Genomic DNA, 72,089 nt, shown 5'->3' with positions numbered 1-72,089 from the left:
AACATGAGAATAATGAGTATTGATCCCATTTTGATAATTAATATTCTTTTATAAGCTAAATATCTTGTACGGTTTATCTAGATGATAGTAGTATCATTTATATGTTTTTTTTCCTTTTACATTTATGTCTGATAGCTTTAAATGTTATAGCACTCAGGAATTTGGGTAGACTTTAAGATAATATGATCATGTTACATAGGTCCTTATCATCACAAAGGCGATGAAGGCGATAGCCCAAGCCCATTCTTAGGGGACTTGCACAGTTCTTTAAGGAGACAAGCTATGTCTCAGCAAATAGTCATACCCTTTAGGGAGACAAGCTATGTCTCGGCAGAAAATCATACTCTTTAAGAGACAGGCTTTGTCTCATTAGTGAGTCACACGTAGGAGGCTTGCTTATCCTCATCATTAGAAACTCCCTTCTTAGTTGAAGACCATCTTGGTTTATTAGTAGCCTATTCCCTTTTTATCATTGCAAGGGTAATGATAAGGTTACTTGGAGCCCACCTCGGCGTTTAGGAGTCTTACCCAGTCTCACTAGCACCTTTCTTTATCTCCTCTTCTTTTAGGAGACTAGCCTAGTCTCATTAGCACTCCCCTCTTAGGGTTGTGCACTAGGAGTCCGTCTTTTCGTATATGAGTCTGTCCTTAGTTAGAGAGTCAGTCTTATCATCATAGGGGTTAGGATTCTTTCCATCCTCTCATCAAGTCATGTGGTTATTATCCACTCCTGCAAGGTATAGGATGCTGTCCAACCCTTGCCGAGATGTGATTCCATCCAGCCCTCCCCGCAAAGCATAGGATGCTGTCCAACCTTTGCGGGATATCAGGAGTCTGTCCTGCTCTTATGGTGATAGGAATTTGTCCTCTTGAGTAAAAAACACGTGAAAATTCAAAAATATCTTGAAAAACCAAAAATCTCAAAAATCAAGAGTCATTAAGAGTAGTTAGGAGAATCTGTTCCGAACTACGTTGGCTTGATCCCTTTCCACAGGGTACGTAGTGCAGCTTGGGATTTTATCCCAGGTCCAGCCAAACCTTTAAAAATAAACATTTCAAACTTTCCAAAAATACAAATATTCTTCAAAATCTTTTCAAAAAGATCATCCCCTAGAGTTAGGAGTCTGTCCTAAATATTGAGGGTGTTTTAGAGTTAGGAGTTTGTCCTGTTTGTGTTGATATGATGTGTCTTGTCGTGTGAGTGTCCCTATAGTTAGGAGGCCTCGAGTCGTGGTCGGTTAGACACTTAGTCGAGCCGATGGCTAGACCAGGATGCATTTAGTTAGCCCATGGTTTTCCTTAGGATGCACAGCGTAGTTACATATAGGATGTAGGGCCCACCTGCATTAGGTTTAGGTTAACCAACTTGCATCAGTTATGGCATATAGAGAGTCCTAAAAATTACAATTCACTTGAACTTAAGTAATCGTACAAAAAGCTTTAAAAACCAGTCGAGTCTAGTCGATCGAGTCTAGGATAGTGGTTCTAGATGGTTAGGCATCGTAGTTTAGAATAGGTCATCGAACTACGTTGATTCTGATTCTTCCCGAGGATGGGATACGTAGAGCAGCCAGGATGGACGGCCATCTTGGTCCGAGTCAAGTATTGCATTAGAGTTTTAGGGTTTGTTGTGTCGAGTCGAGTGTAGAGTCAAGTCATGATGTGTGTTTTGTTGTGTTTTCTTACTTTCATGACCCTATACCTTTAGCTGTAGCATGCATGTGTTTGCACACCAGAATTTAGACACCAATTAGGTATGACACTCATAACCTAGCTATTCTTAGGTGACATATATTTTATTTCTTTTGTGTGTGCTTATCAATCATCTCCGAGACATGCATGATTAGGTAGACGTCTTCTTGGAGATATATATTCTCATTTCACATGATTTTTGCCCAAAACTCTTCAAAATCAATAAGTAAATGGCATAAGAGACCAGGTGTTTGCACTTGGGCGGATAAGGTGCTCTTCGGACCTTCCAAATTCGTAACCAGGCACGAACCTTCTTTTATATTTCTGGTTATCCATTGCAACAGAGCATAATATGGGATCCAGGGCCTACTTCCTTGGATGTCGACTCTTCTTTGTTTAAGGTACGTCTCGAATCCGGGCTAGTCCCCGAATCGAGAGGTATCTCACCTTTCATCGCCACTCATGCTGTGAGAGACATTCTTTCTGAGAGTTCCTTGGTAGAGCTCTCCTTCATGTGGATGATCTAGAGACTTCTCGGGGGCTCGTCCTCCGCCTCTTTCGGATCGGGGTCCACAGATCTGCAACTAGTATATAAGTAAAGCGGAATCCTCTAAGCCGTGGTGGTGCCACGTGTCAGCCCCTCTTTCCACCGTCTACTTTGAATGTGGTTTTTTCTTCTATTTTCCTCGAAACTTTTAAAATTCTTAACGTTTCTATATATTTTAAACTCCTTTTGGAGTTTTTCAATATTAATATTTATATAACATTGATGTTAATCCTTGAAGTGAGCTGGAAATGTTTCCATATATTTTCCCTTCTCGATGTTAATCCATATTCGTGGAAACTATCATTTCATATTCCCACGTTTCCTTCCCTAACGTTTCTTAATGGAGTTTCTCTTATTTGTTCTTTTCTAAATGCACGGATCTTCCTCAAAATTCCTATTAAGTTGCTTTTATTTTAGTTTTATACATCTTAAATCGTTCTAGGCAGGTTGCACCATACCCCTTTAATTCAATATTTAAACTGCCGTTTCCTTTTACTCAAATTGTTTGTCAGGTTGCACCATTTCCCTTTCATTCAATATATTTACTAAAAAGCTACTTTTTCGTTCCAAATTCTCATTCAATATATTTAGTGAAAAACTACTTTTTCGTTCCAAATTCTCACCATTTCACTCCCTTTAATTTGTTTTGGAGAAAATTTCCGTTTCAAGGTGGCCTTTCCCAGATCTTAAATTCGATCTCTCTCACTCAATTTTTTCCAAAGGTGGCCTTTCCCAAATCATAAAATTTAACAAAAAAAAAGTGGGCAAGATTGGCTAAAAAGGCATAAAATCTGTGTGTAAATCGGCAAAAAAGGGCCATTTATGTCATTTCCATGATTAATAAAAGAGAGAGTGTAAGGATGAGGGTGAGATTCAGTCTTGAGATTCAACTTCTTCACCATTACCATTGCGACAATGTTTTCGCAACTACCTGGGTCGATGATAACATTGCAAACCTTGGTGTTACAAGTACAACGAGTATGGAAAATGAAATCCAAGGTGAGGTTTCAACCCAAGAAAGGGGTGAATTCGGTTTAAAAAACGTTGGCCCTAGTTAATGCGGAACTGAGAAAACAAAGGGAAATTTGGAATTTAAGCACAAAAAAGTAAAAATTAAATGCATAAGATAAAGATAGAGAGAGAGAGAGAGAGAGAGAGAGCACTGTGATTTTTAAGTGGTTCGGTTTAAGCCTAGAACCTAGTTCACTCTATCAAGACTCTTGATGGCTTCACTAAACGGGTTCCCTTAACGAAGGGAAATCAACCCAATTACAAACTCCTGAGAAAGCAACGCGTCTCCAACACTTGCTCTTGAGATGGCTATGTGTCTCTTCACACTCACCCAAATATACTCTTCAATGTTGAAAGAAAGAAAAACAAAATCCCTCACAAGGGTTACAATGATTGAAGAAGATATACAAAGTGAAGCTTATGAACCAAATCCATAATCTAAGATTAGAGAGGCATTGACAAGTTTAAGTCACTCTTAATATATTCTAAGATAGCTTAGGAGTATTAGAATTAGGTTTAGAGAAATTTAGAACTCATATATATATAGGCAACTCCTCAGAACTAGCTGTTATAAACTTTCCAACGGCCATCTCGGAAGCCACTTCGGAAGCCTTTCGGATGCCCGAACAACTAGCCATTGGGAAAAGACAAAATTAGGAAAAACAGTGTTAAAGCCCGATGGGGTCTTTGGACACTCGAATCGGGTGCCCGAACAAGGCTTCGGGCGCCTCTGAGATTTTGAGCTCCTCGAGTAACTTTTTTAAACATGTTCGGATGCCTGAACACTTTCCTCGGATGCCCGACCTCAGATGCCCGAAGATGGTTTTTCAGATTTTCACTGTTCACTTTTAAATTCATATCTAATTCGTTTCTTATCGGATTTCGAAGTTCTTATGCACTGTGGACATTAGAAGAACGAGATATATCTGTCAAAAATATTTCCAAAAATATTTAAAAATTTTATAGATTGACTTTCCTAGGATTAAGGTTAATGGTCAACTAAGTATGTTCCAATTTGATACTTGTCTTTTGCTTACCCTTTGGGCTTTTCATCTATTCATTTTACCTTATTCTTTTCTATTATTTGAGACCTTATTAGTGACTTATATATGCCTCAATAAACCTAATATAAGGATGGATCTTATACATTCTAAAATGGACTCAAGCACTCTTGATCTTCTCTTAAATTCTCCTCTTCAAGTCCACCATGCTCCTTGGATCTCCAATGAATTTGACACTCCAAATTTGGTCCAATTAGAGCATCTTGTCCTCGATCCAAGCTTCCTTGAACGCATACTAATGAGATGTGCAACTAAAGACAATCAATCACATTAGTGACTCAAAATTACTTATTTGGAATCACCATTGGGCTTATATTCTCCCCCTTTTTCATGATGACAATCACAAGAGATTTTCTAGTAAAGCATAGCAATTCTCTCCACCTTTGGCATCAATAAATGTTGGGGCAAGAGACAATTAAAGGGAATAAAATTTTCAATTATTATGCTCACCCTAAATGAAGGAAAATATGCAAACTACAACTCCCCTTTTTAATTATCAAATTCAAGTAAGGACAATTTAGTTAAAAATGGGGTTTTAAATGAACAAAACAAGTTTTAAATATCCTCCTTTGGAAAGACAAACTCCCCTATAAAAAATACCAATTTTAATATAAGAATGGTGAATCAAGCACTAGAAATGTGAAGGTAGATGAATGCAAACATAACTCAGAACCTTGGGCTTTAAAAACACCAAAAGATATTCAAAGTTTAGCACAAGCCCCTAAACTAAGCTAATTTCAAAATGAAATCAAGTTGGGGCTTTAGGAGTCCAAGCTTTCTTGGTCCCATAGCTATCTTTACTAAACCTAGATGCACATTGAAATTGATAATGCCCATGAAGGCCATAATAATGGCATCTAACTAAGGGGTTAGCAAAGCTAGTTCTATTATGACAAAAATGTCTAGGACTAGAACTAGCCTTTTTAACGATAATGTCTATAATTTTAGCTCCATTCATAAAGCCATATAGACATATCATAAGCCACTCATTTTCATTTTGAAGATGACTTAATTAATTTAAAAAACCATGCCTTTCATTTTCAAATGACTTGGATGAGCTTGCCATGTTTTGAAATCTCAAAACTTGGGATTCAAGTGACCCTTAAGTGTTTCATTTTCAAGCCTTAAATCTTTTTTCAATTTTGCTTTAGGTTCATATTTAGAAGAAAATTCTAGTTTTAAATTTTTCATGTTCTTTTAGAATATGAGAATTGTTTTCTTTAGAACTTTATTTTTAGTCATCTGTAAATCCAATGTTTTACAAACCTCATTGTATGACAATTCACTACCACTACTAGAATTTGAATTAGAACTAGAGAAGTGAAGTGAACTTATCTCATTTTCTTCGGTATTTGCTTTGACGCATACATTTGGGTCATCTTTCCAGGCGGAGATGCAAATATTTGATTTTTCTTCATTTGAGATATCACTTAGCGATGAGGTTAGACTAAGCCTGTCCCAATTTCCCGCATGTGATCTGAGCTTCTTCTTCCCATACTTTTTCTTCTTGTTCTCATACTTTTTTCTTCTTGTTCTTGAGGAGAGGGCATTCCGGCCTTATGTGTCTGGGCTTGCCACATTCAAAACATCTCGTTGGATCCTCGTCCTTCTTTTCTACTTTCTTATCTTTCTTCCCTTTCTTTTCTTTCTTCCTCCACATCTTCTTAAATCTCTTAAAGGCCTTCTTCTCTTTGTTATCGGCATTTGAGGATGATGAGGAAGATGATTCTTTGGCCTTGAAGGCAAGAGATTTCCCTTTATTTTTCTCCTTCTCCATGAGCTTCATATTTTCTTCCAATTTCTTCATTTTCATCTCATGGGTGATAAGAGAGCCAACCAACTCCTCCAACTTCATATTGTCAAGGTCCTTTGATTATTCAATAGCCTTGACTTCGGCATCCCAACTTGGCGGAAGAGATCTACGTAGCTTATTCACCAATTCTTGACCCATATATATTTTAGCTAGTCCTTCAAGCTCATTAACAATGTTAGTAAAACAAGTGTACATATCGAAAATAGATTCACAATCATGAATAGTAAAAGCCTCAAAGTGACTAACTAGCATGTTTACTTTGGACTTTTTGACTTGAGAAGTTCTCTCATGAGTGGTTTCAAGGGTCGTCCAAATCTCCTTTGTCATTTTACAAGTGGAGACGTGATTGAACTCCTTGGAAGATAAAACACAAAATATTGTGTTTACTCCTTTAGCATTCAAGGCGGCCCTCTTCTTTTTGGTGGCCGACCACTCATTTCTTGGACCAGTGGGCAAGATATAACCATCTTCAATCATTTCCCACATTTCATAATCCAAGGATTGCATAAAGAAAATCATCTAGGTTTTCCAATACCAGTAATTTAAACCATTAAAATATGGGGGTCTCGAAACAGATTGGCCTTCGACACATCCGGATGGGGTTGCCATTATCTTTTCTCTTTTAAAATTTTAAATTTTTGATTAAGATGAGCATCAAGAAACTTTTCAAAAATTTCTAATTAAGAGCCTAAGGCTCTGATACCAATGAAATTCCAGGTGAGGTGGCAACCCAAGAGGGGGTTGAATTGGGTTTCAAAAATTTTTGCCCTAGTTAATGCAGAACTAAGAAAACAAAGGCAAATTTAGAATCTAAGCACAAAGGAGAAAAAATCAAATGCACAAGACAAAAGATAAAGAGAGAGATAGAAAGTGTGCACCGAGATTTTTAAGTGGTTTGGTCCAACCCTAGGATGTACTCCATTTCACCAAGATTCTTGATGGCTTAACTAAAACGGATTCCCTTAATGGAGGGGAATTAACCCAATTACAAACTCCGGAGAAAGCTACGCACCTCCAACACTTGCTCTTGAGATGGCTCTGCATCTCTTCACACCCGCCTAAATACACTTCTTGAATTGAAAGAAAGAAAAATAAAATCCCTCACAAGGGTTACAATGATTGAAGAAGATATACAAAGTGAAGTCTATGATCCAAATCCTTAATCTAAGATTAGAGAGGCATTAACAAATTTAAGTCACTCTTAATATGTTCCAAGATAGCTTAGGAGTGTTAGAATTAGGTTTGGAGAAGTTTATAACCTATAGGCAACTCCTCAAAAATAGCCATTGTACACTTTCCAACAGTTATCTCGGAACCCGATTCGGACGCCTTTCAGACGCCCGAAACAACTAGCCATTGGGAAAGATAAAACTAGGAAAAACAGTGTTCGGAAGCCTGCTAGGGTCTTCGGACGGCCCGAATCGGGTGGCCTGACAAGGCTTTGGGTGCCATAGAGATTTTAAGCTCCTCGGGTAACTTTTTCTAACATGTTCGAACGCCCGAACACTTTCCTCGGATGCCTGACTTCGGATGCCAGAAGACAATTTTCGAGATATTCCCAGTTAACTTGTAAAACTCATATCTCATTATTTTTCTATCGGATTTCGATGTTCTTGTGCTCTACGGACATTAGTTATGTTCCAATTTGATTCTTGTGTTTTACTTACGCTTTGGGCTTTAATTTTACCTACTCTTTTTATTATTTGGGACCTTATTAGTGACTTATTAATGCCTCAATAAACCTAATCTAAGGATGGATCTTGTACATTCTAAAATGGACTCAAACACACATGATCTTCTCTTAAATTCTCCTCTTCAAGTCCACCATGCTCCTTGGATCTCCAATGACTTTGGCACTCCAAATATGGTCCAATTAGAGCTTCTTGGCCTCAATCCAAGCTTCCTTGAATGCACACTAATGAGATCTACAGCTAAAGACAATCAAAATCCTCAAAACAAGAAAGAAATGCCAAGCATGGGAACCATTGGGCTTACAAAAAATATTGTGGCAAATCCAATCGTTGTCATCTTTACTGAGGTCCATGTTCATAGCTCTGCGGATCACAAGGAGATCACATTGATCACTATGGGTGACCTCTTCTTCATCTTCTTGAGGCCCAACAGACGGTTTTCCCTCATCAAGTTCTTGTAATTTATTACTTACAAGAGGTACAACTTGGCAATTGGGGAACTCCAATGTGATATGACTATATCCTTGGCATTTGAATCCTTGGGGTGGTGAAGGATTTGGTCGTTTATAAGTTGGAGTCGCATGATGATTGGGCGGTCGGGAAATGCTATCGGAGGGACAAGATTGAGACGTACTCCCCGGTTAGGAGTAGACTCATGACCAAGATTCCAAGTTCTAAAAGAACCTGCTGGTCCTTGCTCTCATCATAGCTGGAATTGTTGTTCCACTTTGCTAGCCAGACGATGAACATCATTGAAGGATCAATGAACTTTTTCTCGATATCATCCCTCAACCCCCTAGATATCGAGCAATAGTTTGTTCTTTGGGTTGTATAACATTACATCGCACTATCATATTGTCAAGCTCTTCTCTACGGAACAAGTCTCTTGTTGGAATTGGTACATGACCACGAAAGCATCTTGTAGTTAATTTTACGTTACATACTTCTTTCCAAAGATCCTTCTTCATTTTCTCTCATGATCTAATCTTTGATTTTCCGGTCTTTTCTCATTGAAGCTTTAGTCGTTCCCACCATATTAAGGGAGGCTTGTGAAGTTTGACTGACACGATCTTCACTTTGTGCTCATCGAGAATTTCTTTGTAGTAAAGAATTCGTTCAACAGTAGTAACCATTCTATAATTACATTCGGTTGCATCTTTCTTTCAAACTCGGGAATCTCCACCTTAACGCCAGTGAAACTTGGACGCAAAGGGGGATGTCTCGGAGAAGAACCGTCACTCTCCTTGGCATTGGCATGGCCTATAGAAACGGTTGACATCCAGCTCCGATCCATTACTTTCCTCCTCCTCATCGGGAGGCTCTTGTCGAGATACCTCTCGGTAAGGGTTTGGACTCGACGACCCAACTCCTCAATCTCGATATCATGGTGATTCTTCTCTCGGTTGGGACCCTCTGTTTCAATCGGACCTCGGTGACGTCAGTTGGCCATTGAGAGATTTCAACTAGCGCAAATTTCTTGCTCGTAAGCACTAACAAAGGATCGCCTCACGATTACAGTCGCAAGGTTATACCTAGATGCTCTGATACCACTTTGATACCGTTTGGATCGAAGAACTCGATCCTTTCGGCTGTGGATGAAGAATCAGAAGTAGAATTCTTGCTAAAATATTAGAAAAGCTTTTATTCATCAACAAAATTCCATTTACGTACACAGAAGTTTACTGCACTTTTAATAGAGGAATACAAGAGAAAAAATGTTCAAGCTATCCCACTAACTAGTTGAGGGACTTACAAACATAAATAGCTTAGTAACTCACAAACAGATTAACGAGCGTACGAACTAACTAACACAGTCTACTAAAACATTCAGAGCTCTTTAACTACTTGTCCAATTTTTGCGTGCCTATACTCGTTTCGAACATATTAAAAAGGAACAAAACATCTATGTTTTTCTTTCACTTTGCAAGAGGCACAAAACCCTAGTTTTTCATCTCTTCAAAGTCCTCCAAGAGAAAATGTATCTCTTTTCTTTTCACCAAGAAAAACCCAAAATGTCAAAAACATTTTCTTTCCTTGATTATCTGCAAGTTTTCTCAAGTCTAAAATAATCTCTTTCAATTGGTCTTCCCAAAGATGCAAAGAAAGTATCTAATTTGGTCTTCTCGGAAAAAACCCGCAACTATTGTCCTGGTTGGTTTGGAAACATGGTCGGTGAAATAAGCCAACTTTCAAATATTGTTATTGGTATGCTTTATAACAGGTATAGTCATTAAGGCTCCTTTTCTTTTGACATAAAAATGGACGTAAATTTTGTTTTATGTTACGTCCAATTTCTCATTGAAAGAAACCGAACCGAACTTAGTTTTTCAAAGTTGGTTGCCCAAAATCTTATCTTAGATCCTTTACAATGTGTAAAGAGAGATTTTATCCAAACCGTCCATGTGGTGGGCCATAACGTCAATAGGTCATGCCGGAAAAAACATTTCTATAGGATGATCCCAACCAACCGATCTATAGATGAACTGCACATTATGGAAACCTCTATATCGGAGGGCTAGGATCATCCTATGGAAATGATTTTTTGGGCACAACCTATTTACAATATGGTCCATCAAATCGACGGTTTGGATCATCCTATAGTTTTGTCCGTATTGTACTTTTTGAAAAATAGGGGACTATAAGGGCTTAGACCATATAAAAACTCTTGAAGAAAGGATAAAATGTCAAACCTAGGCTAATGTGTAAATGACCAACGATATTGGTCATTTTCAAAATATTGCTAGTAATTGGTTTGAATTCGAGCTCATGTTCTTATTTTCTTGCCCACATCTGTCATGTTTGAGGATAAGTTTTTCTATTTTTTTTTTATTTTAAGAAGAAGGGTTTTTTCGAAGTATTAGAAGTATTTGGCTGAAATTCGAGCTCATGTGGATTTTTTCAAAGCACTACAAATATTGTTGGAATTCGACCTAATGTTCTAATTTTCTCAGGCACGCGTCATCAACTCATGATATTTCAAAGTATTCAAAATAGTTGGCGGGAATTCGAGCTCATGTTCTTATTTTCTTGCCCTTGTTCTTATTTTCTTGCCCCTGTTTGTCTATCCGGATCTCAAGGTGGCAAGGGCCATGCCGGCCCGCGGCAAGATGACGTGGACCGTGCCGGGCTGAGGGTTTAGGCACACGGCACGGCACGAAAAGCGGCACGACACTGGCCGTGCCGTGCCTAACCTCCGACACATTCGTGCCGGTACGGCACGGCCTGTGGCCGAATCATGCCGTACCGTGCCTGGCCCGCGGGCCATAAAATTTCCGCGGGCCATAAAATTTCGTTCCGTGCCGGCACGGCCGGCCTGTTTGCCACCTTGATCCGGATCCCTCTTTTCTATCTATACATTTGTCATGTGAATCATGCTTTCGAGGCTGCTAGAAAAAGAGACTTCTTTTCCAGCCTAGACCGAAAACAATGTAATTATTATTATTATTTTTTTCTCTTTTAGTCCGGGTCAAAAAAATGGCCCCAACAAGACTGGAATGTATTGGCAGGGAAATTAAAAAATATCATTTTGGCGCCTTGTTTAGAGAACGCATCAACGCTTTCCATGATATGGCCGCCGGTAGCTTTTGAGAGAGCCATCAAATTTGACTGACAACGGTAGGTAATACTAGTAATTCTCCTCTGATTCCAAGACTTTTACAAAGAGAAAAAGTACGGAAAGGAGGTTTTAATTACCTAAAGATATGGATTTCAAGTACTAATTAAAGTAAGTATGATACTATGGTGATTCTTAAAAAACGGGTGGGAAAAAGACTCAAATACCCTTCTGACATGATCAGAGTCCTCGTATGGCTCCTTTCCTAACATATTCACAGGCCAACGTCAATTATTATCTTTAAAGTAATATTTTATTATTTCTCACTTCTCTTTTGGTTAAGAACGGCCACGTTATTGAATATTTTATTATTTACACATCTCTTTTAGTTGAGAACGGCTACGTTATTGAATATTTTATCATTTACACATTTCTTTTGATTGAAACAACGATGTTATTGAATATTTTATTATTTCTCACATATCTTTTGGCTTAGAATGGCTACGCTATTGATTATTTTATTATTTCTCACATCTCTTTTGGCTTGTTTCTCACATCTCTTTCGGCTTAGAACGTTATTGAATATTTTATTGTTTCTCATGTCTCTTTGGCTGAGAACGCCGCTGGAATATCGAGTACGCCGCCGGAATATCAAGTAAGCTGCCGGATTTTCTGGGTTCAAACATGTATTCCAAACATATTTAGTACGCCACCGGAATCTTGAATACGCTGCCGGATTCTAGAGTACGCTGCCGGAATATCGAGAATGCCGCCGGAATATCAAGTACGCCGCCGAAATACCAAGTACGCTGCCGGAATATCAAGGGCGCCGCTGGAATATCAAGAATTGTGTTACAAACGTATCGAGGGCGCCGCTGGAATCTCTAATAAGCCGCCGGATTCTATAGTACGCCGCCGGAATATCAAGAACGCCACCGGAATATCAAGAACGCCACCGGAATATCAAGTACGCTGTTGGATTTTCTAAGTTGAAACATGTGTTCCAAACCTATCGAGTACGCCGTCGGAATATCTAAAGTACATAAAAATATTTTTACTTGTCAATGATCCAACGGTCAATGCTTATTGCAGACGGCAAAGATTAAAACGAATCCAAGGCTTTTTTGGATTCAAACAAATGTTGAAACGGACCAAATGATGATAGTTAAGGTTAAATGCATTAAATACGACCCTATTTTCTCTCAAAGATAATACTAAAATATAAAAAATGTTGTCACAAATAGACGTGAGAAATAATACAATATTCAAATCTAACTTTAAAGATAATGATTGACGTTGGACCGTGATTATGTCATAAGGGTATTGGGGTCTTTTTTCCACCCTTTTTGAAGAATCACCCGAGTTTTATACTTACTTTAATTGGTACCCGAAATCCATATTTTTCGGTAATTAATACCCCCATTCTGTACTTTTCTCTTTTATAAATGCCTATATCAAGACTTCCTTTCATCTCCATTCCTTGGCTTAGGCATGGATTTCCTTTTCCAATTCCAAGCTATTGCTGGGCTTTTTGCCTTGGTTGTTTTCTACAATCTTTGGATTGCTAGAAGGACAAAGAGTAAGAATGCACCGCCGGAATTACCTGGCGCCTGGCCGATAATCGGCCATCTGCATTTATTAGGAGGGGATGAGCCGGTTGTCCGAAAGCTCGACCGAATGGCCGATGAGTATGGACCCGCTTTCATCCTTAGGGTGGGAATGCATCCCATACTCGTAGTGAGCAATTCTGAGGTTGCAAAGGAGTGCTTTACTACCAATGACAAGGTCCTCGCTACTCGCCCTCAAGCCGCAATTGTAAAACATTTGGCTTTCAATGGCGCCATGATGGGCTTCGCGCCTTACGGGGATTATTGGCGTGAGATTCGAAAGATAGCCACGGTCGAGCTTCTCTCGAATCATCGTCTTAACATGCTCAAGCATGTGCGAGCCACTGAGATTAACATCTTCATTAAAGACTTGTATGGATTATGGAAGAAGAATGACCAAAATCCATTTCAAATAGAGATGAAGGATTGGTTTGAAAGCCTTGCTTTTAATGTGGTTGTTATGATAGTTGCAGGGAAGAGATATTTTGGTGTCAATTTGGCCCGCGACGCCCTTCAGGGCGAGGCAAGGCGGTTTCGAGAAGCTATGGATCGATTCACTTACTTGGCTGGGAAGTTTGTCTTGTCGGACTCATTTCCTTTGTTTAAGTGGATTACGGATTTCGAACGGCCTGTGAGAGAAATGAAGAAGTTTGCTAAGGAATTGGACTCTCTCCTTTCAAATTGGCTAGAGGAGCATCGGCAGAAGAGACTCTCCGGTGAGGCTAAGGGCGAGCAAGACTTCATTGACGTGATGCTTTCGGTTGTAGATGATGCACAGCTCTCTAAATTTCACGATCTTGATACGATCATCAAGGCAACTGCGATGGTATGTAGACCCAACTGATTCATATATTGGATGTGCAGGTGTGTGAGTATACGGAATGCTAAACTGAAGGGTGCTTTTGCAAAAATCCGATACACGGGCGGGTCCATTGGAACATCTCACCTGTGCTCATTAATAATGGCACAGAAAAATATAAAATTTAAGAAATAATAAATGCATGCACTTGGTGAGATGGTCCAACGAGGGCGCCATTGAAACTTGTGGTTCCCAAGGACGCACTTCAGTTTGGCATTCCTCTCTCTCTCTCTCTAGTAATTTTCACACAACCATGTTTTGATAATCCGACAAACTCACCAAACGTTTTACACTTTTTAATGGGTTTTAACAGCCTATTAAACAATGTAAGATAATAAAATCCCAAACTCTAATACATAGCCCATATCCTCTCTTCATATCTGTCTTCCGAAGGAACAAAACTCATCACACAAGGGATTGCTACCATTGGTCTTGACTGACAATAAGCCTAAACAGGGTCTAAGTTTAACTAAAAATTTGTCCTAAGAAAATAAACAGAGAAGTAAAAATTAACCTGAGCAGGAATGAGGGAGGAGAGCGTGAGAAGTGGATAAAAATAGGAAGAAAATAAATTTAATTTTGAGTGAATTTTTTCTCTCCTTATTTTTTAGCTTTTTCTCACCCTCTCTCAATCAGTCCCCACTTAGGTCACTCCCTCTCCTTCCTGCTGTGTAAGATAATATATTCTAACGAAAAAAAAATTCATAGTTACCAAACATAGCCTAGAGAAGAATATTTTATTTTAAAATTTATAGGTTCCCAGTCAGACTTGAATTTTTATTATAATTTTTTTGATTTAAAGTTTGTAATTTTTATCTTTTTCACCGTTTGAGAGAGAATCATAGTTCCTAATTCTAGCAATCCAAACACAACCATAGGGAAGTGATATGTTTACCCCATATTCTTCCTTGGGCCAATCTATGTATATTGCTACTCTTTTTACACCACAAGGGAGCTGGGGAAGAAAATGGGGCGAATATATAATATCCCATACATTTATATGTACAAGTTTTTGTCCTCATTCAAGTTGCAAAAGCGAACTTTTAAATAATAATAATAATTGCTAGCATCCATTCGCAAAAGGCTTTTCGCGGCTGTTCTGTCACACGTCAGACTAGTCACCTCGTGAATGAAGACAACAGCTTTTGTCTCCATTCATGAGGTGGCTAGTCAGAAGTGCGACAGACCAGCCGCGAAAAGCCTTTTGCGATGGACCTTAGCAAATCCCTAATAATAATAATAATAATAATAATAATAATAAAGGGAGATGATTTTTTCACCCTGTAGGATTACGCACCCCCTTTTAACGTGATTTTGCCCACAATTCACATTAAAAGGGGGGCGCATAATCCTACAGGGGTAAAAAAATCATCTCCCTAATAATAATAATAATAATAATAATAGGCCCCATTGAATCATCTCCCTTTTAATTACTTGGGACACCCAGCAGTAGAAATGCATTAAAAGGGAGATGAGCTTAGATTCAGAATTCCTCATTTTAGTTTTGTAAACTTATAGAAACTCAAGAATCTTAAATCAAACTCCATGACTGAAATGTATTTATTTTAGTTTTGTAAACTTCTACAAACTCAAGAATCTTATTTAACAAGTAATGAAAGCTTTAATACCATATCTGTAATGCCCCGACGCGACCGTGTAGATATTGTCCGGTTCTAGGTCGCAGCCCTCCCCGGTTTTTTTTTACCATGGAAAACGCATCTACACAGGGAATGGGGATCTATAACATATAACCCAGGAACTTTCTCACTCTCTCAACGATTTCTAAACTAAAACTAATGAAAGAAAGCAGGAAATGTCTTAGGTTCCAATCCAAGTGCCTGAAGTCAGCTAGTCTACTGCCGTTCCTCGGTATCTGAAAATTGTTAAACCACATAATGAGCTAATAGCCCAGCCGGTTTTCCAAATCCAAGTCAGCTAATAGGAAAACGAAAACATGCTGGTGCGGAAAAACAAAACTGGGGAGGGCTGCGGCCCAAAACCGGACAATATTTACACAGCGGGGCAGGGGTGTGACATAATAGTATCAGAGCAGGACCTCCCATCCAGTACGGTGTGCCAGCGAGGATGTTGGGCCCTAATGGGGGTGGATTGTGGGATCTCACATCAGAAAGAGGGAAAACTTATTGGGCTATATATGTGAATTTCTCCTCTTCCTATGTAGATGCGTTTTCAGCATCTCCAAGGGGCGGGCCCGGAGGAGTGGGGTGGGCACGGTTAGTGCTGCTGGAAAACAAAACCAGGGAGGGTAGATCACCTATAACCGGACAATATCTACACAGTGGGGTCGGGGTGTGCCAAGTAACTTAGGAAACTCCCCAGGTTTGCCGTGGGATTTGCTAGGCATTTTGGGGAAAGAAATTCCACACAGGCTCACCTTTTAGAAGCTTATTTTGTATTCTTTTAATTCATCCGAGGTGTCTCATATTCTTTTAATTCATCTGAGGTGTTGTCTCATGCCAAAGTGAGCGTGAAATAGCTTTATGCGAAATTGCCTATCAAATCCCAGCTGAGAATACTATCGTAACTGTTTGGTGGTGCAAAGAACCTTATTTTGCCATATTAGAATTGGAATTTAACCAATGGTGGCGCCCTTTGCCCTTCTTTCTAAGGGCAGTTGAGAATCTAGCATTCCTCATTTAATATACATGTAAAAGAAATGGTGGCCTGAAATGTTCTATCATCAAGCTTTTAATTTCAAAGATGGGTGCCCGGTCGAAATCAATGTTCGGAAAATCAGTATCAACTAAAGTCATTCATGTCGTAGCCCCGACTTTAAATAATTCAACAAAGGATATGTATTGGTCTGCCTCTCCTTTTCCTCAGCCGCCTCATTTACTCTCTCTTCCCCAACTACTTCTATTTTCCTGAAAACACAGTCCACCCTTTTGATAAGTCCACACAAACCCAAATACTTTATGTAGAATATGAGGAGCAAGTATAGGAAAAACAATAGGAGATAGAGTAGAAGTACTGTTAGTGAAAGTAGAGAAGGTCACACGTTTTTTTTTATCTATTCCATTTCTCAACCAATAACGAATACAATAATCCCTTTATATATAATTGTTGCTTTGTATGCTGAATAGCAACACCTAACGTTTCCTACTTTCATCATTCCAAGAGAACTCCACATATCACTTGGACTCTTTTGTAGGATAAAGACAAATAAATAGGACAACTATAAAATACAAAGAACATCTTTCTCAGACCGACTCAAACTCACGTTCAGCTCTTGGGAACGTCACATCTCTTTGGAGACCCACAACCTATTGTGTTGTTTGAATTAATTTCCAACACGAGAGTGGTTGAATCACGTTGCACACAGGGCACTTGAAAATGACGTGTGAGTTTGAAATCGAGCTAAGATCAATTGTACTAATTCCTTCTTAAATTCAACATTGCTATGGTTTGATATTTCCACTCTAACAGGTTGAATATTATTATTGTGTTGAAGACGCATACATGTCATGTTATGATTGCACGATTTCTTCTTATTTTTTACTTGTTATCTTTTTTCAAATCGTGCTTCCCACGTCATGTCAGGTAATATAATTTGTTTCCTAACAAGAATTCCACTGTCTAGACTGTTATCTTAGGTGCTGTTGACTCAACAACACTTACGCTAACATGGACACTATCGTTGCTACTAAACAATCCTCACGTTTTAAAGAAAGCTCAAGAAGAATTAGACTCCTATATTGGCAAGGAAAGAAATGTGGACGAATCAGATCTCAAAAACTTGGTATACATCCAAGCCATCGTGAAGGAAGCATTAAGACTGTACCCCGCAGCTCCGCTCTTAGCCCCACACGTTGCTTCGGAGGACTGCAATGTAGCCGGATACAATATTAAAGCTGGAACACATGTATTGACGAACATTAGGAGGATCCAACGAGACCCAAGTGTATGGCCCGATCCTTGTGAGTTCAAACCCGAGAGATTTCTCACCACCCACGTGGACATAGATGTTCGCGGCCAACATTTTGATCTTATCCCTTTTGGGGCGGGTAGGAGATCTTGTCCCGGGACCTCTTTCGCCCTTCAGGTCGCACAATTGGTGATTGCTCGTCTGATTCATAGCTTCGAGATGGCGACCCCTTCGAACGTGGCCGTAGATATGACTGAGGGCTTTGGCCTCACCTTGCCTAAAGTAACTCCATTGGATGTCCTTTTCACTCCGCGCCTCCCTTCGAAGCTTTATGAGTGAATTAGGAAGAGAGCAAGAAATCATAATCTTGTTAGCGTAGTAATGAATTCTGATGTTATTTCTATATATTAATAAGAAGTGTAACTTCGAATTAGAACACTATCAATTACCTTATTTCAGATATTGCTTAAAGTACTTTTGATCATTTAATATGTACCACTTTGCCATTTTTATTGAATGCGACTTCTGAGTGGATTGCCCATATGATTTCTTGCCAGTTTTGGTGAATGTGAGTTGTGGATGGATTGTCCGCATGATTTCTTGCCATTTTTGGAGAATGTGAGTTGTGAGTGAATTGTCCACATGATTTCTTGCCATTTTTTATTGAATGTAACTTGAGAGTGGATTGTCCACATGATTTCTCCTCTACCTTGGCTCATACACAGTAATACCATCCATACATTGGTCATTTTTCAGTCAGTGAGTTTGGACTGCCGGGGCTGCAATAGGGATGTGATTCAAATTTCGCCCAATTCCTACATTTGCCTCATAAAAAAAACAATAAAGGGCGTAGAATTTATGCCGTGCGGAATTAGATGGAGGAGGGCGAAATTAAAGGGGGCAGCATGTAGGTATTCTAATTCCGCACGACATAAATTCTGCATTCTGGAAACAGATATTCATCTATCTAGTATCTAACTTCTATTTTTATCATTTTATCATCTTTAAGGTCATCATAATAATTTACGACATCTTTTTTCGTGTTTGGCCCACGATTGGTTGACCAGCAATAACCCCCATTAATACACCTAAATCTGGATTTGTCATATAATTAAAAGAGTCATTGATGGAGTTGGAATCCGGGTCTGCGATCGCGTGGTGGATAGAGAGCCTCCGCGGGGGTCTGCAATCACAAACAGAGGGGTCAGGGAGGTCCGGGGTGGGTCCCAGACGACCACTTCGACACCCAAGTCAGATTCTGGACCACCAATGTAAAGAACAACAAAAAAAGGCTGAGGTGTAATTAGGTTTACCAAGGGCCAAGATGCGAGTTCTTCTCTTGGTATATGGGTGGACGAGTCGGAGGCAACGAGTAGGAAGAGAAAGAAAAGGAAAGCAGGGGGAAGGAATTCAGGCGTCCAGCACCTCTCTTCTCTCTCCCTAAGATTAATCTTCCTACTTTCTTTGTCGTCGCCTCCTTTTTTCGAGGGTCGCCCCTTCCATTGGGTAGCCTAGAGGGGGATAGGATGGGATTTCCTTCTCCTCCCTGGCCTTTCTCTTTTTTTTTGGATCCCCTTTGATCTCGCTTGCGAATCCTTTTTAAGGGGCGCCATGAGGACCCTTTCATCATTTCAGAGAGAAACCTTCTTTCGTAGGATTGGGCTGTCCCCCTGGTTTAACGGCGCGCGTGGCTTTGCCGTGTAATCTCGCCCATAATCGTGATGATGAAGCTTCGGCGGCGGGAGGGTGACACGTGGGACTCCTTTCTCTTCTTGGTTGCTTGTCTTCTCTTCGGGGTCTCTAGGAGGACTCGTGATTGTTTTTCTCATCCTCAAGTTTCCTTTTCTCTTGTTGCTTCAGACCACTTGCGGGCCGAAGGGCCGCTACCATCTCCTCAACGGAGATGTATTTTTCCGCTCTAGTGACAAGGTCGGCCAGCGAGGTTGGGCCCTCCCGAGCTATTGCGTGTCTAAAATCTTCTGAATTGGCTCCAGAGAGCAACACGTTCACTACTGCTGATAGGTCTAGGTTGGCTACCTTAAGCGCTTCCCTGTTGAACCTGGTTACAAAGGCTTTCAGAGTCTCTCCACCTTCTTATTTTAACGCCATGAGGGATGCAGCCGTGTTTGCGAGGCCTTCTTCTGCTCATAAAGTGTCTGATGAGATTGTCTCCTAATTCTGTGAAGGAGTCGATTGAGGACGGTTTCAAACGGGCATACCAGTCCTTCGCTGTGCCCACAATTGTGGTGGGGAAAGCTTGATGCGCACAAGAAGCCAACGGATACTTCATGTAACAGCATTAAGGTCCTGAACGTTTCTACGTGATCGACCGGGTCTGTGGTTCCGTCATATTGGGGGACTGGAGGCATCTTAAACCCGTGAGGAGTAGGGGCGTTCACGACCTTATTTGTGAACGGGAGGGCCTACTCGTGAAAGGCAATGAGCTGGGGGCGTTACAGCCCTTGGCCAGCTCTTCAATGCGGTGATCGAGCTCATCGAACTTCTTCTGAACCTGATCTTGCTTCTCCTCCGCTCTTACACATTTTCTGGGTATCACCCCCATTGCTGGGCTCGAAACTGAGTCGGACTGGCTATCCGTGCTTTTCCTGCGATGATGATGCTCTTCGAGATTGCGCCTGTGGTGGTGGTGCCTTGTCTGGCTGGGAGGGTCTTGTCGAGACCGGTGTCTATGGGCAGACCTGGATTGGCTCTGCATATGGTGGTGACGGGTGGATGCCGGGGGAATCTCGTTGCGCCGTGATGGCATCTTAGCCGGGCTGCAATCACATCTATTCGGTGACCTAGGCTGTTCATGATTTGTTGGAGCATGCTAATGGGTTGAAGCTGCTCTTTGACCGGATGCCACTTCTGGGAGTGCCCGGCCCGGAAGGTTTTGAACTAAGATCCTGTACTTTTTCGTTAGAGTGGCCATTTGTTGGATCAAGGCATGGTATTGGCCTGCGGTTGGTGCCGTGTCTTGAATGGGCACGGTTGGTTGGGGTGAGGATCGTTCCTCTACCACGCTTGGGGGGACAACCACTTGAGATGTTAATCGAGGAACTCTGGTGTTTCCCCTCGGAGTATGATGGGTGGTCTGATTTGATCCGGTTCGACCGCGTCTCCTTCCTACCATGTTTCTTTTTCGTATGGGGCGACTTTCTATTCGAGTCCACGAATGGCGCCAGATCTGTTACGGTCAAACATTGGTAACCAGATATGGTAGTTCAACGGAGGCGGTCGAGACGAATTGGTCGAATGGCCCAGAGCGGTTAAGGAGTTGTGCTAGTCCTGCACACGTAGCACATAGTCAGAAGACCAACCCAGAGTTGGAGCTCCGGATAGACCCTTCGAAACTCAAGTCAGTAATGGGCACAAATATTGAATTGAACTGAAGCTATGAACAATGAATTCTTGAGATTCGGAACCCTACCTTGGGATTTTCACTAGCTATTTATAGTGGAGGGTTAAGCAGAGCTTTACTGTTTTACTCCTCCCTTGCCAGGTGTCGATCTTTGGTTGGATCTTGGCTTTGTTTTTCTCCTTTACCCTTGGGCTATTGCTAGCTTTTGATTGAGTGGAGGTATAACTAAGCTCATTACCTTTTGAGTGGCAATTACTTCAATGCCCCTGTCTAGAGGGTGCTTTCTGGCTCTGGCACGTGTTCAGGCACGATTGGAGGACCTTTTCGGACCCCATCAGCACGGTTGGTCCCGCTAGTAATAAAATAAAAATAAAACAAAATGCCCAAATTTCATAATTTTGTATGCATTTTAGATTCAATTTCATTTAAAATTTTCATTTATCGAGCAGGATAACTTACGGATTGCAACATTTATGGGTTAAATTGTGAGAGATATAATTATGCATTTTGTGAGTACTGCTACGAAGACAGGACCCTCCCACGGATGTCTATGACAAGCTTTCTCTTCTCACCGTTTTCCTCTCCAAAACTATGGCGCTCAACCAAGGAAAATATATTTTTAAGACAAAAAAAATCTGAGCAGTGATAAATCGACTCCCAAATATCTTAAATAGACCCCATGTGTCTTTCTCTCTCCTTTTTCTCTTTCTAACCCAGAGGAAAGACACATGAGGAGCCGATTTAAGATATATGGGGGTCGATTTATCTTTCCCCAAAAAATCTATAACTCATAAACATTTTCTTTTCTTTAGCACACTTCTCAAGATTAGAAGGGATGTCCAAGACAACCCTAACATAAGCATATATAGGTATGAATTCTATACACCCTATCTATGTGATGGCCTCTCAAATGAATGGTTTGGGTCACCCAAACAATGTAGGCCCCCATTGTATTTTAAGCTACTGCAACTTATTTAGGAACCGTTTTCTCTATTTTAAAATATTTATTTATTATTAGTGAAATCTTTTTAATTTTTTATCAAGTCGGCAGCAGCGACCCTTTCGAGTTAACTCAACTTGACCCACTTTTGATTGAAGTCCATTTTTCGAAATGTTTATTACACAAAGTAGAAATGAAGATGAACATAAAAGATGGTACTGATAGTAGCTTTCTAATGGTGGGAATTTCAGTGGCAGACAGTGGAAATCAAAGAAGAAGATAAGGCAGTGACTAGAGATATGGGAAGGCCTAAAGGGACACAAAAGCTACCACGATAAACGGAGAATGGCCGAGTGAGTTCAGCATCTAGGAAAGGGTTCCAAGATATCTTATTACTTTGTTCCTTTCATGGATTCGTTTTCTAGGGAGAATCCAAATTGGGAATGCTCAAATGTGACCATTAGGTTTTGCACTCTTTTAATAATAAAAAAACGTTGCTTTTCCTTCTTGGTATATAGTAACAGGAGTTTTTATATGGTGCCGACTGTCAGGTACCGTGCTAGCAGTAACGCCCTTGATATTTGATCCAAACAGCAGACCACTTTGTAAGAGGTTGCTGTTGGATCAAATATCAAGGATGGTATCCACCTACAAGGGAGGTTTGTCAACAATGGAATACTAGTGCGCCCAACTGTGCGAGAGTAGGGTGAAGGAGAGAATTGAGTGGGCGGCTGTGGAGATAGCGTACAAAATCCCTTACAATTAGTGGAAAATACCTATTTAGGATTGCATTTTTGTCTTCTTTGTTTCTAGGAGCTTTTAATGTTCCATTGTTGGACAAAGAAAGGACTATGTTGGATAAACTTGCCCCTACTTGTGAATCAAGAACCTAGCTAAGGAAAAAGAAACCACAAAGCAAACAATAGCAATCCACTAAGCACAAACTAGAACCCAAGATTTAACGTGGAAAACCCTCCAACGTGAGGGTAAAACCATGTGACAACTCCGAGCGAATATCCACTAATATGGAAAGTAGGATACAACGTGTTTCTTCTCATGTTTTACCCAAAACATGAGGTTGACAACAAGAAATGGAAGAACAATAATGATCTTGGAGGAAATACAAATTTACCTACCAACCCCTTGGAAGAGAACTGTACTTCTTCGAATTGTATTTTTTCTCAAAACCCTTTTGGTTTTGGCTTCCCTTGTCCATTCTTTTCTTACTTGTCAAAGATCATATTTTCTACATACATATTCGGGTTTGCAAGCCCTTTTATACGCAAAGAATCCCTTTTGATCTTTCCATGAAAAAACATCCCTATTTCATGTAAACATTTTCCTTTTCACACTTCTTTCATGCATGGTGCCTTCGTTTTTGTGTTTTTACTTTCGAAGTTAAAGACACAATTATTTTCTTCGCCAATTGCCTTTCCTCAGTTTCATTTTCAGTGGAAATCCACCGCCTCAAATTGTTAGCTTGTGAGGCCCTCACAGGCGCCACAATCGTTGGCTGCGCTGCATGCCTTCCGGGGAATGCAGACGGCCCAGGGGAATGCAGACGGCCCATCGGGCGAGCGGTCTACGCTTCCTGCTTTGAAATTTAGTGTCTCTACTTGGGGAATATGGGTCCTAAGTGTGAATCTTTCTGATTTATTGACGCGACCGGCCTAAGGTAAGGTGTTTTGGTATGGAGTCGGAAAGTGTTAGGCATCGACCCCACCTGATTTTTCGATCGATCTTTCCTTGGGAAAATTGATTGGAATTTTGCTACATTACATCACTATGATTTTGGTGGAGGCACGACCACCAAAAATGCACAAAAGGAAAAAAAAAAAAAAGGTTTACAATGGGGTGGTTGTCATCGAATACCTCTTGGAAGCTCAGCAATTTAGAACCGAGTAGCTAGGGATTTGAGGCAGTAACTTTAACTGGGGACTCTTTAGATTGATGCCTTCTAAGGAGCTTCGATCGGTCCAATTTTAGAGTTGATCGGCCGCTAGTTGGGGGCAGCCCCAGAGCCGATTCATATTCTCCATTATTGGTATTTGAGAGAAGGAAACAATTTGAGTTCATTTTACAAGTCAATAAACGACTGTAGCTTACCAATTACAATCAATAGTGGTGATAGTTGAGAATCTTAAGAGGAAAGCTTGCACACAAGAGAGTTTCAATGAAGCTTCAATGGAGGTCTAGGTTATGGAGAATATCTACTAAAATGAAATTAATGAGAATTAGGCTTAGTCAAGGAAAGTAAAGAGAAGATAGCTTAGGTAAGTGGTAGTGGGTATGAGAAAGTGGTGTCTTAAATGCTTATGGACGTAGTGGGTTTGGAGTTCCAAGTAAAGGTTTGAATTTGAAATATGTACGTAGTGGGAAAAGATGTAGCAAACATGTGTGGCTCACACACGTTCAGCCCAGGCAAAAAGACCAACATGCCCATGGACACAAAAGTATATATTTGCCCTCACTACATTTCTCAAAATAAAAATAAAATAAAGCAACTCAAAAAATACACTTTAAAAATTAACACTCCCCCTTAAACTGATTTTTTGGAAACTACTCCAAGCTTACCCCGAAATAGCTCAAAAGGTTCTTTTGGAAAGTGACTTGGTAAAGGTATCGGCAATGTTCTCTTTGCTCATCACTAATGCTATACCAATTGTACTATCTAACACCTTTTCACGAATGAAATGATGTTCGATCTCAATGCTTTGTTCTTGCATGACAAACCAGATTTGTGGCAAGTTTCAGTGCACTTTGGTTGTCACCAAGAATAGTCATTGCCTTGTGAATAGGTAAATGAACATCTTCAATCAACCGCCGCAACCAAACACATTCTTGAGAGGCAAGAGCGGCGGCCTTATATTCCTCTTCCGTTGTTGAAAGAGACACCGAGTCTTGTTTCTTACTACACCAAGAAACACCCGCCAATTCACAGAAAAACACATAACCGGAAGTAGATCTTCGATCATCCAAGTCCCCTCCATAATCGGCATCGGTAAATCCGTTCAACACAAAATTAACTCCTCTCTTGTAAATCAACCCAAAGTCAAGGGTGTGGACCCCGATCCCGAGGACGGCGGGCGAGGGACACGAGATCCCACGCCGGTCCTCTAAGATCTCCACTATGTGAAGGAGAGCTCTACCAAGGAACTCTCGAAATGATGCCACTCATAGCATGTGTGGCGATTTAAATGAGATACCTCTCGATTCAAGGACCAGCCCGGAACCAAGGTGTACCTATAACAAAGAAGAGTCGCCATCCAAGGAAGTAGGCCCTGGATCCCATGAAATACTCTGTTGCCACGGATAACCAGAGATACAAAAGTCCGTGCTTGATGACGAATAGGGAAGGTGTTAAGCGCCCCCAATTCGCCGAAGTGCAAGCACCTGGTCTCTTATGCCATTTTAAATTAATTTTGAAGAGTTTTGGGCTAAAATCATGTGAAATGGGAACGAGTACCCCCGAAGAAACGTCTATCTAAGCATGCACGACCCGGGGATGGGCAAAAGAAAATAAACATCCAAATCCTAACTCACTGCATCTACTCCTAACCCATCACATCTAGGAAAGTAATAACATCCGCATGCACAGCTACAGGTAAGCAGGTAATAGCATATATGATAAGCAGAAAAGCAGTAAATATCTACAGCTAAGCATGTAAATAAGCATGTGAAACTAAACGCACAAGGAATAAGCAAGCTGAAAGTAAACACACAAGGAATCAAAGACAAACACACAATAAGCTAAAAGATGCGAGGAAAGAAAGGAATCAGAAAATAGACGGTATGCGCAAACCCAAAATGCCAGGGAAAAGAAAATAGGACATACGATAGACTCAGGGAGCGATTCTAAAGGAATCGAGCTCAGTGATCCTGATCTGCTAAAGATCGGACAAGTCTCACGATCGTCATAGCCTATCATTGGGCTCAGCGAGGACAATCCCTGTAAAGGGGCCACGCTACGTCGTCGCCCATCCCAAAACCCGATAAAACGTCAGAAAACCGATAAAACCTGCAAATCGCGACCAAAATCGAAAATGAAATGAAAAGAAGGCTCCGAGTGACCTGACAATCACCATCCTTGCCCATTTTGGTTTTTGTATTTTTGGGAAAAGCTTGAAAGATATTTTTAGATACTGAAATGATTTTTTTGAAGGGTTTAAATGATTTTATTGAAAAGTTTGACTGAACTTGGGATGAAGATCCCAAGCTGCCTACGTACCCTGTAGAAAGGGATCAAGCCAACGTAGTTCGAACTGTGTTTCGAAATACGCTTTGAGTGTTTTTTGATGTTTTTTGGATTTTTTGTTATTTGATTTTTATGTATTTTTATCCCTTTTGATTGAAAGGAGGTTTTGGCTCAAGAGGTTGCCGTCCGTCATCGCCTAAACCCGACCAATGTTCCCAAAATTGATGGGGATCCCGAAATGCAAAGAGAATCCCAAGGAACGTAAGGAGAATGACTCTGAATGCAAAAGAAACCCGAGAAAATGTCCCTATAGGAGACAAGGTAGAGCTGCAATTAGCTAGATATAATTGGTTTGATATCACAGGTTAGATTCATCCAAGAAATGTTAATGCTACAGTTCTCCCAAAACTGCCCCAAATCAACCTGTCTTTTATCACAATAGTTGTGTATAACCAATACCATCTAAGAGGAATGGGGATTAGGCAAACTGAGTTAATGCAATTCACAAAACATGGTTAACATCTCAGGCTAACATAAACTATATAACTGCATGGCATCCACAAATAATAAAACAAGAGGAAGGGAATCACCTTGGTTATTGACAGATATTGACGGATCGAAGCTTGAAGACGGTGGTAGATAGAGGGTTTAAGGGACGATAGAAGAAGAAGGCATGGGTTGATAGTGATGATTGTGGCTGAGATGGTGGCCGATGAAACTGCTGCAAATCTCCTTCTCTTCCTTGAGATCAAGCCACCAAGGCTTCAAACATAAAACTTACCTTAATCTCCCTTCAAACCCCACCTCACAAACCCAATTTGGGCATGAGACCAAAATAGATGGAGGTAGCTGATGGTAAGGTCTGCAAATTGGGGTTAGTATATGGTGAGAGGGAAATTGGGGTCGATTATGGGTTTTAAAATGAGTTTTTGAGATAAAGGGGAAGTGGCTGCAAATGGAGGAAAATCCAAATGGGTTTAGTGGTGGTTCGGATGGGGATGGAGGAGAGATGGGAGAGATGATCGAGCAGTGGTGGCTGTTAATGGGTTAGATGGATAGGGTTTTGAAGGAGGAGACGATGGTGGAGGTGAATGGTGTAGAGGTGGTGGTGGTTTACAGAGATGGTGGGAAAATGAAATGGGTTAGGGTCGGATTCGCAGAGATGAAGGTGGAGATGGGTTTAAAATGGAGGAGGGTGAAGGGAGAAGAAGGGGGTTTGAAGAAATGGGGTTATGAGAACAGGGGTTTGGAGGTAGCAGGAGGTGGCTGTGGAAGAGGGTTTTTAAAAAATCTGCAAAGGGGTGAGAAGGACGGTGGACAGGGGCGATGGTGGTGGTTGCTGGAGTTGCAGAGGTGGTGGAGGGATGGGAGAATGGCGGAAATGGAGGGGTTTGAAGGTGGGTTTGGAGATGGGTTTTCGAAGTGGGTTTGGGGTGGAAATGGGTTTCGGTTTTGGAGGTGGTGGCTGGTGGTCGGAGAAGGGTAGAAGAGGAAGAGCGTGGCGGCTAGTGGAGGTAGTGGATCGTTGTGGGTTTGGAAGTGCAGAAAATGGGTTTAGAGGTAGCAATGGCTGAGATGGAGGTGAAGGAGAAGAAATAGAGGTTGAGGAAGATGAAGGTGGAGCCGATTCTCCCTCCCTCTTTCTCTGTTAATCTCTCTCTCTTTCTCTCTGCTTCTCCCTCTCTCTCTCTCTCTTATTTATTACTAGATTAGGGCTTGCTTCATGGTTAGGTTTTCTTTCCTAATCTAATCCATTTTTCCCATCCATCCGTCTTTTGGATTATGATCAGATCATTGGTTTCACATCATTATCTTTATAGCCATGATCTATCTTCCCTGAGCTTGATCCTTTGATCGATCCTGATAAGATCGCTCCGCATGCCAATTATGAGTCTACTTTGCCATTATCACTATCAGAGTGTGTGTTCTTGCTGAGAGCCTGTTTCATCTTGACCTTGTCGGCATATTCTTTATGCTTGGTTGCCGAGACCCTCCTTGTACAGTCGTTATGCTGCCGGATTTTCTCCAACAACCTTAAGCGTAACCATTATCTTTTAGGGTTATTGATAAATCATGTACTTACCTTACCACATCTCCATGTACTGCTGTTATGCTGCCGGATTTTAGCCAAGAGAAAGATATGCTTGTGTTACCTTTTGTTTCAATTTGCACATTCCATTGCCATGTGATTACTTCTCACTAAGCTTAATGTTTGTGTTGTACATGACAAGAGACTTGCCCAGTTGCCTATCATATCTCCCAAAAGAACCTCTCGGAACCAAGATGTACCTATAACAATTTTGAAGGTCCTTGAATAGGCAACTGTAGCATTAACATTTCTTGGATGAATCTAACCTGTGATATCAAACCAATTATATCTAGCTAATTGCAGCTCTACCTTGTCTCCTATAGGGACATTTTCTCGGGTTTCTTTTGCATTCAGAGTCATTCTCCTTACGTTCCTTGGGATTCTCTTTGCATTTCGGGATCCCCATCGATTTTGGGAACATTGGTCGGGTTTAGGCGATGACGGATGGCAACCTCTTGAGCCAAAACCCCCTTTCAATCAAAAGGGATAAAAATACATAAAAATCAAATAACAAAAAATCCAAAAAACATCAAAAAACACTCAAAGCGTATTTCGAAACACAGTTCGAACTACGTTGGCTTGATCTCTTTCTACAGGGTACGTAGGCAGCTTGGGATCTTCACCCCAAGTTCAGTCAAACTTTTCAATAAAATCATTTAAACCCTTCAAAAAAATCATTTCAGCATCTAAAAATATCTTTCAAGCTTTTTCCAAAAATACAAAAACCAAAATGGGCAAGGATGGTGATTGTCAGGTCACTCGGAGCCTTTTTTTCATTTCATTTCCGATTTTGATCGCGGTTTGCCGGTTTTATCGATTTTCCGACGTTTTATCGGGTTTTGGGATGGGCGACGACGTAGCGTGGCCCCTTTACAGGGATTCTCCTCGCTGAGCCCAACAATAGGCTATGACGATCGCGAGACTTGTCCGATCTTTAGCGGATCAGGATCACTGAGCTCGATTCCTTTAGAATCGCTCCCTGAGTCTATCGTATGTCCCATTTTCTTTTCCCTGGCATTTTGGGTTTGTGCATACCGTCTATATTCTGATTCCTTTCTTTCCTCGCATCTTTTAGCTTATTGTGTGTTAGTCTTTGATTCCTTGTGTGTTTACTTTCAGCTTGCTTATTCCTTGTGCGTTTAGTTTCACATGCTTATTTACATGCTTAGCTGTAGATATTTACTGCTTTTCTGCTTATCATATATGCTATTACCTGCTTAGCTGTAGCTGTGCATGCGGATGTTATTACTTTCCTAGATGTGATGGGTTAGGAGTAGATGCATTGAGTTAGGATTTGGATGTTTATTTTCTTTTGCCCATCCCCGGGTCGTGCATGCTTAGATAGACGTTTCTTCGGGGGTACTCGTTCCCATTTCACATGATTTTAGCCCAAAACTCTTCAAAATTAATTAAAAATGGCATAAGAGACTAGGTGCTTGCACTTGGGCGAATTGGGGGCTCTTAACACCTTCCCCATTCGTCATCAGGCACGGACTTTTGTATCTCTGGTTATCCGTGGCAACAGAGTATTTCATGGGATCCAAGGCCTACTTCCTTGGATGACGACTCTTCTTTGTTATAGGTACACCTTGGTTCCAGGCTGGTCCTTGAATCGAGAGGTATCTCATTTATATCGCCACAAATGCTGTGAGTGGCATAATTTCGAGAGTTCCTTAGTAGAGCTCTCCTTCACATAGTGGAGATCTTAGAGGACCGGCGTGGGATCTCGTGTCCCTCGCCTGCCGTCCTCGGGATCGGAGTCCACAGGCTGGCAACTCTGCTGGGGAATTCTTGGAACATTGCCTACTCTGTAAAAATGCCATTTTTACTAATTTTGGTAGAAATTTGGACTAAAATCATTTTAAATGGGAACATTTTCCGTTAGAATGTCAGGGGCACCAAATAGATACAAAATAAAATAAGGGCTCACACACTCACTTTCATCCCTTGCATATATTATCTGTTTTGTGGTTACTTTTCTGTTGTGGATATACTATCCGGTTACTCTCGGAGAGATACTATAAGTAGGAGCCGTGAGGGCTATACCCACCTTCTAGTGCCACCGCACCAGTAGTATCTCAACACCTGGACACCTTGTGTGTAAAACGGACATAGTTCGTATGCTGGGCGATAGTCACAGCATACAAGTAACTATGCACCCGGCCAGGTGGACCTCACGACATTACTCTCTCTATATATTGCATGGTCCTTTTGTTTGCATTTATGGACGAACATATGTGTTGCTTACACATGTGGAGCCTAGAGTTAGGAACCTTATCCTATTTTTTAGACTAGGGTAGCTCACTTTATGTGGCTACAGACGCGGTCCTAGTACACTCACATGTTTGTCTTGAGTCAAGTGTCTTGACTCTGCGGGATTATATTTAGGGCGGGTGCCCCTGGTTAGGATGTATATATATATGTATATATATTTATTACTAGATTAGGGCTTGCTTCATGGTTAGGTTTTCTTTCCTAATCTAATCCATTTTTCCCATCCATCCGTCTTTTGGATTATGATAAGATCATTGGTTTCACATCATTATCTTTATAGCAATGATCTATCTTCGCTGAGCTTGATCCTTTGATCGATCCTGATAAGATCGCTCCGCATGCCAATTATGAGTCTACTTTGCCATTATCACTATCAGAGTGTGTGTTCTTGCTGAGAGCCCTGTTTCATCTTTACCTTGTCGGCATATTCTTTATGCTTGGTTGCCGAGACCCTCCTTGTACAGTCGTTATGCTGCCGGATTTTCTCCAAAAACCTTAAGCGTAACCATTATCTTTTAGGGTTATTGATAAACCATGTACTTACCTTACCACATCTCCATGTACTGCTGTTATGCTGCCGGATTTTAGCCAAGAGAAAGATAATTTCAGAAAATGGGGCTCTTTTTCTAAACCCTAATTCGATCCCTTTTGTTAGGGAAATGATATATTCCACCCCCTTTTGCTCCTTGGACAACCCTCTTCAAGTGTATTTATGACTACTCTTTTTAACTACGAGGGGTGGTCCAGGTAAAAAATGGGGGGGGGGGGCATTTAGCTCTTATTTGTTTACTACCTATGGGGTTGGTATTAGCACACCCATATTGGATATTTCACCTCCCTCCTGCTTGATTTTGAGATAAAAAAAAATGGATTAGAGTGCAACTTGGGTTAAATTTTCTCAGAGTCGGGTTGGGCTATTAACTTAGGATCATGTCGGCCTCGGATCTTTTGGAAAACTTTAAATTTGGTTCCGGACCTTAGGTTTCGGGAACTTGAGACTTGATTCGGGATTTATTCAATTTTTTTTTTGGGAAATTGGGGCTAGGTCAAAATGGGGTGTCTACAAAGGGTTGAATTCACATACTTCAAAATTCTCTTTGCAGCTTCCAAGTGTGGTTTTCGTGGCGCCTACATATAGTGACTAACAAGTCCAACGGAAAATGAAATATCGGGTATTGTGATAGTCAAGTAGATGAGACTACCCACAAGAACGCGATATGGCCGCGGATCCGGAAGAATCTTGCCTTCTTCCCGCCTTATCTTTATGTTGGGATCAAGAGGAGTAGATGATCTTTTACTTTGATTCATTTCAAATCTTCAAACTAATTTCTCCGCATAGCCTTTTTGAGAAACTAGCACATCATCCTTCAAGGTCTCCACGTCCAAGCCAAGAAAGTGACTTAGTTGTCCCAAGTCCTTAAAACAAATAGATAGCTCCTCCCTTAGCTTTGCAACCTCAACATCATTGTTGCCGGTAACTATCATGTCGTCGACGTAAAGAAGCACAATAACAAGCAAGTCTTTGTCTTTCTTCATAAATAAACTAGAATCGGAGTTAGATGCAAAATAACCACAAAATTGCAAGAATTCGGCAACCTTACCATATCACGCCCTTGGAGCTTGCTTCAACCCATAAAGAGCTTTCTTGAGCTTGCAAACATGAGTCGGATGATCACTTGAATTGTAACCAGGTGGTTGCTCCATGTAGATGTCTTTGTCAATCTCACCATACAAAAAAGCATTTTTCACATCAAGTTGAAATAATTTTCAACCATAACAAGCGGTCAATGAAATTACAACTCGAACGGAAGTCATCTTGGCAATAGGACTAAAGGTCTCCTCATAATCCTCTCCATGCTTTTGAGAGAACCCTATAGCCACCAACCTTGCTTTGAATCTATCCACACTCCCATCCGCTTTCCGCTTCAATTTGTACACCCAGTTACATGTAACCGGATTCACATCTTTAGGCTTAGGAACAAGATCCCAAGTCTCATTTTTCACAAGTGCCTTCATCTCCTCATTCATAGCATCCTTCCATTCTCTCACCCATTTTGCTTCATCAAAGCAAGAAGGCTCATTATCATTAAATGGACCGGAAAGAAAACAAGAATAAGTGCTCATAATGTTTTCATCCCAATACCGTGCCGGCTTGACAATCTTTCTTTTTTATCTCCTAAGATGTGATGCATTACAGTCCTCTTCATTAGTTTCTTCATTTTGCTCATATTCTTGAATGTGACATGCAACATCACTCCCCCTATCACCTTGCTCCCCCATCGGCAAAGAAGAAGATCCAAATTCCATTGGAACATTTGGTGTCACCGGCAAGTTCATTGTTGATTGAGGCTCAACCTCAACAAGGATACACCCACACCATTAGTGGAACCACCATCCAAAGCATAATAAGAAGAGACTTCATCAAACACAACATCTCTTGAAACAATGGACTTGTGAGTTGTAGGATCCATGCACTTCCAACATTTCTTCCTTTCATCATACCCAATGAAAATGCATTTCTTCGCCTTAGCATCCAACTTGGTTCTCCTTTCATCCGGCACATGCACATAGCAAATTGAACCAAAAACGTTGAAATGCTTGACACTAGGCTTCACTCCAAACATCAACTCATAAGGAGACTTCATATCGGACTAAGAGGCACCCGATTAATCACATAAGTTGCACATGCCATACCTTCCGCCCATAACGCCTTGGGTAGGTTATTTGCATGCAACCAACTTTCACAAGTTTCCACAAGATGCTAAATCTTCCTCTCCGCGACTCCATTTTGTTGAGGCGTATAGGCACAAGTGAGATCCCTTTGTATACCATAATCACGACAAAGTATAGAAAAGTCATCGGAAGTAAACTCCCAACCATTATCGGTTCTCAACCGCTTGATCTTCTTGTGAAGTACACCTTCAACGGTCTTCTTGAACTCAACAAACTTAGACAATGCATCGGATTTCTCCCTTATAAAATACACCCATGTGAATCTAGTAAAATCATCAATAAATAACAACATATAGCGGTAGTTGAAAAGTGAAAGTGTCCTACAAGGTCCCATTACATCACTATGGATAAGCTCCAATGGGGCCTTGCACCTTGAAAGAGACTTGTCAAATGGAAGACGATGTGCCTTACCATTTGACAACCCTCACACACTTTTCCACAACCAAAGGAATTCAAATTTGGTAGCCCATTCACTAGATTCTTTATCACCATGACCTTCAATTTATCCATGCTAATATGACCTAATCTAGCCAAATTGAAGCACCATCATTTGTACTCATTTTATCAACATATAAGGTTGAAGCTAATAAAATAAACAAATCTTTAACTCTCTTACCGGTGTAGACAACATCCGCCTTCGAGCTTGAAATATTCCGAAGAAATTTCACCCTCCTTAGGCCCGAACAAAACATAATTTACCGCATCAACCGCATTTGCGACAGAGAAAAGATTCTTCTTCATACCGGAAACATGAAACACACTCTTAAGTGTAATAGGATTCTCATTTGCACCCCCAATGGTAATGGCCCCTATTTTCTCTACCGGATGTATGGTGTTGTCCGCCGTGATGATAGCATCGTTGCCTTCATATTTTTGGAACTTTGAGAATTTGGATTTGTCGCCGGTAAGATGATGCCCACAACCGGAATCGACAAGCCAATCATCCTTAAAATTGATGGATGCCAAAGCACCCACCGTAGTAGTTTCCGCCACGAAACTTCTACCCCAATTTTCTTCATTTTTTCGGTCATCAACATTTTCGGCTACATTACTATCCTTCAATTTCGCACGACAATTCTTTTGTATATGCTCAACTTTACCACATCGGTAACACTTGATACCCTTTCGGTTTCCATTACCCATAACGGATGATCCTCCTTCATCTCCACCTTTACTTGGAAAATTTTTCTTCTCTTTATATTTGTTGAAAGGCTTCTTGTTGCTTGAAAATAATGCTTCTCCTTCACTCCCGGATATTGAACAACCCGCCATTTGTCTAGCTAAAGACTCTTGTGAAGAAAGAAGATTCTCAAACTCCACCAAAGAAGGTTGCCGATCCCACCCTTGAATCGACGTAACATATGGAATGTACTATCTTTTCAACCCACGAATAATATGTCGCTTCATTCGTGCCTCCGAAATAGGATCTTCTGGATCCAATAGAGAAATCTTCGAACAAAGATTCTTAATCTTAAAAAAGAATTGAGAAATAGAGAGACTACCTTGTGTAGTATTTGCCAACTCATTCTCCAACATTTGTAGACGAGCCATATTTTTCTTATTTAGCAATCCATCAAGGGTAATCCAAATCTCACTCGCCGATTTACACCCAATGATGTACTCAAACAAGTCATGTGAAATAGACCGCTTCAAAAGAAATTCGGCCTTAGCATTCTTCATCCTCCATGCCTTCAATACATCGGCATTCTCTTGTGTATCTTCCGGAGCTACAACGGCATTGCCACAAACAGACCTCCCATAAATCTTCTCCCACAAGATAAGACTCCATACATGTTCTCCATATCTTGTAATTCGATTGATTTAGCAACTCAATGCCGAATCCGCTAACCCTTCCACTCATATCCATCTTCAAAGCACCGATTGAACTTCTTCACCAAGGAAATCTTGAGAAGCACCAACTACCACCCTTGTAGCTTTGATACCATATAGAGAAAGACGGATTTCACAACACCGGAAAACCCTCTTCTCAAATAGTGAAACCAAAGTTTACTCTAGCCCAAGATGAACAACCAAGTAGAAGAAGAACAATGCCCAAAAGAGATGTGCTTCAATATATGACAGAAAGAACAACACTACAAGATAAACAACAATAAAAAGAAGAAAGCTTCAAGAGGAAAGGTTGCACACAAGAGAGCTTTAATGAAGCTTCAATGGAGGTCTAGGTTATGGAGAATCTCTACCAAAATGAAGTTAATGAGAATTAGGCTTAGTCAAGGAAAGTAAAGAGAAGATAGCTTAGGTAAGTGGTAGTGGGTATGGGAAAGTGGTGTCTTAAATGCTTAGGGAAGTAGTGGGTTTGGAGTTCCAAGTAAATGTTTGAATTTGAAGTAGGTAGGTAGTGGGAAAAGATGGAGCAAACATGTATGGCTCACATGGAGCAAACATGTGTGGCTCACACATGTGCAACCTAGGCAAAAAGACCAACATGTCCATGGACACAGAAGTACATATTTGCCCTCACTACATTTCTCAAAATAAAAATAAAATAAAGCAACCCAAAAAGTACACTTTAAAAATTAACATTGTTGAGATGTCTCAGTCGGTTTAGTTTCCATTATGACAAAGCGTGAATAGTATTTCCCTTGATCAAAGCCACATATGTTGCATTGTGGATTAACAACTTCCTTCAATGGGGTTGGACTTTCATCCCGATGTCACTATTAAAGTCAAGGAACACTATTGAAAGGGACTTTGTAGCTGGCCAATTACAATCAATAGCGGTGATAGTTTAGAATCTTAATGGTTGAGATGTCTTGTTTTCATATTTGGATATATAGGCGACTTCTCTTGCTTAGCTCGACTAGGAGAGAGAAAGAGATTGTAAATTACAATCAAACAATACTAAGGAATGACAAACAAACAGAAGAGATGTGATTTCTCTTGTTTTATTTCTCTCAAGAACCAATGGTCCCTTCCACCTCAAGAGTTCCTCAAACTGAATTTTGATGGCTCTAATTTGGGGAATCCGGGACCTGCGGGTATTGGTGGGCTTTAAGAAATGAGAAGCGGGGTGCTATTTGGGCATTCAGTGGGCCAATAGGGGTGACAGATTCAAATGAGGCGGAAGTTCGAGTTGTTTACCAAGGAATTTATTTTCTACAAAGCGTAGGTATAAATAGGGTGGTGGTAGAAGGGGACTCACTCAATGTTATAAAGTAGCTAAGAGACTCACATAAGGTACCTTGGAGATTTGCAGCACTATTTGGTTAGATTCAGGACAGGATTGGAACCTCTTCAATATCTTTCAATCATATTAGGCGGACAACAAATGGAGAGGCTGACAAGCTTGCTAGAGAAGGAGTTCATACGGAGAGAGTTGAGCTTTTCGACTTTCTCTCTCCATAGCTGCTAGCATTTGCATCATTATTTCTTCTGTATTTTCTCGGCTCTATATGCCGTTTCTTTGTATTCTTTTAGGACCTCCTCGGTCTTCGATTTTTTTTCGAATAACCTTACCATTCAAAAAAAAGAAAAAAAAACCATTGCCAGAAACGATTATGCTCTAAAGAAGCGATTCTTACCTGTCCTTATAGTGGTGAGAATGAGGATCACTTGGAATTTGAGTTGTCACTATGGCCTTCAATGCCTTTGAGATATAATTTATGAACATAAAGATACAGAACCTTAGAATTCAACTACAAAACCCAGTTTTTCGACTACAGACATCTGATTAATATCCAGACTTCTGATATTCCTACTCTCCATTCCTACAGATGTCTTATTTTTTACAGACAGGAACTCTGGGTAGGTGATTAGTTGCTTATTGTTATTCAAAACGAATTTCTTGTTTTTTTTTTTGAAATTTTCTAATCGTTCCAAATTATCACAAGTAGCATTAATCAAATTCTCCTTTTCTCGTTCTATCTCAAAGTGTCTTCTCTTATAATGAGAAATATATGATATTGATTGTATGAAAAGGGAAAGAGTTACATTTGTAGGTTTCGAGCTAATTCCAATGTAATCATCAATTTTTGCCTGCGGAAAATTGTGCTCACACTCGCGGAAGTAGGCTTTTGTGTCCAACCACCTAAATTGAGTATTTTTGTGCGTTATCATTGTGTTCTTATTTGAATCCAATATTCAGTTTTCCACTCAAAATCGTTTCTCAATATCCAAAACAGTAAGGCATTTAAGCCGTTTAAAGATGCCACTTAACGCATCAGTGATTGAGAGCTTTGCTTGCTTGGGAGTATTAGAAAAGACCGGACACACTTAATGCAACAGAAAATAGTGTGTCCACAGAGTCCTGAGCATATGAAAATTCCTAGCGTTTCAAATCCTTTTCTCAATATCGTATCATCATATCTGCACAACTATTTGCAGCTTAAAAAAATCTACCCATGAATATCAATGGAGTACAAGGAAGATGCTGCTAATAAAAAGCCCGTCCTTGCCATTCAAAAAAAGGAAAAGAAAGGAAACAAGCCCAAGTCATTCTGTTTATTAAAGAAGAATTAAGTACAACATCTAAAGAAGTTATTTGTAATACTACTTATTTAATTCAAACACAATCTTGCCACTGCAGTAAAGCCATTTAATAAAGCTCAAAAGGGAGGCGTGGGATGAAGAGCACCTCTAATGGAGTTGCTTTAGGGAGACTTATACCTATGCTCTCCGTCAAATCCACAGGAGTGTCCGAGGGGGTCGCCATGTCGAAGCTTTGAAGAAGACGAGCAAGCATCAAATGAAGGACTTGGATAGCGAGGGTCATCCCCGGGCACGATCTTCGCCCTGACCCAAAAGGCAGGTACTCAAAATCCGGACCCTTGAAATCCATGTCCATGCGACCACCGGTTAGAAATCTCTCAGGTCGGAAATTGAATGGGTCTGACCACACACGTGAGTCACGGTGCAGCTTCCAAATGTTAAGGAATACTTGTGTGCCGGCTGGGACATGGAACCCACCAATGTGGCAATCTTCCACAGCCTCGTGGGGTACCCCTAAAGGGGCTGCCGGGTATAGGCGCAATGTTTCCTTGACAATGGCTTGGAGGTACACGAGTTTCTTGACATCTGATTCGTCCACTTGTCTCTCGTTGCCGACGTGGATATCCAACTCATTTTGTGCCTTTTTTATTATGTGGGGATTCTTGAGTAGCAAAGAGAGGGCCCATGTTAGAGAGATCGAGGTAGTGTCACTGCCAGCTATGATCAAAGTCTACACAAGATCAATAATTTTTGGGGTTATTTCATTGAAAGATCTCTCACCAAACAACAGTTAGAATGCCTACAAGCTCAAATGTCAAGTATATGGAGTTCTTCTAGCACCAATCGCTTGACTTATTAAAGCATTCTATTCTCACACACATTTCTGATGGGTATGGGACCCATGTCACATCGAAGGACATAGCTCACATCATGAGCCAACGCAGATCAAACAAAATGTGGTTGGAAAGTGGTGCTAGCATTTAGCATAGAAGTACTTTCAATTATGTGGATTTGTTCAACCTTGAATATGATTTAGTTAAGGACTCTTAAAATAGAAAAACAAAAGGTAAGAAAAGCCTCAACAAAATTAGGCATTCAAATATATTTGCTTATGTATGTGTAGAGCATGTAAGATCCCAGATCAGAAAGGGTGATAAAGTTTCTTGGCTATATATATGTGGATTCTCCTTCTCCCCATGTAGACGTGTTTTCAGCATCTCAAAGGAACGGGTCCCACAGAGTGGGTTGGGCACGGTTAGTGCTGCTAAGAAATAAAATTGGGGAGGGAAGAAGACCTAGAACTAGACAATATTTACGCAGTGGGGTTGGGGCATGACAGAATGGTATCCGAGCCGTACCTCCCGCATTACTATGTGCCAGTGAGGATGTTGGGCCGTAATGGTCATGGACTGTATGATCCCACATCGGAAAGGGAGATAAAGTTCATGGACTATATATGTAGATTCTCTTTCTCCTTGTGTAGACGTATTTTCAACATCACAAAGGGACGGGCCCTGCGGAGTGGGTCGGGCACAGTTAGTGCCGTTGGAAAACAAAACCGGGTAGGGAAGAAGACCTAGAATGGAACAATATTTTCACAGTATGGTCAAGGCGTGACAGAATGGTATCAGAGGCGTCGTACCTCTTGTAGTACAGTGAGCGAGCCAGGACGTTGGGCCCTATGGGTGGTAGATTGTAAGATCCCACATCAGAAAGAGACATAAATATCCTGGGCTATATATGTGGATTCTCCCTCTCCCCGTCTAGACGCGTTTTCAGCATCTCCAAGGGGAAGGCCCTGCGGACTGGGTTGGGCACAGCTAGTGCTACTGAAAAACGAAACTGAGGAGGGTAGAAGACCAAAAATCGGAAAATATTTACAAAGTGGTTACTGTGTGATGACCCCACTGTGTAAATACTGTTCGGTTCTGGGTTTTCCCATCCTCTCCAATTTTGTTTTCCACAGAATTAACCATGTCCGACCCAGCCCTCAGGGATGCTGAAAACACATCTACATAGAGAGAAGGAGAATCCACATATATAGCTTAGGAACTTAATCTCCCTTTTCGTTGTTGGATCTTAGAATAATATATGTGGATTCTCCTTCTCCCTACATTTTTAGCATCCCTGTGGGGTGGGTCGAGCACGGTTAGTGCTGCTGGAAAACAAAAACTAGGAGGGTGGGAAAACTCGAAGACAATATTTACACAGTGGGGTCGAGGCGTGGTCGGGGCGTTGACAGAATGGCATATAAGCCTTACCTCCCATGGTACGGTTTGCAAACTAGGAGGCTGAGGCCCTTAGGGGGTGGATTCTAAGGTCCCATATCGGAAAGGGAGATAAAGTTTGTCGCTAAATATGTAGGTTCTTCTTCTCCCTGTATAGATACGTTTTCCGTATCCCAACGGAGTGGGTCGGGCACGATTAGTGGTGCTATAAAACAAAACCAGGGAGGGTAAAAGACCCATAATAAAACAATATTTACACGGTGGGATCCAGGCGCGATAGAGGATGTGAGCAGAAATGTGATATTACCATGGTAAATTTTATCAGTATCGGTCAACATTTCAATTGAATATGCAAATTATATTTTACTATCTAAATTATATGATATTATTTTTCATGGGTCATGAAATCAAGTGATGCCAAATGTTTGAACTGTATATTTGTGTTTATTTCTTTTTTTAATTATTTTTTGAAATATGAAAGCAATGTTTGAACTGTATATTTGTGATATTATGTGATAGTATTTTTCATGGGTCATGAATTCAAGTGATGCTAAATGTTTGAACTGTATATCTGTGTTTATTTCTTTTTTTAATTATTTTTTGAAAAATTTGTTTCAACCGAAAGCAATGAATTGACAATTTTAAAATGAATTATTAGATTTTTAATGGTTCTTTTGTCAATTTTTTTAGTTACTATTTTAAAGCAAAGGATAGAAGCAATTAGTTTAAATAAAAAATGATAAATTAAAATACAATATGTCTCAACAAAAACATTTGTTATAAAGAGTCTGGTACATAACCTTTTCGAATAGTTAACATAACAATGGTATAATTATGTATTTGTGTAGCATAAATGATAGGTGAATATTTGCTAGAGGCTAGTAAAAATTTTAGGGTAACTAAGTAACAAAACATAAATAAATACTATAAATATTTAAGTTTTATAAATAGTTATAATTAATTTTATTCTTTCAATTTTATTTTTATCATTATTAATTTAATTATTTCAATTTTATTTTTGTCATTTTTTGTCAATTAATATTTTTATAAATATTTATTTTTCTGCCATCATGTAAGAACTGCGTAAAAACTCCATGTTCATCTTATGATTGGATTTTATTTCTACTTTGCCGTTTGTCTGTGCACAATCATATTGAATTTTGCTTGACTGATTTCTCAACAAGTGGTATCAGAGTAATGATTGGAGCAATCGTAGCTTGAGCCACAATTAAAGCAATTGTGAGTGTTTTATTTTAGATATTGGTTAGAGTGACCGTAGGAGGTAGAAATAGTGTTCCAGAGATTCTCGTTCAAGGTGTAGCCCTGCAACGAAAACTGTCGAGCGATCTTAGATAGGTTTGTTGGAAAAGTACTGAGAGATATAAGTCTAGTTTTATGTAGGTTTGATGGAAATGGCAGTTTCAGCCTATGAAAGATGAGGGTTGTTGTGGGGAGGGGGGGGGGGGGGAGGATACACCAATCGCGTATCGTCATGTTGCACTTGAGAACACGAGAGCCTTGAGGCCATGTGGCGTGAAAGGTCGCCACCTAGCTATGAGTCCCCTTCAAGCCAGCACCGTAATCTTCTCCAGCACGATACCGCCAAAGGCCACACACCACTCATTGGCCAATTGAGAGCCACCGATGAACCTAGGGAAGAAGCACAATGAAAACCAATCGTGGCATCCTTTTGAAAGTTCCTGTCCATGGTCAGAGCCACCTTGAAGAGGTTGAACAGACCGACAGCACTAGCAAAGGCACAAATGCCAGACCTCGCTGAGATCAGACGACACCCCACATCCTAATGCTTCGTTTGGTTGCACAAAATCTCAGCAACTGTCGAAATTTGGTTTGGATTTGGCATGCCATTCCACGTTTGGTTGCCAAAATGCATTGGACTCCCATTGATTCCCTTCGATTTCTCTCATGTAATAATTGCTTGTCTTATTTTGGTCTCCTTATTCCAAAAGCAAAGAATTATGGTTGAATTTTCTAGAGAATGGTGCTCTCTCTCTCTCTATCTCTCTCTTCTCTCTCTCTCTCCTCTCTCTCTCTCCTCTCTCCCTATATTGGTAATGACACCCCCTACTTTTTCTCCTACTCTCCCACTATTTGCCCGCAACCAAACACTACTACATAATTTTCCAAGGTAATTCTAGGCATATAAATATTCTTGGCTCTTCCCTTTGACTTCCTATTCCACCTCTCCGAGCCACTCCAAGCAACCAAACGTACCATAAGGGAACTCCATCTATAAATAGGGAAACCCACACTCAGCATCAGAGGAGGAGGAGCATGAGAAAAAATAGAGCCAAGGTTTCTCCCTCTTGCAGACCTCATGAACCTCGGAGCACCTCAAAGAATGAACCTTTCAAACAATCAACCCAATTTGGACCACAACAGATTGGTGCCCACTTTGGGGCCGACAACATCCTCAACTAAATGAACTAGGCCACCAGCAGGATACTAGACATCATGGACACCGGTGAGGAGCCGCCCCTAGTGTTAGACCCGATGCGTGAGCCTCTCTCTCCAGCTCATCCACACTGGACGGATATGCACTCGTTATCATAGCCATCATTTACCTCTCCTACGAACAAGTACAACTACTTCGTCAGCCAGGTAGCGAATCTGGCCAGCCTTCTCCAAATATATGTAGAGGTGGGGTGGGACCGGACCCTCAACGCATAAAGAGATAGAGAGACCTGTCCGACCAGAGACAGAGGTACTGGAGACCCCACATCAAATGAGCCCAAGGAGTCCCTCAACCTCTGTATCCAGCATGGTGATACCCGCTAGGAGGGTCAACATTGTGGGATTGAACCCGGAACCGTCCCACCATCAGAGCCTAATGGCCAGGTTCACCAAGAGGAGAGGCCTCCTCCCTACCCCAACCTTCGTCAAAAAATACAAATATGATTGGCGAAGCAATGAGGTGGAGAGTACCATCCGAAGAGGTAGAAGATGATGAGAAGCACCTCTTTATTCAAGAGATTCTAAAAGAGCCGATCCCCGACAACTTCTGGCTCCACCCACTCAATCATTATGATGGTACCACCGACCCATTGGAACACGTCCGATCTTTTAAGATAGCCATGATACTTCACAATGTAATAGACGTGATGTTGTGAGCCTTCCTTAGCATCTTAAAAATGGTCGCACGCATGTGGTACTCCAATCTCTGGTCCAATTCCATCAGCATCTTCCAGCACCTCAGGTGAATGTTCGTGACACGATTCGCCAATAGCCAACCCTTTCCCAAGATGTCTAAAATCCCCTTGGCCACAAAACAGTAGAAGGGTGAGATGTTGAGAGAGCATGTGACCCTCTTTAACACTAAAGCACGATTCGCCAATAGCCAACCCTTTCCCAAGAAGTCTAAAATCCCCTTGGCCATACAACAGTAGAAGGGTGAGATGTTGAGAGAGCACGTGACCCTCTTTAACACTAAAGCAGCAGAGGTACAAGAGCTCAATGTGTTAGTTGCCCTCATGGCCATGAGGACAGGCATCACATACACTGGGTTAAAGATCTCCCTTGTCATGAAGCCTGCTAAAACCTTTCGGGACTTGACGGCCCGAGTAGAGAAGTGCATCAATGTTGAAGAAATCGTGGCGATCGAGAAAGGAATAGAGGCCAAACGATTCGGAGTCAACTACCAAGAGCAAGAAGACACCAGGCATGGATCAGGGCCAAACAAATAGCACATGTGGAAGGATCCCCCGAGGGTTCATCCCAGCCCTCCTCATAGATTTGATAAGTAACTCCCTTGAACTCCTCGATTACTCATGTCCAAATGGAGATCAAAAATTTAGTCAGACGAAGGTCGGCGGGATCTGAATAAATACCGCAAGGTCCACAGAGATCACGACCATGACATCGAGAGTGTCACAATCTGAAGGACGGGATCAAGTATTTTATCCACCAAGGACACCTATACCGATACATAGACGATCTCCCTTGAGTCGAGGAGCTGTCTAGAAGAGAGACGAGAAGGTCTCTCGAGCGTCGAGGATAGGAGCGACCACAGAGGTCCCTGTCCCGAAGAATCCCAAACTGAAGAAACAATCGCGATCAACCAACAACAACCTACGTCATCCATTGAGTAATAAGTTAAATGAATGTACTCCCCTTTTCTGGTTTTTAAGTTCAATGAAGTATTCTGCATTTTGTGTCTTGTATTTTCTACTATACGGCAGATCAACCCAATCCTTCCAACAATGGACCCATATTTCACCAAAAGATCTGGGCATGCCCCCAGGCTAAAGAGGCCAGTCCCTAGGATAAAGACCCACAAGGCATTAAGTCCCAATGGCCACTTGGGTAAAGAAGCCATCATCTCGTTGGGCTAATGAACCATTGGGCAAAAGACCTAGGCCTATCCCTAGGTTAAAGACCCACGAGGCACTAAAAAGACCTAATCATGTCCTTAGGCTAAAGACCCACGAGGATCCAAAAATACCTAACCATAACCTTAGGCTAAAGACCTATGGGGAACAAAAAGACCTGATCTAATTTCGGACACAAAAGACCATGAATCTGATGTTCCTGTAAGGTAGATAAGAATCATATTGATATCTCGAAAAAGAAAGTAGAAGGGAAAAAGAAACGTCATCCCAAAAATAAGGCTAATGACAAACCAGAGAGTCGACCGATTTCTTGGCCTCTACATCTTTCAAAATGCATAGAAGGATATACCAAAAAAGGAAGAAAGATAAGGACTAGAAGTGCCAAAAGAAAGGAGTCTTTCACAAAGTACTCAAAAAGTACTTACAATGTGGGTTTCGAGGCCAAGTATAGGAGTTCAATCAGGTACCAGGTAACACTATAATACAAAGGTAAAAGTGTCGGTCCAGCCTCCTTCAGTCGTTCCACACTGCATGCGCACAAAGGTATGTAACTGAAGAAGTGCAGGCACACTAAGTACTCAAATATTAATTGGAACCAAGCAAATGGGAGAGCTTGATGACCAACATACAGATCAGCGACCTGCCCAAAGGCATCATTCCAAAAAAGTACAAAAAGAGAGGAGTTAGAATTAGAACAGCCAAAGCATTGTCACCTTGATCAGAGCTGAGGGGGTTCAGACGCATCATCATCATACTCTGAATAAGACCGCCTCGCTGAGCTTTTCCGGTAAGCCACAAGGGTGCCCTCCACAAACATGTCTCCCACTTCAAATGAAGGCAAACCTCAAATACCCATGTAGGTCTTCACCTCCTCATCAAGCAAGGTGGGGAAACGATTAAACTCTCTGACAGTGGATTCTCCCCACCAAGTTCTAAAATTCCAGAGCACCAGACACTCGATGGCGGCATGAAGAAAAGCAAAGAAAAACCTCCTCTGCCACCCAGAGAGAGGGTTCAGCACCTCAAACAAGAAACCTCCGAAGTTTCTTGGCCATAGAAAGTACTGCCCTCACTCATCACACTCTCCTAAGAGAAAACATCTATGTAAAATTGCACAGTGGATGCACCACCTCAAGTTCGATATCCTAACTATGAATGCAATAATGTACCTCCAAGACTCTGACGTTAGCTACCCCTGAGCCAGCTGATTATATCCCATAATCTCTAAGATATCCTTATGGAAATGAAGGCGAAGACCGGCGCGGTAGAATCCTTAGTAAAGGCAAACTTCTATCACTCTCCCGCTTGAAGCAACCTCACCGGCTTTTGGCAGCCGGAGAGGGGAAGACACTTTTCGCAAACCTATCCCCCCTCCTCTAGTCTGCATTCCTTATGGCAAATCATATCTGGTTTTCTCTTTTTGCAAAGAGTTTAAATAGCCATTTGTTTGGGGTCGCTGTCCAGGCCCCAACCATTCCATGATAGAATTTGCATTTGGCCCCTCCTCCACTTTTGGTTTTTTCTGGTCAATACTGTGAAATCCTGTAGTGCCGGTCCCTTCGAACCACAGGCCTTAGTAGATTTTGTTTAAGCTGGTTGGGTATAGCAAACAACCAAAGCTTTCCAGCCCCCTCAACCTACCTTGCTATCCGTCCAAGAGATGTCGATAATCTAGAAGGGTCAGTCCGACGACGTAAGGAAAACTTCCCTACCTTGCGGACGCAACCCCAACGAATATCTTAAGCATCAAAAGTTTTTGGCTAAAAAAGATTCGAAGACACTCCTCATGCTACTGAACTTCACTTTCAATAGCGTTTGCATGAGCTACCGCTTACTCAACTTGCGCAAAGCTACTGAAGTAGCTTTGCCTTCGCTACAATTTCCTGCAATAAAAATTCAAATATGATCCTGGTGAGATCACCCTCTGCCAAGACAGACATTCTGAATATAGTGCAATAGCTTAGATCACCACTGAAGACTCTAGGAGGATGATATTCACCATGGCAGGTACCCACAAATCTAAGCTACAACTATCTTCTGAACTCCCCACAGACATAAACAAAATAAAGTAAGTTATCATACTACTGTATCAAGTCTATCAAAGATGAAGGAGAAAGAAGACATCGACCGCCTTTTTATTGAAGGCTGCCAATAGATTTATTTACGCACGCGGCCATAGGTCACCATCCCAATTGTTTCCGCCAAACGTCATTCCAATTCCACTCAAACCAGAAAAGTAATTAAGGCCATTCTCTCCTCAAGTGAACCCATGTGGACCAAGAGATCCGACCGTGAGATAAAAACCATATACTTTTTTGGCCCGACCTGGCCGGGCCAAAAAATGTAGGCGGCTATATGTTGGGATCAAAAAGAGCACACCAATCGCACAGTGCCACGTGGCTTCGAAGCCCACGAGTGCCTTGAGTCCATGTGGAGGGACATGACGGCACCCAACTATGATGACCCCTTCATGCTACCACCACAATCTTCCCCACCACAAAACCGCTCTACATTATCTTAGTTTTCTACTTTCTTGGGAACCTTTCCATTTTATCATGCACCCATTTGTTTTTGCCCTTCTTTTTTACACATTGTCCAATTCCTTTTAAATGGTTTCATATGATATTTAATGTTTACCGATAATTGTTGTCCTTAAGCCACTAGCTATCATTCTTCTATGTCTTCTTTTTCTTCCAAATCCTCTTTTCAATCTGTTTCAGTTGAGGCGACTTTATTGAGGTGCATGCCTAAAATTGATATAATTGCTCTAGTCAGTTTTGGTGCTTCATATCAATGAGGTACATGCCTTGGTCCCTTGAGCTGCATGCATGAGAGAGTCATTTCAAATTCCATGAGGATTGTTTCTAAAAGCCAACAGGCACGAGTCCATTGTGACCCTTTTTATGTAGACTTAGCCATTGAGACCTAGAGTCTCATCTAGTCCATCATGGCTATTCGTTGCTCATCCAATAAGTAATATTTCTTTCAACTAGAGGCATTACTGGACATTCGGCAAGAAGCATCAGTCAAAGAACCTTACACTAGAAGAATCGGCAGCATGCCGCTAATTGTTTGGGGTCATTTATCGTTATTAATTGGGGACATTTGATTATAACCAAGCTTATCTAGATTTTCACTCAATATGCATTTGATGGGGCATGTTAAGATATGTTGGATCGAATATCGTAAAATCTACCCATTGGATCATCTAGGATTAGATGAGAGGTTGGATGACTAGATTAGGGTACTAGATAGACTAGGCAAATAATTTACATCAGGTCTATATTTTCCTACTGTAGACACCCCCATTTTGCTATGCTTTAAAAAGCAAAGGGTTCGATGGGTCTACCAAATCCCAAGTTAGTCCTCTTGCATTAGGTCATGAATTCTTATGTTTTAGGGTAAATTTCAACTTGTTTTGAGTTTTCCTGTGTGGATTCGCAATCCCGAATGTCTCCAGGGGGTTCCATTAGTCTCCAAGTGATGACATTTCATGTTTTCATTCAAGTTTGAAAACCTGCTATTTTTTGAATTTCTTAGGATTTTTCTCATTTTTATCATTTTTTGCATCTTGGGGGTATTTTGGTCATTTCTAGTGTGTCCCATATTATCCCTAAAGTTTGTCTAAGAGATCATAAATGATTTTAAGTATTTTGGAATACCTGCTATTTTTAGAATTTTTCAGGATTTCTATCTTTCTTGAAAATTTAGTGTTCTAAGGGCATTTGGGCATTTCCAGGGAGTTCCAAATAGTCATGTTTGACGTCATCCACCATATCAAGTGAACTTCCATACCTTGTATTTTCAAAAATTTTCTTCTTCTAATTTTCATTTTTAACTTCACCCTTAAAGGGCATTCCGGTTTGAGGGTATTTTTGTCACTTTTTGATGTGTGTTGATCAAACAAGGTCATTTTGGTCAAAAACTATTTTTTTAAGGGGAAGAGTGGTTCGAGCTTGTGTGTAGGACCCACAATGTGCATCACATAGTGTGGGTCCATCATTGTAAATTTTGAATTGAAATGGGTTGGATTTCATAAAAGTCCATAGTATGAACCAAAATAGCCCATAAATCAAAGGCCCATAAACCAAAGCCCATGAGGGAACCACATGTGTGGTTCGGCCACATGTAATGGTCAGCCATACATGTGTCCCCACATGTTGGGCGTCCCAATATTTAATAAGATTTGATTGGATTTGGTTGACAAAAATAAAAGATGGGAAAGAGAAAGGGCTAATATGGTCCTGATCACTAAAATGATCATAACTTTTGAACCACTCGTCCAAACAATTCGTATGTATACTCGTTGAAAACATCTTGAGAAGGGTTACAACTTTGTAGTTTATGACTTTTCGTGACTCTTACGTTAAATAGGTCAAAAACGAGATTTAAAGTTGGGAAGTGTTTTTTGGACGGGAATCACTATGATATCTTGCATTGTTGTTTTAATTTTGAAAACTACAATATTTAGAAATGCAAAGTATAGCAATTTGCCTAATTAGTATAATATATGTATAGTCTTTCTTTAAAAAAGGGGCAACACAATAAAGAAACAAAGAGAGAAATAAACAAAGCAAAATTAGAAGGTGATGAGAATAGAAAGTTGCTTTCTTTCTCTCATTTCAATATCTATATACACCCAAAAAGCAACGTCCATATTCTCTATCTATACAATTGGCATGTCTTAGTAAGCAAGTAAGCTAATTGTTATTGATAACGGGAATATGTATAATTAAGAAACAAGAAGGAAAAACAAGCCAATAGAGAGAATTAAAAAGAGAGCTAGAATGACAACTCTCACATGGGAAATTGCTATTTTTGCTTTTTGCCCTAGCTTTTTCTGCAAATAAGCATCAAACCAACCTTTTTGAGGATCTTGGAAAATCGTCCAGCCCATTCCCTCTCCTAAAAAATTCATCCACCCCTTTTTTGTGGAGGAATTGACTATATCTCTTTGAATTTTAGTGAAAGAAACCTATCTTCATCTTCTCTTGGCTATTATTCGAAGCAACTCATCTTTTCGGTAATTTGAGTTTTCTCTTTGCGTATCAAAAGGCTTGTCAAAGTGAATATCTCGGATTACAAGCCTTAAAGACCACAGATTAGTGATCAAAGGTTAGTACTCAAACCCTTTCTAGAATAGAACTAGTAACATGTTTAGGGGTGTTCTTCTCTTATTTTTTCATGATTTTTTTAGAGAATTCATGAGATGTTGTTTGCTATGAATATAATATGATATGTGATTGACCAATTTGCGTTATTGTTGATTTTGGTGGAAGAAAAGCCATTTTACATGAAGAAAAAATGATGTTCAATGAATTAGGATTTCAATTGGTTTTTGAGTCGTTTTTCAAAGCAACTAGTTTAAAACCAAAGATTTTTCCTAAAGTTATATTTTCTGAGTTTTAATTGAGTCAAAAGAACATTAGAAATCCAAAAATTTCAGTAGAATTCTTTCATCTTGATTATTTAAAAATTCATTAAAGAAATACCTCGAAAAGGGTTATTTGACACATAAAAATTTATTTACATGTCAAAATAATTCAGAATTCGACGAAATTTTAATTCCAGTAGTTTTTTTAGTATTTAAAGATCACAGAAAAATTTTAAAATATTTCGTGGTAATTTATTATTTTTATTGGATTTTTTAATGAAAAATAATTATTTTCTACAAGTGTAAAGGAGTTGTTATCAAACGAACTGTTCGAAAACTGAAATTCAGTAATAAGATGGATTGGTCAATTAATATCATTGTATGAATTTTTCAGAATTTGTATTTAATATTTTTAGTCGTTTTTATTCGAATCGGCCAGAATTTAAATAAATTCTTTTAAAATAGTAAATTCCAGAAAAAATATGTGAAATTTCTATTGTAATTTACTATTTTTATGAGCATGTTTCAGTACTGATTTGGATCGAATTGAGTGATGTTTGATATAAGTTGCTATAGAACTCCAATAAATTGCCTAAATTTGTAAAAATCATTAAAAATCACCTAAAATTCGTAAAAATTTTAAAAAATTCCAGAACATTTAAATATTCTAAAAACATCATAATCCTTAAGTTTCTGAAGTAAAAATTGTTAAAAATTATTGAGGGTCTTCACAACCTGCTAAATTGGTCAAAACTCTAGCGTAGGTGAATTTACCCTTAGAGCCTTAGAATACCCTGATTTTTAGATGATAGGAACCGGTTAAAAGATGAAAATTACCAACTTAATAACTTGGGTTGGGCAAACCGAAACTCAGATCAACTTTGGAACAGTTGGATTATGATTCCACCCCGTAGGAGCCTTTAGAGCCCTCTTTTAGGAACACTTACACCACATTGAGTTCTAGATCTTAGCGAGTCCTAGAGTTAGGAGACCAGTTAGCCTCATCACGGCCGGTTGCTATTGTTAGCAACTAAGCCTTAGATTAGGTTTCACTAGTTGATCTCTTTTTCCTATAAGACGTGCCTAGTTAACCTACGGAGTGTCTTGCATTTAGATAGGATCATATAGCATCTTAGATAGAGTCCTAGGATAATAAAACGTAATCAATTTAAATTAATTAATTTCTCTTAAAACTGTTAAAACAGTCTGTCTAGTCTAGATCGGTGTCCTAGATGAGTTAGGCATGTAGCTTAGTTTAGGCTACCGAACTACGTCGACCTTGATCCCAGTGAGGCTTGGGTACGTAGATAACTTGGATAGCACTCCAAGCTTAGGTCGATCCTACACACACTTCAGTAAGTTTTAGGGTTGTATTTTATTTCTTGATCATTTTCGAACCTTAAATTAACTAAAATAAATCAAATGAATCATCTAGGATTCTCCCAAATTAGATTTTAGGAAAACTTTCACATATATTGAATCAAACTAAATTAAGAGAATCAAAAGACGCATCTAGGAACCATATTAAAATTAGATCATTTATGATGCATGTCCTGTAGTTCGCACATCAAGAGAGTTTAAATGAGCATTTTAAAAAGAATTTAAGTGAGTTAATCTTTGAAATTGAATACCGAATTACCAGGCGAGAAAGATGCATATGGTGTATTCATCATACCTTCCATTCTTGTAATTAGGTAACAGATCTAGACTTCTGGGATCGCAGATTATTGCAGTGTCACTTATGGGTCCTAGGTCCCTTACTTAGGTAGCGACTCTGGTCATTTCTCTTGTGCGAAATTCGGATTGTTTTTGTAGTCCCAAGTTCACAAAATATATGTACTTTAATAAAAACTCATAAACCAGTAAAGAGTAATTCAAATCTAAGTCACCCTCGTGGGTCGTAAAGGGATCTCCTCCTGAAACGGGTACCACACCTATTCTTATCTTTATCTCTTTCTATGTGTTTATATGTAGTTGCTTTATTTAAGCACATTACTTAGTAATGAAAATAATATGAGATTAATGAAAATCCCGAATTTTACAAGTTAAAATGATTAGGTTAGACTTTAAATTTCAATTATTTAACTATTTTTTAGCATTATCTCATCTCCTTAGACATAAACAATCATGATTAAAGGTGGTTAGGAGGTGTAACGAAAACAAAGGAGAATGGTACAAATTTGTGATTTTATTTTCTCTTCTTTACATCCATTCGTGGAAAAAGGAGTTATTTACTTCTTCCACTCCTCCATATTTTGTGAATTTTTTTTTTATTTCTACTATATTTCTCCATTGTTGCTGAATCATAAATAATAAAAACCCAACAAGCTTTGCCTTCAGAAGATAGAGGGCGGAAGAAACACCCTAGCCCAATGACATTGTTGTCAAATTTTCTTTTATCTGCAAATTATTAATTTAGGCAATAATTATGGGCCCGTTTGGATGCCGAGAAGATTTTGATTTGGATTTCTCACATTTGCAGCCCTTTTATGTTGTGATTTTGATCTGGATCAAATCCTTTGATTTCCGAATCAATGACTGACGATGAAAAAAAATCAGATTTCCAAATATGCTGTGGAAATAAGTAATTGGAAATCCACAGATTTGGCGGTTTTATTCACCCTCTTTGCTCCTCAACCTCTCCCCTCTAGTAGGAAGTACCCCATTCCCTCTCTGTCTCTCAACGTGATCTGGCGGATCTATTCATTTTGTATTCAAAAGTCAATTCCAAATCCAAATACAAAATATGAGGTATTCAAATGGGCCCTAAAGGATATTTCTGTAAACTCACTTTAAACCTAGGGTTTGTGGCTACAAGTACCCTGAAAAAGATGTAAATCACTATTAATTCTGCAAAGGAAACTCGAGGAGAAGAGATTTCTAGAGAGAAGTTTGAAGGATGAGAAGTTTTGCCCGAGGGAGGCCGTTTGCGTGGAGAAGACGAACTCTCAAGGTAAGAAATATGATTATTTGTTAGTCTAAGGAATAAAGAATCCATGTTGATCATATTAGTAACAATTTAGAGTTGGTAGAACACGACTTCTACGATTCTTTATTGTCGATCTCCACCCGAAGAAATTTTTGGTTTTTTCAAGGGTTTGTGGAGATCTTTGAGTTATAAGACACCGTGAATCTGATCGACTTTGATTTATGAAAGAAAATCTAAAGGGATTGATGTTAGGTTTTATGATGTTTTGGGGTGTTTGAAGAAGGGAAATATGGCGTTTAAAGAAGAAAACCCAAAGAATACCAAAGTTGAAACGCGTTCTGGAAAAAATTCCAAATTCGTGTGTTCGGCCGGCCAAAGGAGCCTTCGGCTAACCGAACCTTGCCAGCTGAGCTTGGGTCTGGCCGACCGAACCCCGTATTTTGGTCGGGTTTGGTTTCGGTTCAGATTTGGGTTTTGATTTAGATTTTTGGGTCACAATTTAACCCTTAATAATGTGTAATTGAGTATGAATATTGACTTGGGGATAATCTAATATTGTAGGGTAATTATAACCACGATTTGAATGTGGAATTCACATTTGAGGGGATTTGAACAACACCAAAAGTGCGTAACTTGAATTTCTACGTTGTTGTTTTCTTCATGATTTCCGTTAATGCATATGATTTATGTTTCTAAGCCATGTTTAAGAACTGTTGAAACCATGTTTGAAATTCTGTAAATTATATATACTTTGAAAGCATGTTTTAGCATGCTTTAATTGTATGAAATCATGGATCAAGTGCGTTGTGTTATTGCATATGATTTGCAAGTTTTTTAATATTTTTGTAACATTATGAGTATGTTTCATGGAAGTTTTGTAGGTCCGAAGTGACCGGTGTGATGCTATATGCTACGGAAACCTGGTGTAGGTATGCTATCGTATCCTGATCTTTTCCAGTTGGTGGGCGAAACTGGTGCATAGTCACGAGAGATCGGTCCTTGCCTCCTCCATTAGGAGTTGTGAAACAATATTGTATTACCTCGTCTAGTAGGAGCTGTGAAACTAGACATTGACCTATGCCAGTAGGAGTTGTGAAATCTTGTCCGTTACTACGTTGGGCCAATTGACCACTTTTTCTAGTAGGGGACGTGAAGCTGGTGTCTGTTTGTTAGTCCGTCGGACCGTCACTACGGAAGTTGACTATTTCCGTAGCTATATATGACTAGTGGATTGTTGGCTGTTATGTATTGTGAAAAATCGTTGTTGTTTCCAATGTTATTTCTCATGTCTATGCCATTATACAATGCATGTATACGAAATAATTGTCGCATTTCATTTAATGCTTTCGTACATGATTTCATTGTAGTGTATTTGATCCATCTGATGTAGAAAGCTTGATTTCGTATTGGGGTGAGAGACGATTTATTTACTAATGGGTTAACTTCGTAGATATTGATTCATTTATTAGAAATTTACGTTATTTTAAACCGTTAAGAGGAACATTTATTTAATTAATTGTTATTTGTTGAGTGTTACTTGCTCATGGATTGATGGAGACTTAATAAATTTCTAGATTAGTGTGTTTAATAAATGAATTCCTTTAGCTGTTTTGTATATCTGTTTAACAGGTATTTGTCGTTGCTTTTGGCCTTGGAACCCTACTCTGGGCCGTGACAGCATGTTGGATATGTGACCTTGGTCGGTGACATACCACCAAGGTAGGCAAACCATGTGGGAAACCCGGACTTCCACAGTACCACCAAGGTAGGCAAACCATGTGGGAAACCTGGACTTCCACAGTACGATATAATTTTATGGGAACCGAACGAGTGACCTTTAACATGGAGCCAAAGGAACCTTTGGAGGTGTGAGGGGAATGGTGGAGAGAAGTAAAGAGAGAGAGTATGAGATGGCAATGGAGGCACACATGAAAGAGAGAACTGGTGTGGTGGAAGCCATTGAGTGGAGGAGGAAGAGGATGGCCATTACTAAATTTTGCATAACTTTAGCATAAGAGTACGGAAAGTACTACTAAATTTAACATTAAAACACTGTATTTTAGTACAAAGAGAGGATTCTAGAGATATCTTGTCGTGTGTGCCGTTCTACAGCATCAGCAACAGCAAGTAGGATTCTAGAGATATCTTGTCGTGTGTGCCGTTCTAGAGCATCAGCAACAGCAAGTACAGTAGAAGATATTTAACACCATGAATAAGACAAAAGGAGTGGTCGGTAAGATCCGGCAACACCGAGGCACACTTTAATACTAATAATTAATAAAGGCGAACGATATATTCGCCGGTGGAAATGATATTTTCACCCCTTTTTTGTCCTTGTGCTAGCTCTGTTTGGTTGCCGGGTTTTTTTTGTGGGAGAAAAAAAATATCCTGAAGATAGGTGGGAAAAAAAAAGTCCTAGAAGTATCCAGGTAAAATAAAAATCACATGTTTTGTTGAGTGAATTATGGTGGGAAAAAAAAAAACCTTTGTTTAGTTGCTTGAACTGGTGAGTAGAAAAAAAATCTTCTCAAGCTTATTTTTGGCTCATGAGTTTATTTTTGTTCCTGGTGTTATTTTGGGATGGGATGAAAAGGCAATAATTACAAAAGTGGGATTAAAAAATTAGCCCCACAAGTAATCATTACAAGAGTGGGATTAAAAAAAACCTAGTGCTAAAAGACAACCAAACATGGGATGGGACCAAAATTTAACTAACTCTTCCGGGGACAAAAATTTAACCAGCAACCAAACGTAGTACTTAGGACTTAGGACTACTCTTTTTACACGAGAAGGGTGTGGACCAAGGACGAAATGTAATGCTCTGTTTGGATGCCGGGTTTTTTTTTTTCCTAGGATTTATGTGGGTAAAGGTAGGAGATAAAAGAGGGGACAAGCATTAATTAGAGAAAGATATTATGATGAGTGGAGAGAGAGGGTAGAGAGAGAAAGAGAGAACACCATTTTCAAGAGAAGATTTTGCTGATGTCAGCAAGAAAAAGCTGATGTGACCACTAAAACTTTACCCACATAAATCCTGGGAACAAAAAAAACCTAGCATCCAAACAGAGCATAAGTGAAAATATCACTTCCATTCGCCCCATTTTTTACCTGGGACAGCCCGCTCTATTATATGTAACCCGTGGCACTCATTAAAGAGATATTAAATGGTGGCCGGTCGGCAGATATAAAGGGTGGAGAGAGAAAAAATCAAGCCCCTTTGATTTTTTATCAAGCCAAAAGTCAAAAAAGGTAATTTAACTTGTATAAAAATCAAGGGAAAGACAAAAACTGATAATTAATAAAGGAGAACGAAATTCCCATTTTCGTTTCTTGGAACAGCCCCTCTAGTGTTTTTATGACTACTCTTTTACGTTAGAGGGGTCTGTCCAAAATTAAAAAGGGTGAATAAATCATTTCCCAAATTAAATACAGGATACTGACATTTGAACCACCTTGTTTTGACAATGACTCAAACTCACCTGTTATTGTCGGGAATTGCTAGCGTCTATCGCAGAAGGCTTTTCGCGGCTAGTCTGCTTCACATTAGACCAGCGACTTTTGTCAGACCAGCCAGCGAAAAGCCTTCTGCGATGGACCTTACCAAATCCCTTATTATTTAAACAGCTGTCAAAAGCTATTAATTCTCCAGAGCTTCTCAGCCCACATGAAAAAGGAAAATACAAGGTGGGATTTGTGTCTATCAAAATATTGGAGTCCAACAATTATTAGTAGCCTAGAGAAATGGCATTGCTCCTCTCGAGGAAGGACGCAAGCATGTCAGATCCCTGACATAACACAATGCTACACAGGGAGTGGCAATACCATTTCCCCAAACAAGAGAATATATATATTCAAGAAAAAATTAGGGGCAGTGATAAATCGACCCCATGTATCTTAAATCGCGCCCCCAAGGGAAGATACATGGGGGTCGATTTATCAGTGCCCAAAATTAGTTGTGAAGTGAACCCTTCCAAAAATGAGAAGAAAGGCCTCCCACTGGCTGCACGTCACTCTAAAAAGTAAAAGTTGGCCAATGTTAAATGCACTTTTGTGATGTTCAGTCAACAGGAGAGCCCTTTCATCTCATTTTGTTGGGGCTCCCTTCAATATAGCATTCCTCGCTTAGAATATTACCATGGAAGTTGCCTTGATGGCTGTATCGAGATCATATCCAGGAATCTCAGCACTCTCCAGAATTGATAGCATCACGTCTATGAAGTCTTGGTCACCACCCGCTTTGCCGGAAATTCTCTTCCGGCGATGTTCCTCTAGCCAACTTACAAGAACAGAGTCAAATTCCCTAGCAGTCTTTTTCATGGCACTTAAGTGGCCCCCCAAATCCATCCACTCAAGAAAAGGAAGTGCATCCGAGACTACGAAAAGCCCAGTTAGATGCATCAATTTATGAACCGCTTGCTGAACTTGCCTTGCCTCGCCCTCTTCGCATTCATCAGAATATCCAAAATATCGTTTTCCAGTTATCATCATGACCACCACATTGAACATCAGGTCACCAAACCAGCGCTTCATATCAACCTTAACAGGATTCTGATTATTCATCACCCAAAGTCCGTACAACTCTTTTATGATTGTGTCAATCTCTGTGACACGGACTCTCTTAAGCAACTCAAGTCGCCGATGTGATAGTAGTTCGACTGTGGCTATTTTTCTCATTTCACGCCAGTAGGGTCCGTAAGGGGCTAAGCCGAACATGGCATGGTTGTAACTCATGTACTTTCCTGCTGCGCTTTTTGGGCGCGTAGCAAGTGCCTTGTCGTTGGAAGTAAAGCACTCTTTTGCTACCTCTGGACTGCTAACAATAAGAGCACGGCGCGTGCCTAGGCGTAGAGTGAAGGTTGGGCCGTATATATCTGCCATGGCTCCAAGTGTTCGGAATAGTGGCTTAGAGGCCCCAAGGAGATGGAGATGGCCTATAACAGGCCATCCACCGGCTGGTTCTGGTGCCTCTTTGTTCTTACTCTTGTTACTCTTGGCCCTTGCGAAATATACATTGTAGAAAATAATCAAGGCAAGAAACCCAGTAATAGCTTGCAATGAGAGAAGGAAATCCATATTGAGTCGGAAGAATGTAGAGGGCTTTGAGTTCTTACCTTTTAAAGTCAATATATGTGGGTGTTTTTTTTTTTTTTTTTCCCCTCTCTGGGCAGTTATATATCTACTCCCAAATATCCTAAATCGACCCCAAGTCTATCTCTCTCTAACCCAGAGGAGAGAGAAAGACACATGGGGAGTCGATTTAAGATATTAGTTTTTTTGTCTTTTTCTGAAATATGTGCCTGTACTGTTTCTTGTTAATGGCTACTCCTTTACACTAGAGGGGCTGTCCCAAGTAATCAAAGGGGTCGATTATATACTCCCCGCTCTAAAAGAAAATCTCACATGAATAGGTGTTCATAGCTCGACCTTGTAAAACCAATTTGGCTTTTTAGAGTGGAGGGTTAATAGGGATCGACCATGTAAAACCAACTTTGGTTTTTTTAGATTGGAGGGTTAATAGGGGTAAAACATTACCCCAAATGGTTACTGTTATAGATGTGGTATTCTTTGCGATTGCAGCGTTAGCAGAGGCAAAACATTAAACAAAATCATTATCGTTCTAGAAGGCGTATTCTTTTCTAGTAGGCTTAAAATTGTGGTAAATAGATCCCCTTTTCGTCGACAATTGCCCCAAAGTACACTATCTCCTGAACGACTAAAGCATAACCAGGGGATAAGTAGCTTTCCTAATACCTCTCTAATTGCGCCCTTTCTTCGTATTTGCATCAAACTACAATATCTTGTTAAATGAGACAAAAGTACCTTATCTCATTGGAAATAACCAAAGTACCCCAATGTAAATGAAAATGACAAATGATAGGGTAGAAAATGAACTACCCATTCACGAAGCGACAACTGGTAGGGGCAAACAGGGCAATCATCCCTCAAAGGAGGCTAGGGGTAACAATGTAACTACCCCTCTAAGGAAGCTTCCAAAGGCCAACCCTGCCTAACCACAGGCTAATACCTGTCCCAAGGGGTAAAAGGGTAATCTTATACCCAAACCTCTACTATAAAAGGCCACCTGAGGCTCAAAGGTAAATGACTAAATCCCAAAAAATTACTATTCATAGCTTTGATTTCCTTATTTGTGCCTAATACTGACTTGAGTGTCGAAGGGCCCGTCCAGAGTTACGACTCCGGGTTGGTCTTTTGACTGGGTGCTCATCCGTGCAGGGCATATTCACCTAACCAGTTTAGCGTTCGGAACTTGCCAGCTCAGCTCTCCCATCACTGTCTTATCTTTATGGACTAATGTGATGTCTTTTAGTGTTGTGCCTTAGACATGAACTTAACATGTCATATCGCCATTACACAACACATGGCTTGCGGATCAGGACTAAAGAGCTAGTACACACATGGAAGAGAACATCTTTGGAAGATGTCTAACCATAGAGCTCAAGTTCAGGACCCCACAAGTATGCCTAACATATGTTAAGAGGAGCTTGAAGTTGAACAAAGTGTTGGTGACCTTCTCATGCCTCAAAAGTGAAGATTCATTCAAGAAGAGAAGTCACATGTACCAAAGCATTCTCAAGTGTTCACTTACAAGCCAAAAGACCAACGAAGACCTTTAAAGACAATACGATCTAAGGTGGTAAATAGTTTTACATTTCTAGATTGTATTGGAGATCTTTTTCATGTGGTTTTGCATTTCAAAGTGTTTTTTAAACATCCATCAAAACCAAACTTGAAACCTATTTGTATTTCATGAAAAACTATTTTCAAAGGTTCTAAACATTAGTAAAAGAAAAGTCCATAGCCCAAGGAACCAAAGCCCAAGTGCCAGCCAAAGTTTACAAATAAAAAAGAATGACATTAACACTTAAATTGTGAAAATAGAATTTTAAAACTGATTTAAATGGTTAAAAATATTTTCAAATATCTTTAAAAATATTTTTAACAGATAACTCTCATTTTTCTAATGTCCGTAGAGTATAAGAACATCAAAATCCGATAAGAAACGACGGAGATACGAATTTTATAAGAAGCGTCTGAAAACTGTTTTTTGCTGAAACAGTAGACCAGTGGCAGGCTACCGCCGAGCCCCGGTCGACCAGGAGAGTAAAAATTTTATTTTTTTAAATTCAGATGACCCTTGGAGGTCGACCGTCCTACCCCGGTCGACCATCGCGGCGCGAGAAACTAGCCGTTGGGGCATAACAACTAGTAGCTTTTTCGACCCGTTTTTTTTTCTTTTCTTGCCCAAACTACCCCCAAACGGTCATGAATCATTGTGAGCTATAAATATGTTGTTCTATCATGGATTAAAAGACTTTTGGACTTATTGAAAATCTCATTTGAGCTTTAACCTTCAAATCCATTAATTTCTTCAAAGAGCTTTGAACTTGCATATTTCATTTTGAAGAAGATCTCCATAGGGCTTTAATTTATATTATCTTTTGGAGAGTTTTGAGAGCTATTATCTTTGTATCAAGCCTATCAAGAAGCTAAAGGGAGTTTTTCTTTATTTGTTCTTCTTTTTATTGAGGGTCTCCGATTCGGCCCGATAAGAAAGGTGAATCTAGGAGTTATATGAGAGGTTTCCGCTTCGGCCTTAAAGAGAAGCTTGATTGTAAGAGGGCCTTCGATTCGGCCAATTAAAAAAGGTAAATTCGAAGCTAAATGGTTTGTCCCCTCGGAGGTAGAAAAGGCATTTGTAGGGCCGCGGGCCGTGCCGTGCCGAACCTTCAACTTTTCCATGTCGTGCCGTGCCTGGCCCGCGGGCCACATCGAACCGAGAAATTTCGTGTCATGCCGGCACTGCACTGCCTGTTTCCCACCTTGACTCTTAACAATGAATTTATTTCTAATCCGTCTCCTCTGCTACGTGGCAGATATATTTTCTTAGATAAGTCTCTCTCTTCCACTGCTTTTATAATGTTTATTATTTTGTTCTCTCTCTCCACTTCTACGACAAAATATATAATATAATATTAAGTTTTTTGTCAGAGATTAATATCTTCTTCTCCACCGACCCAAACTTCTCCATCCACTCTCACTCAAACCCCAATCCAGAAACCCCTAACTCATTGCTCATACCCACTGATGGGACATAGATACGACGCTGCTCTCAAATCTCGCCACGTGTCGTCCATGCACCAATAAAGCCTAACCATCATGAAGAAAGGCGTCGGAAAACGGCAAGACCATACGATCACGACACGTGTCACTCTCTCGCCATCCAAACCTCATCATCACAAGTTATGGAAGGAATTATCCGGCAAAGCCACGCGCGCCGGCGGAGCAGGAGAACGGTCCAATCCTGCAAAGGAAGGTTTTCTCTCTATAATGATGAAAAGGTCCGTGCGCCACCCTTTAAAAGGGGGGAAGGGAAGAAGAGAAAGATCCGCCTTTTCTTGAAGGCTTTCTTTTTTCAGCTACCACAAAACAACATGAAAAGAAAGAGGCGAGGCAACAACAAAGGAGGCCGGGAACTTGATCCCACTCTCTCTGTTAGTCCCCTCCGACCCACACACCCACACACCAAGAAAAGAACCTGCACCCTGGCCTTGGTAAACTTTATATTGACTGGTCGAAGAATCTAACTTGGGTGTCGAAGTGGTCGTCCGGGACCCACCCCGGACCCCCCTGACCCTATTTGTTTGTGATTGTAGACCCCGCGGAGGCTCTCTACCGACCGCGCGATCGCAGACCCGGATTCAAACGCCATCATATTGGCGCCATCTGTGGGACTCGTCGAGTATTGAACGCCTTATGGCGATGAGAAACCACACCCAATAATAAGAAATAGGGGTAATGACCAGGAGCCAGACTCAACACGCACAAACCCACGCCTCAAGTTCCCGGGAGCCAAACTCGCCGCTCTCGGGCTGACTCCAGCCCTCCTCCAGCGCACCACAAATGGTCCCCACCATGGAGATGTTCAACGAACTTCGCCAAGAGCTGCTCCAACGCTTGCCTCCGCCGGAACCTCCGGCCCCGGAGAGGCCCCTAACAACACATGACCAGACGGAAGCCTACGACGAAGGTGACGAGGAACAGCCTGGGGAGCGTCATCCCCGGCGAAGGCAAGTACCGGCCCGCCGGACGCTCTCCCCGTCGGCAAATAGTCCTTTGCCTCCCGCAGCAAGGGGACGCCAGCGAAACGACGGGAAGCAAGCTACGCTAAGCCGTGCCCCCCTGTCTGGACAGCTCGTTTCCAGGGACCACCACCAGCTCGGACAGAGGAGGTAGCAACCTCAGCGCAACCCCCCGGCATGAACCCAATAGCCGACCTACAAAGGCAAATCCGAGAAGTAAAACTGGAAATGAAAAGCCTTACGCCCACGGCATCCTCAACGAATGGGAGAGGGAAACGGCATCGCCGTTCACCTCGGAGGTCCTAAAGACCCCAGTGGAAGCAGGAATAGATCTCTCCCGTTTCGGTCTGTACGACGGGAGCACATACCCTCTTGAGTTCCTCCAAACTTTCAAAAGGGTAATTAAGCTCCGGGGCGCGTCAGACGGATTTATGTGCAGAGCCTTTACCTCCCTATTAAGAAAGACCGCTAACGACTGGTACATGAGATTGGAGCCCGACTCCATCGCATCCTTCCATGAATTCGGAAGGAAGTTCAGCGCAAGATTCGCCAACAACCGCCTCCGCCACGATCCAGCGGACACCCTTTAAGCCCTCCGACAAGGAAGAAACGAGACCCTAAGAGACTTCATGTTAAAATTCAACGCTGAATTGGCCCAACTTTCTAACATGGACGTCCAAATAGCGGTCGCAACACTGAAGCATGCCACCACCGACCCGAATCTCAAGCTGCATCTTACCCTCAAGCCACCGCGGGACCTGCAGGAGCTAGAATTCAAGGCTGACAAATTTGTACGAGCAGAAGAAGCCTACGCCAGAGAGCAGAGCCGGCCCGGCCCCGATGAAAGAAAAAGCAACGACGGCCAAAGGGCCATGAGGCCACGGGCCGAGGAAAGACAGGCGACCCGGAACCCCGTCCTCGTCTTCGAAACACTGGGAAGCGCCCCACTGAAGGTTCCCCTCTCCCATGTCCTGCTAGATATCAGAGATCAGGGTCTCCTGACCCCCCCAAAGAGAATGGCCACGGACCCAAAGAAGCGGTCCACAAGAAAGTTCTGTGAATTCCACGAGGACCACGACCACGAAACCGATCATTGTTTCCACCTCCGGCTCCAGTTAGAAAAACTGGCCGAGGAAGGGCACCTAAATCAATATCTTAGGAGCCCTGGCGAAAACTCGGACGAGGCCCATCACCCCGCCGATGAATCCAGAGGCAGGCGTCTGTCACACAGCAGGTGCCGGTCCAGTAGCCGTCGCCGATCCACAAGCCGATGCCGATCCCCGAACAGGCATCATTCCCGGAGCAGACACGACACACGCCGCCACCAGCGCCCCAAGAAAGAAGGGCCCCCTGAACGGCCGCAGGCCAGCGAACAGCCGCCTACCATTATCCGAAAAATCAACATCATCGCAGGCGGACCTGCGGCGGGGGGACCAACAACGGCTGGCCGGCGAGCGTATGCAGAGCGGGTATTTTCCCCAGAAATGCCTTCCAAAAAGGCCTGGACGGATCCCCCCCCATGAGGATCAAGTCATCACATTCTCCTCCGAAGACCTCAACGGACTACAAGTCCCACACGACGACGCACTGGTCGTCAGGCTAGTCGTCGCTAACTTCGACATAGGAAAAATTCTGGTGGACACGGGAAGCTCCGTCAATGTGCTATACATCGAAACCTTCGAAGAGATGAAACTGGGCGAAGGGAGACTGGGACCCGCAGAGTACTCCATCTACGGGTTCTCCGGGGCGTCGGTGCGGGTCAATGGCAAAATCGACTTACCCGTGACCTTTGGGACGCACCCCCTCCAAAAGACCATCTTGACAACCTTCATGGTCGTAGACATACCTTTTACCTATAACGCCATCATAGGGTGCCCATGTGGGACCCAATCCCGCGAGAGGGGTGGGGCGCGAGCCGCCACGCCTTCTCTTGGTCTCTCGTACCCACGCGATTGGCGTGTGCATTTTTAGTATTGATTTTAATTCGTCTTTTATGTGAACTTGGGATCACTAAGGCGATCCGAATTCCACACAAAAGAGACTGACAGAGTCGCCACCTGAATGTGGGATCTAGGACCCATAATTAACTAGAAATCTAGACTCGCTACCTGGTTACAAGAATGGAAGGTATGGGGAGTTATCCACCACATGCACCATTCCCGCCCGATAATCGGTCTTCGATTCCAAAAGCTAACTCTTTTAAATTTATTTTAAATGGCTCATTCAACTCTCTATTAATGTGCGAACTAAGTGACATGCATCCTATGATCTAATTTCATTGTGAATCCTAAATGTGTATCTTGATTTATTAATTTGTCTGGATTCAATCTAAGTGAAAGTTCTCCTAAAATTCTAATTTCATGGAAAGTCCTAAGTGATTTAATTAAGAATTTACAAGAAAATTAATATACAAAACCCCACAATTTGTTGTGGAGCCGACTCGCGGTTGGTATGCCATCAGACATCCAAGCTGCCTAGGTACCCAAGCCTCACTGGGATCAGAGTCGACGTAGTTCGGTGCACCTAAGCTAAGCTACTTATGCCTAACTCAACTAAGACACCGACCTAGACGGATTTGACTGTTTCAACAGTTTTAGGAGAAGTTATTTAATTCAAGTTGAAGATTTTATTATCATAGGATTTCATCTAAGATGCTATATGATTCTTATCTAAATGCAAGTTGTTCCTTAGACTAATGCAGATTAGCCTACATCCTAGTTTACTAGGCTTGTCCTAGGAAAAGATTGGGTGGTTGAGATCAATTTTTCGATCGAAAGAATTGATGAGATGATGCCTCCAATCTCCTAGAATCTTGTAAAAGATTTTTCAAATATTTTGAATGTAAAAATCGAAAACGCAGTTTTCAGGAGATTTTGAAGTCCGATTTCGATAATTCTTTCGCCATTAAAATCGTTGATTTTTTCTCTTTCATTTAAGCCCAATGTTGCCATAGAAATATTATTTTCAGAATTTTTGACCAATGCGAGCCGTCGGTTTTTAACAGCGAATCGTTTTTCCAACCGTTGATCAAATTGACGATTCGATTGATCCAACCAACTTAATCAATTTTTGATGAATGATCCTAACCTTTGAAATATGAATTTTGACAACAATTAAAGTACTGAAAGCACTGTTGTTGATAATTTGGTTAAATTATTTCGACGGCTCTCGTTCACCCACATTGATCCGTGATTTTTCACTGGGTTTTTGCTCAATTAAGTGACACAATGTTTAATCTGAATTTGAGGTTAACCTTGATCGATCCTATTTTGACTAAATGATCACAAATTCTTAGTAAGGAAAGACACCCAGGTTAAGATCTGCCCTTGATCTAATGATTTACGGAAATCGGGTCTCGGAATGGAATCAGGTCCCGGGCTGTGAAGTGACCCTAGCTTATTTTGTCCCGATTGATGATCCGTAAAGTCAGATCAAGATATTAATGACCTAAAACATATAAATCCATGATAGAGGGGCTCTCACATGGATTTAACACACTAAATTCACCAATCAGGGTATTTTTCAATTTTTCGGATCTAATCATCTCACCAGGTACATCTCTTTATCATTTCGGTTTTCAGAAATTTTGAGGATGCATACTTTACCAATGAAATTCCACGGATCAATATATTAGGTTATTGTTGTTTAAAGTGTAGCAAAATGAGTGTCTACAGATGCCCCTCTTTGGTAGAGATGACGTAGTCATCGAATACCAAAGTAAAAGTGACAGAGCCATTTTGCGTAGCTTTAATCGACAAAGGACTCCCTAGACACAATGCAACCTACTATAATGCAAGACCCTAGATGAAATCCTAGAATTGGAATATAGTAAGGAATCTCGATGCGGCGCCGTTCACAAACAGGCAATGAGATAATGAGATATCATTTTCGGATGGATTCTGAAGAGAAAGAACAACGATCGTTCTCAAACGGTTTTTCGAAGGAGATGAGACGTCGTTCACAAACGGCCTCAATGAGGATAGGAGACCATTCACAAATAGACTCAGAAAAATGAGATACCGTTCACAAACGGGTTCAAAGAGAACACGAGACCATCACAAATGGACTCAGAAAATGAGACACCGTTCACAAACGGGTTCGAGGAGAAGACGAGACCATTCACAAATGGACTCGGAAAATGAGGCACCGTTCACAAACGGGCTCAAGGAGGACACAAAACCATTCACAAATGGACTCAAGAAATGAGGCACCGTTCACAAACGGGCTCAAGGAGGACATGAGACCATTCATAAAATAGACTAAGAAAATGAGACACCGTTCACAAACGGGTTCGAAGAGAACACGAGACCATTCACAAATGGACTCAGAAAATGAGACACCGTTCACAAACGGGTTCGAGGAGAAGACGAGCCCATTCACAAATGGACTCGGAAAATGAGGCACCGTTCACAAACGGGCTCAAGGAGGACATGAGACCATTCACAAATGGACTCAGAAAATGAGACACCGTTCACAAACGGGTTCAAGGAGAAGACGAGGCCATTCACAAATGGACTCGAGAAATGAGGCACCGTTCACAAACGGGCTCAAGGAGGAGACGAGACCATTCACAAATGGACTCGAGAAATGAGGCACCGTTCCCAAACGGGCTCAAGGAGAAGACGAGACCATTCATAAATGGACTCGAGAAATGAGGCACCGTTCCCAAACGGGCTCAAGGAGAAGACGAGACCATTCACAAATGGACTCGAGAAATGAGGCACCGTTCACAAACGGGCTCAAGGAGGACACAAGACCATTCACAAATGGACTCAGAAAATGAGACACCGTTCAGAAACGGGTTCAAGGAGAAGACGAGACCATTCACAAATGGATTTAGAAAAATGAGGCACCGTACACAAACGGGCTCAAGGAGGAGACGAGACCATTCACAAATGGACTCGAGAAATGAGGCACCGTTCCCAAACGGGCTCAAGGAGAAGACGAGACCATTCACAAATGGACTCGAGAAATGAGGCACCGTTCACAAACGGGCTCAAGGAGAAGATGAGACCATTCACAAATGGACTCGAGAAATGAGGCACCGTTCACAAACGGGCTCAAGGAGGACAAGACCATTCACAAATGGACTCGAGAAAAGAGGCACCGTTCACAAACAGGCTCAAAGAAACAAGATAGCTTTGATTGATGAATTCAACAACGAAGAATTTGGAGATTTTTCATGAACTTGAATTTGACGTAGGATTGGATTTTTTTGAATCGGGGATTGGATTTGATGAATTTTTGATTTTTTGAACTCAATGAAATCGGGGATATTACAGATCGTGCCCGATAAAGATATTGGAAACTAAGATTTTGCCGAAGGATGAAACGGCAAACCTTAGGAACAAAGAACCATTACTAACAAGAATGGATCAGGAATACCTTTATGAAACTTCAACAAGATTTTTCTCAAAGAGACTGCTGGTCTTGTCTTCTGGGGATTTTGATAACTGAAACCTTGAACAAGATATTTGAAATTGGTAATCTAGAACAACGGCTCTCTTGGATATAACCATGGAAAAGTAGGATTTGCCTCTTGACAGGTGTTTAGATAAACATTTCTTGACCACGATAGCATTTAACTAACTGGGAGGAGATTCTGAATTTAAATGGTTCATCTTTCTGAGAAATTGGCTCAACCACCATTGCATCTGAGGCTCTTCCAAGCTTAAGGTGCCTTCCTGGGATATGATCTTTTTACGGAAGCTGGGCTTTCTGATGTTTCTACTTCTGAATTTTTCTGAGTTGATCTTCTTTGAAATGAAGCTGCTTGACTAGATTACCGAGCTCTTTCATACGATCGCAGGGAGCTGCCGAGGCCGGGCCTCCTTCATCAAGACAGTTGCACCATTTGGACATAAGAACGACGATTAACTCTTTCTAAAGAGAAAGCTTAGATAAAAGGCCCTTCTCAAAGGATTGAGCAGCTCTGAAGGAGTGAACATAGAATGACAAAGATTGACTAACTACACTGACAGACACAGTAATGCTTCTGACTTAGTTAACGTTTTAATTGGTAAGTCTATCATTTCAAGGAATGTTTTTTCAATTGGTAAACACCGGACTTTTCCTTAAAACAGTAATGCCTCCAGGATTTAATTACGACACCTAAGATTGCTTAGCTTCAATGCCCCCAGTTTTGAGGATGTCACTTGAATTTGCTTGAACTTCAGTTGATCTTCAGTCTTGATACCGGCTGTAGCCTTCTTATAATGATTCTCTTACCGTGACCAAGTCACCTCTTCGGGGTTTTTAACTTGGCGGACCGTGCTAGCCTTAACTTTTGCCTGAACCGCCTTTCTAGGTTTTCGATCCAGCAGGCTATCCCCTTAGCTTTTGCCTAAGCCGCCCTTTCGGGTTTTCAACTTAGCAGGGGAATGATCTTAAATTTTGCCTAGACCGCCCTTTCAGGTTTTCAGTCTAACAGATCTTCAAACTCCGTTCTTTTTTTTTTCTTCATCATTTTTTTTTACTTATTATGTCTCGGGACCTAGATCATTAGTCCTGAACACCAGAAGGACTTTATAGGTAAGATAGGGCTTTTCAAAGAATGACTTAAGGTTTAACAAAGATTTCGACCGAACCTGTGAACAGGTTGCCTACATATCCCAAGGTAGGAATCAGGTCGTGTGTAGTTCAGGGCGGATGCCCCTAGTTTGAAGATAAATTGTTTGAAGGTTAATTGATTTTTCTTTTCTTTCTGGAATAATTGACTTCTCTTCTTTTGGAACTTGTCCCTCTTTTTTTTTGAAAGGATTGAATTTCTTTTTCTCTTTTTTTTTTAATCGACCGAACTCGGTTTAACCGAGCTGCCTACGTACCCCAGAGTAGGGATTAGGTCTCGCGTAGTTCGGGGGAATGCCCCGAGTTTGATGGGTTTTCAAGAAAATTTGATTCAGGCTCGAAGGGTTTGCAAACCGGTATTTTTTTGACATTGGGTTATGATTTTGAGATTTAATCGGCCAAAGGAGGCCTTCCGATGTTCAGATTGGGAATCGATCTAGGTTACTAGAGTCCCTTTGGTACTGATTATTTATTTCTTCTTTTTTCGGAGTTTGACGGCATTTCCAGGTAAGAGATAATGGATCTTCTTCTTTCAAGATTCTAATATGTGCTTTCGACTTTCATAGAGCAAAACGTGTTCTTTGACATCCTCCATCTATGGATTTGTAATTCTTGATATTTGATGATCACTTTTATTTCCACTCTATGCCCCTTGTATAGCATGTGATATTCACTTCATTCTTTCTTGAACCTTCTATCTGGGTCTTTCCCCTGGCATTAATGGTAGCGCTTACTGGACCATCTCTTTTATTCTCGAAATAGGTTTATTAATTCCTCATATTCTTCAGAGGGTAATGTATTTTCAATCGGCATTCACTGAATCAAAGTTTCAGTGCCAGTGTTTACCACTTCAATTTCATCTTTGAAAGGCTGGGATTGGCGCTTCTCCTCTTGTTCAAGTAATTGTTGCGACTCAAGTGGAGTTTTGTCAATTTTGTCCTCATTTGAGGAGGGAGTCTTATTTTAAGATCAGAAGCATACTTAAGAAACAGACACAAGTGAACTATTGGAACTGAGATTTTTATTTAAAGAAAAAGCTATTACATCTGACGACCTATCCTGAACATGCTCAGGATTCACAACTCTCAATAAAAGAAAAGCAAAAGATAATTTGCCTGGACTAGGCATTGACCTTGAACTGTAAGACCGGACTCAACAATTGTACTGACCGTGATGACTGACTCAACATAAAATAGTAAGTGACTAAAACTTTAACTGCTGCAACTGTTTTGGCGTTGAAGGCTCGGCGAAGGCTGGTTCGTTCTGAATCATCATTATGGCTGATACTTTCAATTTTGGATTCTTTCTGTTCTACTGTAGCTAGACCTGAGCTTCTCAAACTTCGATGCGCCTAAGCCTTATCCGGCGATGGTGCGGCATGGTTCCACACAACATTTGGCGTTTGCTGGAATGATAGCTTGCGCTCATCAATCAATTTTTGGATCACACGCCTCAAAGTTATACACCGATCAGTGGTGTGCCCTAATCCTTGGTGAAAGTCCTAGTGTTCATCTGCCTTCCACGTCCTAGGGAGTGGATGGGGAGGATCCCTAATGCGAGGTAAATAGACATCACCTGAAGCCAACCCTTGTTGCAATATAACAGATGGTGGAAGCGGGAGGGGGGCGAATTGCCTACCTGGCTTTTGCTGAGGTATAGGTCTTGGTTGATCATATTCGATTACCATAGGCTCCTGTGACCAGTTAACTCCCTTTTCCTTTTCCCTAAACTCTTTCAAGATACCAGATCGTGGGGTAGGCAAATCAGTGAATTCTTTTTTAGGAGTTTCAGATGGTGACTCTTGGTCATATTCAAGAACTAAGGGCCCAACAGAATCTTGCTGGTGCTGGGAGACAGAGTTTCCGGTAACAACATCTTGGACTTTGGTATTTTTGCCAGCGAACTGTTCAGAACCTTGGGACTGACAATACCAGGTTTGCATTTGTTGCTTCATCTGATAAACTTCTTCTGTTAGCGCCGCCATTTGTCTAGAGAGGTTAACAATTAGTTCTTCCGAACCCATAACCATTGAGAGGCTCGGATTTTTGCCCTTAGAAACAACAGTGGTTGGACCAAATTTCTCAGTAAGTTGAGCTTTGATGAATTGATTTTCTTCCTTCAATTCCTTCACCTGTTGGACGAGTGGGCCAGGGTTTCTGTGACATGAAAGAGTTGAAAATTTTCCATAGAATCTGCCATAGGTAGGAAAAAGTGGATAGAGAGACTTCCAAAGAAAATGGGGAATTAGCTTCTTCACTGGCCACGAATAGATTCAAACCCAAGAAGCTTTCCTGGATTTTCAGCAGTGAACAATTCTGACATAGAAATAAACACGAGATGTAAGCTTGACATTCAGGGAATTTTTCCTTTCTATGATTGACATGATAATTATGATACGACTAGATAAGGAATGGGAAGTAAAGTGATGGTTCCTCAAAACAAATAAACACAACAATGATGACATGATAGCACGTGGGGAATGCCCATAGCTCAAGGATTCTGAGAGTGAACTCTGAAGGACTTAGCAAAATAATCTTGAAAAAGATAGCCCCTAGAGGAGGAAGAGACCAAGGGTACAAGCAAGATTGAATCATCTGGACCAAGCATGATCAGATAATGAGATTGCATAATCGAAAGATTATGAGATTCTGCTCCTCCCAGTTAGGGGATGGCATGAAGATACGATCGAATCGTATGACAGAAGAATGAAAGACGCACGATCAAAAGATTAGATGAGATAGCATAAGATTGATTTGAACGGATAGATCATGAATGACTAATCCTATGAGATATTTGGAAATGATGGGATTTATATTCTAACCCCTAAGGGAAAGTTTTTTAATCTTCGCACATTTTAACAGTGTTACCTGAAGGCATCAACCCTAATCCTAATCTATCGGAGTGGAGAGAGAATCTCGGCTCATGACTTTGTTCGTGTATCTAAGGACCGATCGTGACCATTGAAAGATGGACCACGGCCTAATCTAGACACAAATGGGCAGGATATCCTAAGCTAGGCTTACACACGTGATGCACATGTGTTCGTATACTACATGCATGTGTGGGTTAATCTAGGGGTAAGGCCAAGAGTTCCCTTAGCGCGAATCCATATTCGATATACTGTACCAGTGTCCGGCGTATCAGTACGTGAACAAGAGATCCGTTTACGCACCATAAGGTGCTAGGCTAAGGGTGGAATGCTTCTCTAGCACGGAGGCACCAGGTGATGAAATCCCAGTCAACCATGCTAGATAACACTCCGGGTTCCTAAAATAGGACGTGTGTGCACGTGAGATGCAAGGGTTTAGATGCAAGTGATGTAAGTGTGTGCAATATGTTTGCGCAATCTATGATGCCTTCAGGTTTTGTTAGATTAAGTTCAAGTAAAATGTGATGAGAAAATAAAACAAGACAAACTAATCTAACAAGTATAGAGTTTTTATGAGCCAGTTAAATTAAATTCAAATGAATTATCCTTTGGAATTGTAATGAAGTTAGGTGGTCCCCAACAGAGTCGCCAAACTGTGGGACCCGATCCCGCGAGAGGGGTGAGGCGCGAGCCGCCACGCCTTCTCTTGGTCTCTTGTACCCACGCGATTGGCGTGTGCATTTTTAGTATTGATTTTAATTCGTCTTTTATGTGAACTTGGGATCACTAAGGCGATCCGAATTCCACACAAAAGAGACTGACATAGTCGCCACCTAGATGTGGGATCTAAGACCCATGATTAACCAGAAATCTAGACTCGCTACCTGGTTACAAGAATGGAAGGTATGGGG

The 72,089-nt window shown here is 41.0% G+C and overlaps 2 protein-coding genes across 2 annotated transcripts; one reads left to right on the top strand and one right to left on the bottom strand.

The window, feature by feature from the left end:
- The first annotated feature begins 12,828 nt into the window (after positions 1 to 12,828).
- LOC143851569 (strychnine-10-hydroxylase-like) lies at positions 12,829 to 18,263 on the top strand. Its single transcript, XM_077361042.1, has 2 exons — positions 12,829 to 13,801; positions 17,436 to 18,263. The coding sequence occupies exons 1-2, from the start codon at positions 12,860 to 12,862 to the stop codon at positions 18,057 to 18,059; spliced, it is 1,566 nt and encodes a 521-aa protein (XP_077217157.1). The 5' UTR covers positions 12,829 to 12,859; the 3' UTR covers positions 18,060 to 18,263.
- A 19,437-nt stretch (positions 18,264 to 37,700) lies between these two features.
- LOC143851093 (strychnine-10-hydroxylase-like) lies at positions 37,701 to 57,849 on the bottom strand. Its single transcript, XM_077360419.1, has 2 exons — positions 56,776 to 57,849; positions 37,701 to 38,491 (listed from the first exon to the last, which is right to left on the bottom strand). Exons 1-2 carry the CDS (start codon positions 57,712 to 57,714, stop codon positions 37,868 to 37,870), a joined length of 1,563 nt encoding a protein of 520 aa, XP_077216534.1. The 5' UTR covers positions 57,715 to 57,849; the 3' UTR covers positions 37,701 to 37,867.
- Positions 57,850 to 72,089: the final 14,240 nt, after the last annotated feature.

This window comes from Tasmannia lanceolata, unplaced genomic scaffold (genome assembly GCF_043159265.1).
Source record: "Tasmannia lanceolata isolate RefF3 unplaced genomic scaffold, GAP_Taslan_0.1 ptg000018l, whole genome shotgun sequence".
Lineage (NCBI taxonomy): Eukaryota > Viridiplantae > Streptophyta > Magnoliopsida > Canellales > Winteraceae > Tasmannia > Tasmannia lanceolata.
The sequence above is the reverse complement of the archived record's forward strand: the minus strand, read 5'-3'. Positions and strand labels throughout refer to the sequence as shown.

Coding starts and splice junctions, on each gene's coding strand:
- LOC143851093 (XM_077360419.1), bottom strand. CDS start 57,714: ATGGATTTCCTTCTCTCATTGCAAGCTATTACTGGGTTTCTTGCCTTG. Junction 38,492..56,775: donor CCATCAAGGCAACTTCCATG/GTAATATTCTAA, acceptor GATCTTGTGTAG/ACTTTGATCATAGCTGGCAG.
- LOC143851569 (XM_077361042.1), top strand. CDS start 12,860: ATGGATTTCCTTTTCCAATTCCAAGCTATTGCTGGGCTTTTTGCCTTG. Junction 13,802..17,435: donor TCATCAAGGCAACTGCGATG/GTATGTAGACCC, acceptor TCCACTGTCTAG/ACTGTTATCTTAGGTGCTGT.